This window comes from Amblyomma mixtum, chromosome 3 (genome assembly GCF_055824585.1).
Source record: "Amblyomma mixtum isolate Tamu chromosome 3, ASM5582458v1, whole genome shotgun sequence".
NCBI lineage: Eukaryota > Metazoa > Arthropoda > Arachnida > Ixodida > Ixodidae > Amblyomma > Amblyomma mixtum.
The window spans coordinates 301302816-301374904 of record NC_143014.1 but is presented as its reverse complement, the minus strand read 5'-3'; the positions used below and the strand labels follow the sequence as shown (position 1 = coordinate 301374904).

At 47.8% G+C, this 72089-nt stretch overlaps 1 protein-coding gene and 2 long non-coding RNA genes across 3 annotated transcripts; 1 reads left to right on the top strand and 2 right to left on the bottom strand.

The window, feature by feature from the left end:
- Positions 1–24366: 24366 nt before the first annotated feature.
- Positions 24367–26869, bottom strand: LOC149355397 (uncharacterized). The gene is made up of 2 exons (XR_016289715.1): positions 26700–26869; positions 24367–24537 (listed from the first exon to the last, which is right to left on the bottom strand). It is a non-coding gene; the product is annotated as an uncharacterized LOC149355397 (long non-coding RNA).
- Positions 26870–36286: 9417 nt separating this feature from the next.
- Positions 36287–42999, top strand: LOC149355396 (uncharacterized). The gene is made up of 2 exons (XM_089577633.1): positions 36287–36990; positions 41880–42999. Exons 1-2 carry the CDS (start codon positions 36359–36361, stop codon positions 42457–42459), a joined length of 1212 nt encoding a protein of 403 aa, XP_089433759.1. The 5' UTR covers positions 36287–36358; the 3' UTR covers positions 42460–42999.
- On the bottom strand, positions 42374–46783 carry LOC149355395 (uncharacterized). Its single transcript, XR_016289714.1, has 3 exons — positions 43277–46783; positions 43075–43191; positions 42374–42878 (listed from the first exon to the last, which is right to left on the bottom strand). It is a non-coding gene; the product is annotated as an uncharacterized LOC149355395 (long non-coding RNA).
- Between the last annotated feature and the right edge of the window lie 25306 nt (positions 46784–72089).

Below are 72089 nucleotides of genomic sequence, written 5' to 3'. Positions count from 1 at the left end.
TAGCACTTTTGTAAACTGCCTAGTCAGTTCACCTTTATTTTCTTGAATCATTTGTTGGAGAACCCAGAGGGCTACGACACTCTTAGTGGTTTTCTCCGCCCATGTAAACAGCTTATAGAGGATCAGTATTTGACCTTTCTATGGCCTCTGAATGCTTTCTGTTGCTGCAGGGGGCGTCACACTTCCACCAATGCCGTTAAAGTGCTTCCCGGCTGAGTACTGTTTGTGTCGAGGAACGAGAGCCGTCCTGCCATGTGGCCACTTCATTTTTACTTTTTGTAAATCTATACTTCAGCAGGTTTCTTTAATGCCGAAGCTGGTGGCATCGAAGACCAGCACATCATTGTATTCGAGCAGCGGAGTGCTGGTTTTGTGTAATTTACAGCTGGTGGCAAAGTGTGCTGGAGTGAAAAGGAAGCACTGAGCAGTGTCGATGTTGAACGCAGGGACTCAACTTTTAAGATTGTTTTCTCGCTTAAAACAAAAAAAGAGCTCCAAATAAACTAAAAATAAATGCCATTAAATAGTACTGTTTTACTTTCTATCTTTCATAATTTAATTAAGATCACCTCATTATGTAGTAGACTACTGAATATGTCACAAAAAGCAAATTTTCTCGACTTTAGAATGCTTTCGCTGGCTTGCCTTACGTGTCTTGCTCTCTCAAACATTTTTATCGCCTTTGTCTTCTCGACAGCTTACAAAATAGAATAACTACTGTGAGAACATAAAATTTGATAAAAGATTTCAAATTTTTATATGTTGTACTTATTACATGTTTTATTTAAAACAAAATAAGTTCAATTTACTGCATTTGATATGTAATATCTTTAATTTATATAACAGAAACTTCATAGTCCTGCGTAAGAATGTTTCTTTTTACAAATTGTTTTGCAAGGTTACGTTTGGCTATCACTTTCAGACATGAGATGGCGGCCACGACGGGAAAAAATTACTCTGCCTAAAACAAGCTGGGATAATGTTTGCCTAAGTAATGCAATAAGCCATGAATTTTTTTAAAGAAATCGAAGATTCAGTGCTAAGCCTGGAACATTGGCATGGAATGACCCAATGGCATATAAATGCCAACTGTGCGCTGATTTGAAGAAGCCTTTATATTATTTTTGTAGCTCGATTAATATTGCAGTGTAGGTTGAATGCAATTTTTTCTGCTTGCATAATTGGAATGGTTCGATATCATGCCATTTATTTCGCATCTTGTATGCAAACTTGTATTGTGTTGCCAATATTTTATGCTGCTAGCGTTCACCCCATATGAATATTGCTACTCCTGAGCAGCATACTCAACTGATCCACTGGAATGGTATCACTGTGTGTACCTTTGGTAAATTTCTGGGAAAAATGTATTCATTCACCTGGCTGCTTGGTAGTTTCATGTTTCATATGTAATGACAGATGAAATGCAGATCTGTCCTAAGGATGAATGTGGCCATTTGTTAACACCATTTTACAGTAGTGATATTTGCAAGATGATCAATTCTATTTATCTACTTTGTACTTTTGTTCACTACGTAGTGCATGTATGCCTCCAAGAAAGGGAACGCGAACCAGAAAGGAAACAGCTTGGAACCCCTTGTGGTCTTTTTCCAGATGTAGACTTCATCTCTTAATGTGTGATAGTATATTAGTCTAGGCAAAGCAGCATGCAGGGTAACAGGGCACTGACAGGAAGACACAGGTACTAAGCTGACTAACAATTGAGGAATTTATTGCTTTGCTCACTATAAATACAGGAAATATCATCCAAAATACAAAAGAAGGAAAGTCATGGAATCATTATTTGGTCACATCTGTTGGGATTATTTATCCAGATAGTCAATTTCTTTTTTCGTTGGTGTTAGTGATGATGTGCTTCCATAGGTTAAACAATTCTTATGTGTCATGCACGTCTCTTATATCTCGGCATGAGCTGTTAATTATATTTCCTAAGAATTTTACATCATCGAAAGTGTGGAGTGCACTCACAGTTTGGCACATGTCTTGCTAGTTTGCTACTATATCCTGTCTCAGTATTGCCGACTTGTTCTATTAGACAAATGTTGACACGCTGACCTTATTTCCCAACATACGACGCTCCGCATGAGAGAGGGATCTCGTAAACTAAGCCACAGTCGCATGCTGTGAATTTGTTTCGGTGCTTCATCTTGTGTTGGGCTGTTTTTGAAGCACCTTTGCTGGGCGCGTTGCATACTACGTTCAGCTACTTTCTGCAAAAAAGCAAATGAATCTATCGCAAAGAACTTCCGCAAGCTGCAAAAGAAGGTCAAGCGCCAAACAGTGAAGAACGAAACCTAAAAACTTGTGTCAAGCCAACCACTTGTCCAAATTAGTGCTGGCTATGAAGAAAAGTGATGGCCTATGCCTGAATGCCTTCGCTATTGCAAAAACACGCAACAATAACTGACCTTTCGGAGTAATTGTCCCTGAACAAGGATCAAGGCAGCAACCCTTAGGGCAGTAAGAATTGCTCTCCTTGTTCACCGTGGGAGACCTCTTCCTGGTAAAGAAGCCAGAAGTGTCCCCATTCCTCTCGAACAGCTGTACAGAAGAATTGTCATCTCATTCTGATCAATGACTTACATTGCACGCTGCTAAATGCCGCCTTGTTTGAGACGACGAGAGAAGGCATTAATTCAATGGGAGCAGTACGATTCCAGAACCTGTGCAGAATTAATGCGGATAGATTCCTCGAGTTGCTAACCATCTACTTCCGTTCTACCTATGTAAAGTTTAATGATGTGTGCATACAGTGGCAGGGAGTATGCACCAGTTCCAGCGTTGCACTAATTCTCATTGGGCTGCTAGCCTGTCAAAATAGCCAACTATTAAAAAGATGTGCATGGCACCAGTTTGATAACGACCTTCCGGTTTGTGGACGACTTCTTAGTAATCCACAAGCTTCATTACCAAGGGTAACACAAAGTCATTGTTGACATCTTCAAGACCTTCTCCGAAGTTCTTGCTAACTTTGAGCTGACCAAAGAAATGCCACTGGAGGTACAGCTTCCCGATCTATGGCTGTACTTTGTAGAGACCCATATGTGCTGGCGTTACTTCCCAGGGTCGAAAAAAAGGCTGTTGCTACTGGCGCACTGAAAAATATCCTAAGTAGCTCGTGTATTGACCGTCAGCAAGAATGCCTTGAGGCCCACCTGACATGGCTACCTGAAGCTGATTTCCCAGATGACCTCATCTGCAGCCTTGGCTTCAGTTTAAAGAAATTTGCCTATCTACCTCTAAAAGGCTTCAGAAAGAACGGAACGTAGCTGCCATAGCATATTATTATGGGGTTTAGCTCAGCAGCAGGCGCGACAGGTTGCACTCAGAAGGCACCCCAAACCAAGTCACCCCGAGCGCTAGCTGCAGCGTCTCTGTTGTCGTCAACTGCCCAGTGTCAAAACAACGTCCTCTTCGCCTTGCGACTTGCACTGTAGCACTACCCCCTCCGCCTCGCGGAAGGAAGCACAGCCCTTGGGCGCCCTAAGGTGGTGTGAATGGTAGGGCTTAAGACAGGTGACGTGCACGAGCTTTGTGGAGGGGGCCGGGAGAAGAGTGCGGGAGTGCAGGGACGTGATTTCATAGGTCACATTGCTCAGTTGCCTGAAGAGAAGACGCGGTAAGGAACCACGCAACGAGGCAGCAGCTTCTCACCCAGGCCCACATGGTGTGCAGGGAGCCAGAGGAGTACGTGGAAGCCAGTAGGGTAGTGGGCAACACGGTGATTAAGGTCATAGGTGCATGGTATCAGCCACGCACTAAAGAAAGTGGTCAGGCAGGCTGATGTGAACTTAGTATTCAACACGCCCAGCTAGGGTGCTTCAAAGACAGCCTGGTATAAAAGAAGGCTGTCAAATCCGCAGCATGCGACAGTGACTTAGGCACCTTGTTTAGTAAGTTCACACCAGCTCGCCTGACCACTTTCTCTTGCGCGTGGCTGATACCATGCACATATGCCGTCACAGCTAACTTCCATTCTTCTTTCTGAAGCCTCTTTGGAGTGGATCAGCAAATTTCTTTCATTATCTTCAAGCGAAGGCTGCAGACGAGGTCATCCGGGAAACTAGCTTCAGGTAACTATGTTAGTTGGGCCTCAACGCTTTCCTGCCGACAGTCAATACACAATCTGTTTGAGACATTTTTTAGTGTGCCAGTAGCAACAGTCTTTTTTTCGACTGTGGAACATAACACCAGCACATATGGGCCTCTCTGATGTGCAGCCATAGATCGAGAAGCTGTACCTCCAGCAAGGACTTCGGAGAAGGTCTTGAATATGTGAACAATGCCGTTGTGTTGCCCTTGTTTATGAAGCTTGTGGATTACTTGGAAGTCGTCCAAGAATTCGAAGGTCATTATCAAATTGGTGTCATGCAAAGCTTTTTAATAGTTGGCTATCTTGACAGGCTAGCAGGACAATGAGAATTAGTGCAACACAGGAACTGGTGTATACTCCTTGCCACTGTGTGTGCAGGTCATTAAACTAAAATAATAGATGGTTAGCAGCTCGAGGAATCTATCAGCATTAATTCTGCATTGGTTCTGGAATCGTGCTGCTCCCATTGAATCAATGCCTTCTCTTAGCGTCTCAAACAAGGTGGTATGTGGCAGCGTGTAATGTTAGTCCTTGATGACAATGAGAAGACACTCCTTCTAGACGGCTGTTCAAGAGGAATGCGGACACTTCTGGCTTTTTTACCAGGAAAAGGTCTTCCACGGTGAGCAAGGAGAGCAATTCTTGCAGATAATGCCCTAAGGGTTGCTGCCACGATCCTTGTTCAGAGACAATTACTCTGAAAGGCCAGTTATCATTGCGTTGTTGCCATAAAGAAGGCATTCAGGCATAGACCCTAACTCTTTTTCACAACCAGCCCTAGTTTGATCAAGTTGTTGGCTTGACGTTCGTTTGCAGCTTGTGGAAGTTCTTTGCAGTGGCTTCATTTGCTTTTTCACAGAAAGTAGCTGAACGTAGTATGCAATGCTCCTAGCAAAGGTGCTTCAAAAACAGCCCAGCATAAGACGGAGCACAGAGACAAATTCATGGCATGTGACAGTGGCTTAGTTTACAAGATCCCTCCGTCACGCGGAGCGTCCTGTGTTGGGAAATAAGGCCAGCATGTTAACATTTATCTAATGCAACATGTCGGAATACTGAGAAAGGATATGGTAGCAAGCTACCAAGACACGTATCGGACTGTGAGTGTATATCACACTTTCGACAATGTAAAATTCTGAGGAAATGTAAGAGACGTGCATAGTACATAAGAATTGTTCAACCTGTTTAAGCACATCATCACTAACTCTAACGAAAAAGAAATCAACTACCTGGATAAATAATCACGACAGATTTGACAAAATGACGATTCCATGATTTTCCTTCTTTGTATTTTGGATGATGCTTCCTGTATTCATTGCAAACTAAACAATGAATTCCGAAGTTATCGCTGCACCTGTCTTGTCTGTGTCCTGTTATCCTGCGTGGTTTTGCAAAGATTCATGCACCAACTGTCCGAGCTCCTTTTCTTGTAGTAGTTTAGTGGCCTTGTGCAAATTTTTCTTGATGTATTTTTTATTTTACTGGCTGCAGACATGGGAGATATGTTAACTTAGCACTGTTGCCTGCCTTTCAAGATGTCACTTGCTTGGTGTAATAATGAATGCATGCTTTGCTTTAGTTGCAGCCGACCACTCTCATAGAAGGGGTCGTATTGCTGACTTTGATCAGATACTGTGCTTTCTGTTACAGTGAATGTTGCACATTACTTGTCGTTCGGTTTATTCTAAAGCATTTTGAAGTGCTCTATTTTCGCCTTTGTTGTCATGGCGTTTTGTGCCTTTTATAATCAGTTTACCCGCCAGGCAGGCCAGTGGTTTGCACTAGCTTGTAGCAGTTCGTGCAGAATTAATTGCATGGCCTGACCGCCTTCATTCCATTTCATAACATCTAGCTTTTTAGCTAAAACATTGTTTATATAATGCCGTTTAGAGCTATTTTTTCTAAACCACAGTGGCCTCTTTGGAATGGTTCAAAAACTAACAGCTGGCGCCTGCTTGCCACTTGGACAGATTTTCTTCTTTCTGTTAGCGTTAGCATGCATTATAAAACACATTGTTAATGAGCAATATGTCGGCATTTATAAGGACCATTGAGCAGTGTAAACTGATATGAAATATTTTACTGTTTTTGTCTGAAATGCAGACTCGCACCATGTATGCTGTTCACCGAAGACAATCCTGAGGTGGCTGACAACCTGTTCGTCGAGGGAGGATGGCTACTCAGCAGGCTTACCACTGCGGCTCACTCCACAACTGCCATAATGTCAGGAATATGGGTGTTCAGCATAAGCTGCCTTAAGTTTGCTTTTTTGCTTTTTCCTGGGAGTTAGCGTCACAGTCCAAGCCTTCTTCAGGCTGGTATAGAAGGCTGCACAGGCATGAATTTTTCATTCTGTTTGCTCTGAAAAATTAGGAGGTAGAGTAAGTGCAATGGAACCTTATTCTTGCAGCACCATAAACCCAATAACAGCAGGTATGGTGCTGTTGTACCTTAAAATTTTAAGTTCTTTGGATGGCATTGAAGAATTCATTGGAGAAGCTTCTTGTGCATTGTTTTATGGATGTGTTTTGTTCTAATAAAAACATTCAACATTTCTGCAGTTTTGTGAGTTTTGTCAAACGTTTTTCTTAGGTGCATACAGCCTGTTTACTGCTATGAGGAGCTCCAGTAATACAGGTATATTGCAATACGTAGGCATTATGATGGTAAATTTAACGAACGCTTAAGAAAAGTAATAAAAGTGGGAACAAATTATGAACCCATTGCATGCTTTTTCCTGAAGGGTGTAGGGGTGTAAGAAGCATAAAACTCCTGTGGCTCGGTGGTAATAGCGTGTGATACACCTCAACACCTTTGGGTCAAGTTGTATCATTTTCGGGTTGGTTCTGTCATGAAACACCCCACGTTAAAGGTGTATTGAAATCACAAAACACCCTTCTGGGCCGGGTGCAAGGGTGCGAGTTATAGACACCTGGAAACTCCTTTAGAGGTGTTTTATTTTTTACAGTGTACTGAAGACCGCATGCTGGCAACACGTGCTAGTCTTAGCGTCCAGTCGAAAAACAGGTTTTGCTGCTTGCACTGGTTGACTTAAGCTAAGGTGCTCGGGTGCTGGCAGACCCGAGGCGCCACGCACGTGTGGAAATTTTTGTATCTTAACTCCGGTTGGTGGAAGTGGAGAGTGAATAGTTGTCATTTCGCCTTGTATTTGTAAAGTTTATTGGTTTATTGGGGTTTAACGTCCCAAAGCAACTCAGGCTATGAGGGACGCAGTAGTGAAGGTCTCCGGAAATTTCGACCACTTGGGGTTCTTTAACGTGCACTGACATCGCACAGCACACGGGCCTCTAGAATTTCGCCTACATCGAAATTCGGCCGCCGCGGCTGGGATCGAATCCGCGTCTTTCGGGTCAGCAGCCGAGCGCCGTAACCACTGAGCCACCGCGGCGGGTTTTGTAAAGTTTAATTTCTTCGGGAGAGAGCGAGCAGACCAGTGATTGGTTAGGTGTGAGAAACTAGCCTGGCGGATTGAATGCACGCGTCCGAGAGAGCTAGGGCAGTTGCGTGGCGTTCACTGAAAGAGACGGTCCGATCCGGTCGTGACTCAGGGGCTGATGGAGATCCGGCTTGTTGCGGCTCCCGACCTCTTTGAGAGCGCAAGGCCTATACCTCGCTTGGTGGCGGGTTCTTGCCTGGTTCCGCAATGTTTAACTTGTAGTTTGTGTGTTAGAATCTTGAATAGTCGGAGGCTGACGGGGATCTCGCTTGGTGCGGCCTCCGGCGTGCTTCAGAGTGTGTAGCTTTTACTGCGCGCCACTGCCGAACCACTTCGTAACATAAATGCAAATAAATGGGTACAGTTGAAGGAAATGTGGTCATCTCCGTCCGTTGCAACCTGTCGCTGGGCCGGCAAACAAACGGGAACATCATTAATAAGTAACAACAACATTGTTGCATCACCTAACCTCGCCACTTATTACGGCGAATTTATTAGAACGAGAGGTGCTTCCAATAACACTGCTACGACCTTCGCAGTCCCAGAACACACAGCTCCCATTCAATAGACCGATTGACGAGAAGTACTGCACAACCAGCTGCGGCGCCTCCATGGCTCAAACAAACACACAACGAGAGACACTCCATCCTCGCGACACAGTCATCCAATCATCCACTTCCTTCTTAAGCAGACATGACCAAATTTATATCGCAACGTTACAATTATTGCCGCGCGGCGGCATCGTTTTCGCATCAGCGCATACTTCTTCACACAATGTAGCGCTGCCCGCTCGCTGGGTTATCCCCGACTCCGTAGGCCTTCGTTCACTAAGTGTGCCGACTGTTTTATTATTTTTGTTCCCACTTCTTCGCCGTTTTTTGTGTTTTTTCTTTCCTTTCTAAGTCTATAGCTGTGGCTGTTTGTGCGCGCTTCTTTTGTTTATTTTATTTACCACGCGGGTGCGGCTACCCGTCTTTCCTGTTCGCCTCCTGTACCTTTTGAGTCCTGAGTGCAGAAACTACGTCTTACACGGGAACATTAGCCCTCGGAGCTAGCGCTCTAAAAGGGGAACCCATAACGGGCTCAACGTTAGCCCGGAGTAGGGTTCGGGCCTCCACCCTTGCCCTAAGGCCGTGCATCTTGCCCTCCCTCGCCCTCACCTCATCATTTCTTTCCTTCGTCATTCTTGTGCTCAACAATTTTCGTGCACCGATCTTCCGTCACCTCACCAAAAGAAAACCTTTTGAGGTGAGGGTGAGGACTCCATCATGAGGGCTGGCCCTCGTGAGGATGCCCACCTCTGGCCAACACACTGTCAACGTACTGCAGGATCTCATTATTCTGGCTGTCTAAATGAACAAGGTAATCATCCACGTCCTTTAAGATTTTAAGAACCGGTAATTTTTTCAGGTTTGTGCTGAGTGCTCCGTCATGCTTGGCTAGGCACAAGTCACTCAAGATGGGGTGATACGTGACCCGATACAGATACCTTGTTTCTAAATGAAAAGCGAGCCGTTCCACTCACTGTGAGTGGATGTGAGATGAGTAGATTATAATGGCAAACAACAGCTGCGTTGCTGCTAGCATTTTGGAAGGCAATGCTGCAATACTGATCAGTGCACTCACTAACATATCGTAGCAATTCATCATGAGGGATTTTTTAACAAAAGTCTTTACCGTCGACGAAAACAACCAGAAAGGCTGTACTGTTTTTTCTTGTTTTTTTGCAAGAAGAAAATGCTGTCATTTGAATTTTTAACAAGAAACGAATCGTCTACTAACAGCAGACTCAGTTTAGATTGCAGAAGGTTGAAATGAACTTTTGCCAAGTCTCTTTTTCCGAGACGATGACACGGAAACGATGTGGTTCCGCCGCAGTATCTTGCACATTCGGTGTCCGTGGCCAGCCGAAGGAAGAACCCCACCGAACAGGCCCCGAATTTCAGGTTGTACAATCCTGTGGCGGATGCAAGTGCCCAAAGACCTTGCTTTGTACGTTGCTGTTGCAATAAGGGAAACAATGCGGCAAGGGTCGACAGAAAAGACTTGGAAGGAGCCCTCTGTACAAGAAGCAAACTTATGCAGGGTTTGTTGCGGGGCTAGTTAGTTTTTGTCAGACATCACGGAATCACTGCGCTTGCAGACTGGAACACAGAGTGGACGCACACACAACTGCGCCGAACTGTCAGCTTTATTTTGGATGTGTTTTGATCCATGCCTTATATTGGATAGAAGGATATTGACATGCAAGCCCATCTACAACACAGATATGAAGAGGACAATCTGTAGCAGCCACTTGTGATCAGACATTCACGGAATGCTCAGCCCCGACAAAAAGAAATAAACCAGCACAAAAACAATGGCAAGGAAAATTGGCCAGGACAGGGTGAACAAATGCCAAAGACTAACACAGCAAACACGATAACAAGGCTAAAAACTCGGCATAAAAACAGGTAAAAGATGGCATAGGTGAAGCAACAAATAACATGGAAAAAATTCATGCAGCAGTAAAAATATATAAAAGGAACGTGGGCGAACAATCAACACAACTAAATATCCAATGAAGAGATAAAAAGCAGGTTATGTTGTGTTAGATTTACTGGCGCATAAGCATCGCAGGCTATCACGCGCCAAGCTCGAGAAGGGAAAGGTAAATCAGGTAAAGAGATAGCATATGAGGCAGCAATTAACAGGCCGAAATGTTTGGTTTATGGGGGTTAAACGTCCCAAAGTGACTCAGGCTATGAAGGACGCCGTAGTGAAGAGCTCCGGAAATTTCGACCACCTGGGGTTCTATAATGTGCACTGACATCGCACAGTACACACGCCTCTAGAATTTCGCCTCCATTGAAATTTGATAGCCGCAGCCGGGATCGAACCCGCGTTGTTGGGGTCAGCAGCCGAGCCCATAACCACTGAGCCACCGCGGCGGCTTTAGGCGATAAAGTGATGAGATGAGAGCTCAAAAGGAGTATGGAAGGGGTTGAAGGTGGCTTGGAATGCAACATAATCATATTGACCCAGACAGAAATGTGATCTCTTTGCAGGGTAGCCAACCGGAATGCTTTCTGGTTAACATCCCTGCCTTTCCCTCTCTCTCTCATGTGTGTGTGTGATCTCTTTTTCCAGGAGGGCTGTTGATGGCACGCTAACTCATCCTGCTGTTATGTTTTCAATGATGGCTGCTTCAATTATTTCCCGATTTAGCTGGCTCTTGTTTTTTGTCATGCTTCTGGTTTTCACGTAGTGTGGAAGGCCCCCCATAGGGTGAGAAGTCACGAGGGTGGGCGGCCAAGTTGCTAGATTTTTTTATCTCTCACGTTCAAATTATGCTCCGGAACCCTGGGGCTCATCCATCTGCACTGCAGCAGAGGGACGAGGGGAGAGGAAAAGGATAAGAAGAAGTAGAGAAACGCGGTCCATAGGAAGGACGACAGGCAATGACACACGCACTGAAAGTCAAAGGCTGCCACAGCTGTACCCTGCACACCTTGAGGGCAGCCGAGTGCTGCGACCTTAGCAGAACACATAGACAGTGCTCCATCACTAACACCATGCAGTCAGGCAGCGCCGACATTCCACTGTGAAGAAAGGCTGCTTGCCATTGCGGCTGATTATGGAGACGACAACGTAAGACACCTTGACTTCATCTTGGGCGTTGTGCCAGCTATTGGAGGGCTGCAAGGAGTGGATTGAACGAATCTAGCACCTGCAGTGCATTCTGTGCAGCTGGCATGTGAAAGCTGGAAAGCAGCACACACATGGTGTTCACGAACGTCTTAAACTTTGCAATAACTTGCAAGTCTGCGAGTTTGGTCGGTTCCTGACCTACTGCCCAACCACAAGTACGCTAAAAACATTTGGCGCACTGTGACTGTACAATCATTGAGCGTATGCAGTGGTTCGGGAGCGATGACGAAGCCACATGCCGGTCCGTGCTCTTGGACTGGAGTTAGGCCTTGTGCTTGATTAGCAGTAGTCTAAGGACTTTGGGTGCGCAAAACGTGCTTGGTCACTGCTGATGTGTGTAGATCAGGCAGGGATGGCCAAGACCCGTCTGCAACAACCGTCGCTGCCTCGTCATTCATATGGCTCCCGTTCCTTAGAGCGGTATGCGGAGGGGAGGACAAGTTACATAAATCTCTGGACGATCCTTTCCATTGGTCATTAAACCCTTAGGATGCCTGCAACGAGGGTGGGGACGTCGCGGCACCTAAGCGGCGGCTTCTTTGTGTGTGGAGTTGTCTCTTGTCATTTAAGTATCTCCGGTTCCCTTTTCAAGCCAGGACAACCTTTTGAGGAGCGTCATGAGGGCCGCGACAATTGGGACACTTTAGGATTCTAGCCACGGATGCGTTTTCGCTGTGTGGTTAGTACATTGAGCGCACACGATGGAGAAATTGCACACATTACTCACGTGTCCTATCCTCATGCATTTCCGGCACTGGAGAGGCTTCGGGACGAAATGCCTAACCACGTGCCAAAAGTGCCCAACGTTCACGAACGTTAGAATGCAGTCCTCTTGGAAGGTCAACGTGATGTACACGGTCGTCCACTTCTACCTTGAACACCGCTCTGCGTGGCCAGCGCTCCGCGGATCGCCTCTCGCGGGCGCCTGGGAAACTCGCGCAAACGCAGTAACAGCTGTAGGGGGGCCTCCGCTGCGTCGTCTGCTTAAGCAGGCACGCTTGCTCTGAGGTAAAGCTGACTTCGGTCTTGCAATGCGCACGAAAATCGAGAGTCCGGCATGATTCCCGAGAGGCGCAGCAACTGCGCTTGGTTCTGCGCAGCACGTGGTATATTGGTGGCAGTTGCTTCTCGACTGGAGCCCAGCTCGGCTCGTCACGTATTATCATGGCGGTGCGGCTACCAAATAACTTGAGTCGCCGTTGCCTAGCAACCTCTTCAGCTGCGCTGCAACCCGAGTTACTACCCGAGCTTACCCGGGTAAGCTCGGTTAAGTTCGGTCAAGTTCGGAGCAGCGTCGCGCCAGTTGCGCGAGATGTTGCTAAGGGAGATCAACATGAGTCGAACAATACCGGTGGCTGTGATAGAAACAGCCACCTGCCAATACAGTGCTGCATCTCTTAACCGCTGCGCTACTGCGCCACGAGGGGTATGAGGACTCCCAGGGATCTATGAATGTAAAGTAGAGAATGGCCTTCTGCATATACAGGAATTGACCCATTATGATATCGCGTCATACGCTTAAGGCGGAGCTTAAGTGCCCCCCCCCCCCCCCCAATTGAAGAATAACACTGCTTTTTTTTATGCGATCACAAAAGTAAACGCTGTGACGGGGTAATGCCTAAGCCAAGTATCCAAGCTATGGTGACACTTCCACAACTTAGTTGCTCAGCCGCTTCGTGCCGAGCAGCAACAATATGACCGCGACTCCCACTATTGTTTTCATCAGCTCAAATTTGGGCTACGCCAAGCCACTGATCAATGCATGACGTCGTAGAGATTGATGGAAAGCGACTAAGAACGCTATAGCTGTGCGCCGGCAAAGATTGGAAGAAATTGATAGAGAACAACCTAGACATGTTTTATTGGTCAAGTCGACAAAAAATGGAGACAAAATAGCTGAGGTTTAGCCCTGGTTAAACCGGGCAAGTTGCGTAAGCAAGCAGCTACAGTTTTACCCGAGGCGAACGCGCGTATTTATTTCCGTTTCCCTCCTACTTCCTCTCTCCACATTCCGACACATGCGTCGAGAGCACGCGACTAGGCGTGCGGCAGCGGCGGCGGCGCAGCGACGGTCCTGCCGCCTGGTGGAGCACAGCTGAAAAGGTGGATATGGCAACGGCGCTCCATCTGTTTGACCTCGGCCACCGCCGGGAGCTACGCGACGGCTCGAAACATGGCGCAGTATTGCTTACGCAATAAAAAGAGACGGTAAGAAATCGGCTTTTTGCATTAGGTTAGGCACTTAAAGAAGAATGGCCGTGACCGCGTTTAACAGCCGGGGTGAAACCAAAGCACATACACTCTTGCGATGACTTTGGCGCTGCTACCAATCGCCTAGAAGCGTGTGGAATCTCCGCCAACTTCAATCACCGCCCTACTCCTATATTGAAGAGATCCGTAAAGTGCGTTGCAGAGCTCAGCGTTCGCCCTGAGTTCCTCCCACCGCTCTTGCACGGCAGACCAAAGGTTGTCGACGACAAGCCGCGTAGGCTGCGGGAGCACAACACTACTAAGATGTTTCCCCAGAAGTTCTCGATAATATTCAAGTCCGGGGATTGCGGTGGCCATTCTAGCACGGCAACTCCACGCTCCTGCAGGAAAGAGGAAGTCAGTTTTGCCCGTGACAGCCTTTACTTTCTAGACTATATGAAAAAAAAAGAAGACACGAGAAGCAACTGCTACCGATATACCACGTGCTGCGCAGAACCAAGCGCAGTTGGTGCGCCTCTCAGGAATCATGCCGGACTCTCGATTGGTGTGCGCATTGCAAGAGCAAAGTTAGCTTTACCGCAAACAAGCACACCTTGGCGGAGGCGCCGCGCTTAAGCACACGACGCAGCGAAGGCCTCACCTACAGTTGTTACTGCGCTTGCGCACTAGTTCCCTGGACGCCCGTGAGAGGTGTTCCGCGGAGCGCTGGCCACGAGCGGTGTTCAAGGAGAAGTGGACGACCGGTTACTTTGTCTTCCCAAGGCCTTGAGCTCGCAGCATTTCTACACCGTCGGTAGCTGGTTGGATCAAAATGGGAAGGTCAGAGCCGTGGATGGCCACTTGGTGGCGGTGAAAACATTTATTTAATCATAGGGAGAGGTGTTGGGGGTCGTGACCTGAAGGGTAACGCCCTTACAACCACTAGGTGGGATGCCTAGTCAGGCACACTATTGGCGTTTGCCGCATCCCGGGCGCGCTGCGTTAAGGCCCTTTGGGCCTCGAGGGTGCAGCAACCGGACAGGGTCGCCTCCCAGTCCTCTCGGGTGGGGTTCGGGATAGGGGGTAGGGATGGGTTCTGCTGGCAGGCCCACACCATGTGGTAGGTGTCAGACACGTCCCCACAGTGTGAGCACCGCCCGTCGAATTTAGGATCGAAATGCTGTAGAATTGCCGGGCACAACATCGTGTTGGTGAGCAGGCGCAGGAGTACCCGCTCGTTAACCTTCCCCAGCCCTTTGCATGGGGTGGGAAGAGTTTGGTGCGTGAATTTGTAATAATCGCATATTTCCTTAAAAGTGTAAATCGGATTGAAATCCAAGTCCTGGTCGGCGTCGGGTCCCGTGGGAAATGCCCGGAGGGAGAGCGCGCGGGCGGCGGCGTCGGCTGCCTCATTTCCGTGGACGCCTTGGTGACTTGGAGCCCAAACGATAGATCGGTGCGCGGAATCCGAGTCTCGGCTACAATTTTGGTAAATGCAATAAGCTAGGGGAGTAACCCACCCTTGCGTGACGTTTCGACAAGCCCCTCGTGAGTCGGTGATTATGTATTTGGAGGAGGTGTCAGAGCATGCCAAAGCGATGACAACCTCTTCTGCGTGAATTGCTGACTGGGCCTTGGAAGTAAGGGCGTCTACTGTTTTACCCTCGTGGACGACCGCGGCCGTGTACCATCCCCTGGAGCCCGGGCCGGACGCGTCCACGTAGAAGACTCCTGGTTTGCTCCGAAAATGGCGGTCCAAGGCTTCCGCCCGCGCCAGGCGCCTGCCATTATGATCCTCTTTGGACATATTAGTGGGGAGAGGCCGCACGTGGAGGGCGCGTCTCCAGTGTATGGGACGGCGGCATCTCTCCTCTGTGAATTGAGTGTGATGGATGTGAAGTCGGGCTAAAAGGCGGCGACCCCACCCTGTCTTTGTGAGACGAGTGTATTGGTTGTTGAGGTGGGCCTCCAGAAGCTCCCTAAAAGTGTTCACCATCCCCAGTGCCATAAAGCGGCTGGTAGAGGTAGAAACTGGGAGGTCCAGCGCTCGTTTCATGATTTTGCGGAGGATGACCTCGAGGGCATCCTCCTCCTGTTTCCGCAGGTAGAGGTAGGGAGTCGAATGCAAGATTCGACTGGTCACGAATGCGTTCGCCAGCCGCAAGGCGTCTTTGCATCGTAACCCACCGCGCTTGTTGGAAACCCGGCGGACCATGCGGCCCACCTGGTCCCCCACCTGCCGGAGCTTGGCGAGTGTTTTGTCGTCGGCGTCGTAGATGAGGCCTGCCGTAGTGCCGCTGCCCAGAAGGACTTGGGAACGAGCGCACATGCCACTGAGCGTTTTGACGCTGCTCAAATTTTCAAGCGCGCTCCGGTGAACGACATTAATAGCGACGACATTCCTAAAATGATTCACCCTCGTATTTTTCATTGCTCCCGGAACGCGAACCTCAAGGAACACAGACGTGGCTTGCCTGTTGATATTGTTGGGGGGGGGGGGGGGGGGGGAATTCGACTGTGACGCATGCTCGTACCCCCCCCCCCCACCCCACCCCTGCCCTCGCGATCAGTTTCGGATCGATGTCATTTCGGCTGCTACTCTGTTGTGGTGCAACGCCTGCTTTGGGGATGGGTATGGCCGGGACCCATCCTCTGGGGATGCAAACCCCATAGGAGTGGCTGCGACTCCCACGCTGCCACTCATTTTTTCTAGGAAGCGGCAACTTCCTCACAATTGCGGTGATAAGCCTACCATATTCTTTCTCAGCTGTCCTTTTAGCACGCAACACATATCCACCATTGCTGAAATACCTTGATTCTTACGGCACTGCAAAGTTGCGAAATTGAGTTGTGCGCGAAAACGTTGCCTCTGCCACGACGCCGCTTATAATTTTTTTCTGCTGAATTATCAGTTGTTTACAAAATCAAATTCAGTGTTGCCATACTCAATAATGTGTGCACTTTATATAAAGTTACTGAGAAAATAAAAATGCGAAATATTTAAGCATTTTGATCTCTGGTGAAATAACGCAGTCTTAGTAACGTTAAGACAGAAAACGAGTGATGTTCATTCGCGGGGAAGTCCTATTTAATGCTCGCGTAACCTGAATAACGAGGACGATGTTTATTGTTGTGGGGTTTTAATACGGAGACGAGATAACCGAGGGCAGAAGAGAGGGAGACAAATGAGGTAAGGAAATGTGCTGGTGTAGCGTGCCGCCGCTCCCATAGGACAGGGCCAAGCGTAGGTGAGTGGGAGGTGACTTTGTCCAGCGGTAGACGCGATCAAGGCTGATGATGATGGTGAGAAATGAAAGCCTTTTAAGTGAATATCTTTTAAACGCCAAGAGAATGAAATGCGAACTGGCGCCGGCGGCAGCAGCCTTTCCAGATACCATGAAGTACATGATACTTGTCGTCAACGCCCTGCCCTTTTCGTGACCGCTGCTGTCCGACTTGTCATGTTATCCATTTTCTCTTTATCGCACTGTTTGGTGCAATGACCACTGCCATCCGCGTCTTGCTCCGAAGACGACAAAGAGGCCGTCAATCTCGAAGCCGCAATGTAAAAAAAATGTAGAGAGAAACCCGCAGGTATTGGGTTTCCAGAGGGTTTTTCGTAGGCACGAACTAAATGTCCGAAACATAGATTCCGTATGATGATTATCGTCTTCATGGTGGTGAAAAGTTACATCATGCTATGCACGGCAACGAATTTCTTTTATGGCAACGGATGCTTCTGTTGTGTTCTTAAGGTTCCGTAATGTGTACGCATACGTCCTCATACGTACGCATACGAAGCCAATCGTGCTAAAGTGGAAATAATCTATATAGTTATTATGTGCCATTCGGTACAAAAGCCTGCGGGACGCAAGTTCTCGGAAAAACGTTTATTGTTCCTCCACCTCGCTACCCACTTGTTGTATAATCGTCGCGGCTAGAGCGATAGCGGCGGCGCGACGATCGCGAGAGCTGGCTCTAAGATAAGCCGCGCTGCTCGCCCACCGGGGCATTCCACTACAAGCTGTGATGGAATAAACCACGCTCGGTTTTCCACCCACCTGGCCTTCGTCTGCTGTCCCCGACAAAACACGACATTTGGCGATGAGGATGGGATTCTGACCAGTTCTACAGCAAGCCGACATGGAAACGGATGGTTCGGCAGCGGCGGGAGCAGTGACGCAAATCGTGGGTCGACTGGGACACATCGAGCCCTTCGACGAGTCTACGAGCAACTGGCCGTCGTACGAGGAACGCTTAACTCTTTCGCTACCGCGGAAAAATGGACGATTTGGAGTGTACTGAAAGAAAAATTTTTTTCACAAGAACTAACACAGCCAGCACATATTGCAATATATGAAATTGTAGCTTATTAGTTACACTTCTGAATGAAACAAACAGATGAGTTGTGTGCACAAAAGTAAATGAACATTTATTTGTGAAATTTGCTAAAAACATAAAAAAAGTATATAGGAAAAACAAAAATTACCGGCTGCACTAAGCCAGAACTTCATTAGAGAAAAACTGGAATATACAAACTGTTGCACATGTTTATAGCTGTCATTATTCACAGTTACAGCTATGAGAAAAATTACTTCACTTTCCATGGCCTGTCAAGTCTGGGGTCATGACTGTGGTGCCACTGTGAAGAGCAATCAGGGGTGGAGATGTGCAGCAGAGGTAGACTGACAGGTGCTTCACATAAGGTTTTATTTTTGCTCCTCCCTTGTTCTCTGATAGCCGAGCTTGCAGTTTCTTCTTTTTTTTCTTTTTTTTTCGTTTGGTGTTGAATGGATTCTATGGGCGGATTGGGGGCGTGGACTTCATTTCCCTCATCATAGCCGAAGATTTCTTGAATGAGCTGCTCCCTGAAAGCCAGCTGATAAAATTTGGCGTTTTAGGCAAGCTCTAAAACATCAGTATCGATGAAATAAGTTTTATCGACGTGGTTCAAAAGCCAGGACACTTTCCAAGTCTTGCCAATAGATGCTGCCGCCACTGAATCATCCGGGTCCGTTACGTGAAAAAACAAAAAAATAAAAAGCGAAAAACCAATTTTGAGAAATGAATTTGCTCAGGATGAACTGGCGGGCTAGTTGGTTACACATCTCAAACATTTTTCCGAGTATTGTTGCAGTTGCAGTGCGGCGCTTTGTGGTGTGTGTCTTCTTTCAGTCCTCGTTTCATTCTCGTGCGCTCGGAAAAATGTTTGAGAAATGATTTTTGGTGGCAGAGGGCCAGAATAGATTATTCTGGTATTTCAGTAGAGATATAGTCATGGCAGGTCAACAATTCCAATGTATATGATGATTCCAATGAACATCAGCATCTCCAACTGATTCACTTCTTCCCATGAGCCGTCCCGCCGAGCATATGTTTGCTTGCTCAAAATCTTCATCCATGCATACTTATTAGTGTTTCCGCACACGGTTTTCATCATTTCCGCCGTGAAGAGCACCAAAAAAAAAGTCGAGAGGTCGAGCGAATCTCCGAGCGCCGCTCCGCAGCAATGTGCCGATATGGACACCTAGCTGTCGTCTTGGTTGAAAAACGCGAGGCGACCTTGAGCATTTGGCAAACTGTGTTCGCCATACGTTGTGAAGACACTGAAGCTCAAAAATAGACCACTGTCGTCAATTACAAACCGTATGCACCGCAGAAAACGCACAGCGAATGAAAACAGAACTTACATGCAAGTGTGCGTTGATGTTCCAGGCTCCCGAGGCGAAGTCTCGCTCTCGAAACCGAAATCCGACGTTTGTACATTGTTGCCCGACTAATAACCGCTGCTTTCGTCTCAAAAAACGAAACCGAAACCGGCCGAGGGGCTCGGTGCCAGCTTTCGCTTTCGAGGAGCGCGCGGCGATGCGGACGCCATTTTCTCCGGCTGACGCTGCTGCGGCCGTTCAAAGTTTTATTTTTCACGGCGCCCCCTCATGTCAAAACACTGAAACCAAGGTTGCAATCGAAAGAGCAGTTGTTGAGCTCGCTAACTAGATGGCGGAGCACGTCCGCGACGCTCCAAAATGAGCTTTTTTGCGCGGGCGATTTAAATCGATCATATGCGAACGATGGCCTATGGCGCGGTAGCAAAAGAGTTAACGTCGTTTCTTCTGGTCAACCGTATCCCCGAGGACGACAAGGTACACGCTTTTTTGAGTCTCGTAGGCCCAAAGACGTACAGTCTCCTCATGTCATTGACAGCGCCGAAACTGCCGTCAGCTAAAAGTTTCGACGTGCTAAAGAAGCTTCAAGGCGACCACTTGTCACCGAAGCCGTCGGCAATTAGTGAACGCGCGAAATTTCACAGGAGAGCGCAACTCGAGACTGAATCGATTTCGGAATATGTTGCACAGTTGCGGAAATTGGCACAGACATGTGAATTTGAATCCGCACTCGATCAGTCGCTGCGTGACCGTTTTGTTTGCGGTTTGCACAGAGAAGATATACAGCGAGTGTTATTCACGGAGGATAACAAGCTAACCTTTCAAAAAGCCGTGGAACGAGCGCTAGCCATGGCAGCGCCTCCTCTATTTTTACAATGCCTGCCGAGTACGGCCGATCCGACTGTCCAAAACCCTCTCCTGTCCTCCTTTCCTACTCTCCCCCGTCGGCTAGCCTTCGAGCCTGCTGTGCGTCTGTGGGGGAGAGGACCATCTGGGTGGCGCCAGACAACGGAAAGCGGACGAGGCCAATTTGTTATCATTTCTATCTATCTTCGTGAGGCGGCGCTCTGCATCCTTCATGACCATCAGGCTGCCTGCCAGGTATGGACGCGTCATTGAGCGCGCTGTTCGTGGCACTGCTCACAAGGTGCTGCTCACCGTGGAGCGCTGGCCATCGCGAAGCCGCTGCAGGCGCTGGTTTTAGAAGGAGTCACAGACAGTGCGGCGCAGCGGCGCTGGCATTGCAACGGAAGGCTGTGGCGGCTTTGCCGAATCATGTCGGTCTTTTAGCTAAGCTAGAACGCTGAAACATTCCGGGAGAGGAACTGAAACTGCTTGGCGAAAATATGTAATCAGATGGTAAACGTATTTAGTAATAAGTTATGCTATTTTGGCTTTGGATTACATCATGTTCAGTAAGGAAAATTGGAGAATGAAATGAAGAAGGCATGGCAAATCTTAACGACAAGGCATTTTTCAAGACTACCCTGCAGACAGCAATAGCTTTCAAGTCGTAGCTGTACTTTTGTCAGGATAAGCTGTCATTGTTACGACGACTGAATAAAGATTATTGTCTGTCCTTGGCAGCCTGCTGCTACGATTTTTTGAGAAGCGAAAGATGAACTTCATTCGCAAATATACGGCGCAGCAGCTGTTGCCAAAGCCTATCGGAAGTTCTGGTCCTGACTGCAACCAATCGCTAATAAAACGATGCAAAACAAAGCAAAGCGCCTGAAGAAAAGGAGGCACATAAAACGGAAATCAAAACCTCTTCAACATGTGTTCAGGGGCAGTCACCGTAAAGGCCGAACCGCAAGGCAGAGTTTCTTCGGCGCCGCGTCAGCGTCTCTTCTAGCGGCGTTGTCGTTCGGCGCCGCAAGAGAGGGCGACCAAACACATGAGGGCGCCCCAAATACGAACTGGCGTCTCCACCCAGGCGTTAGGTGTGTTTTGATTGTTGTTGAGCTCCGCTCGCGCACGAGATGCTTTGTCCTCCTCGTGCGTACAAAAGTGGTTGCGCTACAATGCAAGCATCTTAAGGCTGTAAATACCTGCTAATACAAGAAAATAGACACCAATTCTAAAAATGTAAATGGCTGTAAATAAAAAGAGTTGTATATACTATTACTGTAAATTGTTGTAAATATATGCGAATAAATGCACGTAAACGTCGACTTCTTTTGTACTGTCTGTGCAGTGAACTTCCTCAGCTCCACTTAAACGAACTTAAAATTGCCCACTCTTCACACAAAATTGAAAGCAGCAGCCCTGCTGCACATAATTATCCGGTGCCATTTTACTGCTGCTGCGAGGACACCTCGTCAGCTTCGCGGACCACACCATTTACCCGCGTAAAACAATTTTCGTTAACAATGGTGCCACGAAACGAACGAGCCTTAAAACTTATAACACTCTACTCGTCTGGCAAGGAAGAGCAATAAGTAGCGCAAGTACCTCAAACAGCGAATAAAGTATGCCAGCCGCCATCCTAAAGGGATAGGCGGAGCGATCGCCATAGGCCACCTCTGCAAACGGCGAGCAAAGCTGCCGCTCCAGCCGATTGCCGTTGGAAAAAGCGCCGCGCCACGGATGAAGCGAGAGCTACACATGAAGGGGTAGACAGCAACAACCTGACCGACGCCAGGAGTAGGAGTAGGACAGCGCTATCACCACCGCGCGCCCGCACGCAAACATGACGCAAGCAGAGCTACCATCTGGCTAGCGCTGCATCGCGGCAACTAACTGAAATGAGGTGTACCGACGGCTCCCATTGCGAAGCGGGCGATGCGGCTGGCATTGTAAAAATAGAGGAGGCGCTGGCCATGGAAGCAGCGAAAAAGAGCGTAGCAGAAGCGCACACCTCTGATACGGGCGTTCCGGACGTTCACAAGGTCAGAGCCGTTGGGGAAAGCGATATGAGTCAGCGAAACTGCTATCGCTGCGGGTCGGCGAAGCATGCAAGCCGACTGTGTCCGCACATAGCGGCCACCTGTTTCAAATGTGATAAGAAAGGACACATTCAAAGGGTGTGCCAAGCTAACAAGCAGCAAAAGACGAAAGGAGCGCAGCGAAACTCGATGAAGATGTTGGTTCCCGTTCAAGCTTCTGTAAGCATGAAGGAAATTATTTCGCCTGGTCTGGCTCCGATAAAAATTTCTGCGCACGTGGAAGGGCGGCCCTTGATCATGGAGCTGGATACAGGGGCTACTGTGTCCGTCATGTCTTTATATCAGTTTCGGCAGATGTTTCCCTCAATCAAGGTCACGCCAACGACGCTGAAGCTGCGGACGTTCCAGGGAGCCATAGTCCAGCCTGTTGGAGTCGCTCACGTGGCCGTGCAGTACGGAGAGCAGAGGGCCCAGCTGCCTCTATACATCACGAAAGAAAAGAGACTTCCGCTGCTAGGTCGACAATGGTTGCAAGCCATCCGACTCAATTGGAGCAATCTCTTCGAGCTCAACGTTATTTCCAGGTCCGATGGTTCTGCTTGTTCGAGTGAAACTGCCAGACTACGCGCACTTCTAGACAGATACCAGAGTTTGTTTAATGACGAACTGGGAACAATTTCGGAAGAAAGAGCAGAGTTGTCGCTAAAAGATGGTAGCATGCCGAAGTTTCTGACGGCAAGAAGTGTGCCCTTTGCATTACAACCTGCGGTCGAGGCCGAGCTTAACAAGCTGGAAGGCATAGGAGTCATTTCACCAGTTGCGACGAGCAGCTATGCCACACCGGTTGTACCAGTAGTAAAGAAGGACGGTGGCATAAGACTATGCAGTGATTACAAGGCCACCGTGAATTCTTGTCTTGAACCTGACCGGTACCCACTGCCGAGAGTCGATGATTTGTTTGCGGCGCTCGCAGGGGCCAAGAATTTTCGAAGATTGATCAAAACAGAGCCTATCATCAGGTGGTAGTGTCGGAGTCGTCAAGAGAGTACTTGACACTCAATACCCATAAAGGACTTTTTGCGGTAAACAGGCTACCGTTTGGAGTTTCATCGGCACCATCCATTTTCCAAAGAATTATGGACACAATGTTGAAAGACCTGAAAGGCGTCAGCTGCTATTTGGATGACGTTCTCATCGCTGGAAGGACGGCAGACGAGCATTTTGCAAACCTGAAAGCTGTCCTAAAGCGGTTGACGGAGCGCGGGGTTCGAGTAAAGAAAGAAAAGTGTTCGTTCTTTCAAAAAAGAACTGCGCTATCTTGGTCATGTTATCAGCGCAGCAGGTGTCAGCACAACGCCAGAGAAGATAGAAGCCTTGACGAAAGCTCCCGCGCCCCCAAGAAAGCAGCAGCTGCAGTCGTTTCTGGGCGTCGTAAATTACTACGGGAAGTTTGCTCCACGATTGTCTACTCTGGCCAGTCCTCTTCACAAACTGCTGCGTCGCGATCATCCATGGCGCTGGGATGCATCGTGCCAAGCGGCGTTGGAGGAAGTCAAAAATGCGTTGACGTCATCAGCGATACTGGCGCATTACGACTCCGATAAGCCTTTGCAAGTGGCTTCCCAGTCGAAAAAAACACCAGCCCATATCTGGTGTTTACACCAGACCGGAAATTCAGACACGGGTTCTGGTGTGACCCGGCCTGGTGTGACCCGGCCTGGTGTGACCGGGTCTGGTGTTACCGGGTCTGGTGTTACCGGGTCTGGTGTGACCCGGGCTGATGTTTTTGGTGTGGCCCGGTCTGGTGTTTTCTGATGTGATTTAATTTGGTGCCGTACTGACCGGGTTAGGAGCCTTCGGGAACAATTTCCCTGTTTCACGATATGTGCCGCCCGCTGTGGAGCATAACGAGCATACCTGGTACCGAGAAAACAGGTTGAAAAGAAGCGCACGTGGGTGAAGCAGGCAAGGTGTGGCTCCACAAGACGCCAACTTCACACGTGAGGAGGCAAGTGTGAGCTCGACAGCTGCCCTCTTCTGTCTTTGGTACTGTTGCTGATATAAACTGAACAAGTGCAGTTAAACCACCAGCTTCTGCAATGCTTGCGCAGTTGTTCACTATCACTGGAGAGCTCAAAGAGAAGAGTTGTGTGTACGCAGAGTGGCCGTGAGAAAAACGCAAATTCAATGTGCTTTGATTGCGATGAAGTGCATTAGGATACACATAACAGCATGCATACACCAGCACTCAATTTTTACACTTACCAATAGAAATTTTAGGGAAAGAAAATGAAACAAAATTTGCACGCATACGTCAATACTCAATTCGTATGATTGCCAAAATAAATTGCAAGGGCATGTAGAAAAGAAAAAAGAAACAAAATTTATTCTGATTCGCTTAGCTCTTTGAAGCAGCGGGACTCTTTCGGCGAAGTTCGCAAGTTTTCTGTGATAGCCACAGTCTTATGCTTTTTTCAGCTTTCGTGGCTGCTTCGTCCGTCACTCCCCGACTGCGGGCATAATGCCTGAAGAACACTGAAAGAAAATCATGCATAAGAGTTAAAAATTACGCAAGCTTTGTTATTATTCTGGCTTCGGCAGAATTGTTGTTGTAGAATCAATTTCCAGGACATACAGTAAGTCTTAGCCTGACAATTAGCTCAGCGCTACAAAAACTGCCGCATCTACTTGTAACGCCACTGCTTGTTGTAACAAAGTAATGTAATGTAGTATGCTACATGATAAGTAAATTCATTCGCCTGATCATATCAAAGGGACACAGAGGACAACCTCATCCAGCTTTAGTTCTTTGTAAAAATTAATTGTATGGCTTTGGGGCCATGTTGATGTTGCAGTCATTCATTGCTGTGAAAATTGGGTTAGAAAATGAACCCATAGTTCGATTCACACATGAAAAGGGCCAAATCCTGGTGTGAGACATCCATGTTTCAACACCTGTAACACAATTAGGGCACAAAGCTGTAGCTCTGACGATGCACAATGCCATTCCTTCTGCTCTTAGTAAGTGTAGAAGCATGTGCAATCTCAACAGAACAGTGCAGCAGTAATGGTGAGCAAATTTAAGCGAAACACCCTAAAACACAGCACATCAAGAGAAAGTTGTAAATGAGCCTAGAATTAAGCCTAGAACACTTCTGCCTAATATGAGTAATAGTGCAACAAGGTGTTCTGATTCTGGGTAAATCTCAGCAGATATGTAAACAAATCACTTTCTCCACTCTAGAAAGGTTGCAGAAAGCTATGTTGCCAAATCTTGTGCATGTGCAAAGGCCATGAGTGCCAATACTGCAAGCACGACAGCTGCTGTGACACTTTGCACTGCCTACATCATCAAAATGAGCATGTCGCCTTAATATTCACGCCAAGTGTAAAGCAGAAAAATGACTAAGGTCATCAGAAAAAAGCGTTTGTCAATTGTAAGAATGCAGGCAGTGCCCAGTGCCCTAGCACATACATACATGGTATGGTCCTGAACACAAAGCCAAAGAACACCAAGTAAGGGCTCAGTTGCATTACTATGTATGCGAAGTGTATAACAGGTCGAACTGCGTACATTTCCCGAGAATATGTTTGTGCTAAACCATCCCATAATTAGTGCCTTTGCTAAGGCAATAAGATGAAACAATAACAAAAAAGGACAGGAAGATACATAAGAATGATACCATCAGCGTTTGCGTTAAAGGTGCACTAAAGAGGAATCTGAACTCATACTTTTACCGATGGAACTCGTCCTACATGTTCCGAACGTTCTTAGAAACTGCGAATTATTTCCCTGTGTAGTCGGTTTCTCTAGTTTAAATCGAATTAAACACCCGGTTCCCGCCTTTTTTTCTAATTCCCCCGCAGACAGTGGGAGGTGTCGACTAATCTTTCGACCAGTCCTGTGGCGGCTTGCCGCTCTGCCATCGGCGGAGCGATACGGAGTGATTGGCGAAAGCAGAGTCCACGCGTATTTTTATTTCTGTGGGCCTAATTTGCAGCTATGTAGTCTCTGAATAGATCTATTTATCCACGGAAATGTAAAAAAAGCAAAATAAAAACGAAAGCAAAGCCGCCATGTGACTGCCTGCAAGGCACTCCATGCGTTGGCTGACTCCTCCCCGACTGCGGAAAATCAAAAAAAAAGGCGGGAGCCAGACATTAATCACATTTAAATGAGGAAAATCAGCCCCACAGGGCAATAATTCAAAGTTTCCAAGAATGCTTGGAACGTGTAGATCGGGTTCCCGTGGCAAAAAGACGAGTTCTGATTCCTCTTCAGTGCACATTTAAAGGTTTTAAAAATGCGCAGCTCTTAAGAACCTAACATTCCAGCTCAACATTGTCATGTGACAACAGCCTATTTTAGCATCACAAAACAAGTTATGTTCTTTGGTTGTTGCCACAGATGTGGAGTGCTCATGTCATACACTCATCTAGAAGTTCAGCTCTGTAGGAAGTTCTTATCTCTACCAAATGCTTCTCATTGTGCCTGTCAAGTAGCTAACTGCACATGAATTCTCGTGCACAACCAAAAGCCATGCAATGAATTGATCCATTCTAATATGAGTCAAATAGTGTTTGATAATTATTACCTTCTCATGAGCTATTGCCAAGGTCGAGATAGCCTCCTTTCATATGTTAATGCAATATGACAATATGCACTTGTGCTAACCCCAGTAGAATACAATAATTACCCCTTATCGTCTCCACCTTCAGCAGCGTCAGTGGCTTCTGCGGTGCCTTGTCCCCACCCTCTGCCAGGAATCTGTTGGACAGCGTTCCTGTGAAGCTGCGCTGAGCCAGCACTTCTGTTGACCACAATGTGGTTGCCGCTCTTTTGAAAAACAGTGAATCTTTTGGCAGCGCCATGAGAGCATCGTACGCCTCTTTCGATATTTCGTGGCCATTGGCCAGGTGTACCTGCAGGAAAAAGAAAAGTGGCATGCCGAACTGAAAGGGACGTACATAATGTACAAATTATCATTCTTTACCGAGTGCATTCTGACTTAAAACTCAGTGTTAGCACTTGCCACAGCACCAAGGTCAAAATCATTTAAAACTTGAAAATAACTGCAGAACTTAAACGTGACCAGCCAGCATCAGAAGAGCCGGTGCCCTTGCAGCCTCCCGAGGTCCCTGCGGCGCCCGCTCCTACATCCGAAACGTCGGCTCTTGGAAGGCGCTACCCGTCAAGAAATCGCCGTCCACCCGAGCGATACGAAGCTGGCTTTTAACTATTGTATAAGGATACAATTGCACCCCCTAAATAAAAAGGGAGTAGTGTTGCGTAATCGTCGCGGCTAGAGCGATAGCGGCGGCGCGACGATCGCGAGAGCTGGCTATAAGATAAGCCGCGCTGCTCTCCCAGCGGGGCATTCCACTGCAAGCTGTGATGGAATAAACCACGCTCGGTTTTCCACCCACCTGGCCTTCGTCTGCTGTCCCCGACCAAACACGACACCACTCGCCTGACATTGTTACCAGAGGAAGGAGCATTGAGGCCTTTAATACCTTTATACAGCATACAGTAGAGCTACATTAAAGGTTTCTCCAAGAACTCGCGTCCTGCAAACTTTTGTGCCCGATAGTACGTTCTGCAGCACATGCACACTTACTCGTAAGTTTTGCGTATAGCTGTTGCGTACAATGTTCACAGCAATCCAGGTGCCGAAGAAATAAGTATTATGTGCAAGACCTTCCTTTACGCATGTTACGTATTGCATACATAAAAAGCATTTAGCTTAGAATGAAAAAGTGGCGTTTGCGTGAGCACAGATACATACGTTTTATTTTCATGACAAACTGCAGACACTGTACCTCTGCACATTGGTGTCGGAATCATCTGAAAAGCATAAAAAAGAGTCCTCGTGTAGTAATCACCCAATACCAATTATAATCTTCACAAATACATTTGAACCATCCGCTATTGGACAACTGGCTTTCGTAAAAGCTTGCAAGAACGTTTTACGGAGAACCACTACGCCTCATCGCCCAAAATACATTTTTCATAACAGGAAAATTAAAAACTGCAGGACCAGGAAGAAGCAGACAAAATGCCCTTACCCAGATGAAACTGTACATGAAGAGCCTTAGAGTTGTCTGTCATTTCGGGCAAACACAAATTAGCTCAGAATGGGTGCCAAATACAATTCGATGCCAAATTCTACATAGTACTCAATGCACAACTTAGCGAGACTGGAACGATGGTAACATTTGAAGAAGGCGGAACACTTGCCCACAACCAATTTGCAAGGGTACTTCCCTCAAACCTTGTGCTTTCACTCACAGCTCCCATTATCTCAGAGTGTGCAATAAAATGTACTGATCTTTGATATCAAGTTGAAATGTAGTCACAGCTCACTAAGGTGTTTAGTACCTCTGCAGTATGCCTCTCAAGGAACAGATTCGCAAGTTTTCAGAATGGGCTCTTTGCAGAAATTTAACTGACGGCTGTTGCCATGTGGACCTTTTTGAAACGATGACCCGGAAAGAAAGTGTCATCATGTGCCTGGGGTGAAAAAAGGACGAAGACATGGTCCTCTCTCCTTCATCAGCTGTAAAACGTTTGTTACCGGTGCTGCATCACACAGCTTCAGTCTCTTTTTTATCATCCTGTGAAATCATTCCATATGTGCCAAAGATCTCCCTCACAAACATTTTGGCAGTAATGAAGAAGCAAAAAGACCCGTTTCCTGGGCCTGTTTTCACAGCAAAGACACTAAAGGAAAGGTCGCCTTTTTGAATCATCATTGCGAAGAGGTCCCTGCGGCAACAAACTTTGACTTAAGAATTATTTCCTCGTGAGGTGCCCTGTAGATGTATCAAATACCTCAGTGAGCTGTTACTGGTCCCTGTGAGTGCACTGTCACTTAACATGAAAGGTATGTACTTTTCCTTGACACTTGCAGGGATGACGTATATGTCGGCAAAAGCATAAAAGATTTCGAAGGAGTGAACATCCAGATTGCTTACGTAGGCAAGCACAAGAGTGTGGCCATGATCAGCTGTTACCTTCACTTCTTGCTCATTAAGCTCTGCGGGTCACTTCCCTTTTTATCTTGTGTTCTTCCACAACCCACTGCTTCCCTTCGATAGCGTACTTCCGTCAATCGCCTCCAAGAGTACTCAGGCTGAAGACTCCATCGCCCGCATAGCTGCCGCTGGGTTTGTAGCTCACCACAGGTTGTACGCTCCCCACAATTCTCAGAGAGGAAGTCATGACTGTCGTCATCACGTAAACAAAACCCTCCGGGCTCCCTTGTCCTGCTCTGGCTCCCGTCCAGCCATGTGTGCCTCTGTGAGCCAGAGCAGGACAAGGGAGCCCGGACGGTTTTGTTTACGTGATGACGACAGTCATGACTTCGTCTCTGAGAATTGTGGGGAGCGTACAACCTGTGGCGAGCTACAAACCCAGCGGCAGCTATGTGTGCCTCTGTGAACCCGCCGCGGTGGCTCAGTGGTAAGGCGCTCGTCTACCGAGCCGGAGAACCCGGGTTCGAACCCGACCGCGGCGGCCGCGTTTCGATGGAGGCGAAACGCAAGAGGCGCCCGTGTGCTGTGCGATGTCAGTGCACGTTAAAGGTCCCCAGGTGGTCGAAATTATTCCGGAGACCTCCACTACGGCACCTCTTTCTCTCTTTCTTCTTTCACTCCCACCTTCCTCCCTTCCCTTACGGCGCGGTTCAGGTGTCCGCCGAGATATGTGAGACAGTTACTGCGCCATTTCCTTTCCTCAAAAACCAATTTATTTTATTTGTGCCTCTGTGAAAAGCTTCTCCGGCGCTGTACTGGCCCTTACCGTGTTAGAGTTGGGGAAAGAAATCTCTGCACCACGTGCTTCTTAAACGAAGCCGGTAACTCCAATAATAGGCGGTGGATGGAGACCATAGTTGTGGTGGCTGAAGTCATCATCCTGTTTTTTCACCTCCCCAATTGCCGTGGTCAGCCCGCGGCTAATAAAAGAGCTATCGGCTTCGTTGAACACAAGGTCCAGAGACTCTTGTCCCCGACTGTACGCCTTGTGACTACCTTGAGGTACGGGATGGTACCGTTGCATATGCAGTCCTCGCCCACTAAACCACGCACCGAGATTGCCCATGCCGCACGTCTCAAGCCTTATTATTGGAACTCTGCCTCGACAGTGTAGTACACACTGGGACTGTGCTTTGGACGCAGTGGGGGGGAGGGAGGGCGGAAGTAATGCTATGCACAGTCGTGCACAGCACTGTCTAGAGCCGCTCGAGCGGCGCACTCTGTTGTTCAATTTTGACACTCGCCGCCCCCTAGTAGGTCCGATATATCTTTTAAAGTCGAATTAAACACAATCCACAGCAAGTGCGCGATCTAGTCCTGCTTCGAGCCTTAGACGCCTCGTAAACGACGTCAGTACACACCCCGGTGCTTCGTTCGAGCGCTATAGACACATCTGTGGACGACTGTATGACTAGAGGACGATGAAGTACTCATGAAGACGACGACGACGCTTGCGAGCAGATCTCGTGTCTCAGGATATCAGCCGTTGGTATAGTAATACTTCTCTCCTAAACAGTCACTTATTAACAGTATCATAACACAATATTATTCTGGAAAAGAGAACTCTCCAAGGGGCTCCTGAAATGACTTGCGATACACCTCCTCAGCAACTATAGCATCTGTTTGTAATGGAGCTGAAAAAGATAATCCCGAGGAGGCAGTTGTAAAGTGCACACCTTACCCCACTAGCACTGCCTTATTATTGTCATAGTATGTATTATCCACAGACCTCATATTATAGGCCTCTGAGCTCTCTCTGCGCTGCATCACTCTGCTCAGCATCAAGTAGCCTGCTTGTAATGGTGCTGACGAGAATGCTCAAGCAGGCAGCTCAGAGTGTACATCACACACCTACTGGCAGAGATCATATTGTGTTGCCATATAATATATTATCTGGCTTCCTCATATGAGTGTGTCATCATTCTGGTAGAGACTGATCTGTGGTACCTTAACTGCCTTCCCGATGCACTTTGCTTAGCATCCTTCTTGTAATGGAGGTGATGAAGAACATAACTGTCGAGAAGGCTACCAGTCACAACTGTAATGTCGCCAATGATAGCCTCTCAGTAATTACGAAGCGAATGAAATTATATGAACCGTAAGTCACATAGCATCTTGCGCGACCAAACCTGTCAGGGTGAATTGTATATTTAAGATCAAATGTTAAGGTAACACTTGAACGTAATAAAGAACACAGCAGGAGCTGCTCAAGTACGTATGAGAGAAAAAAGCTCCCTTCCGACCACCAGACTCTGACCCTATAGACGCCCGAGGTCGCAGAACTGCCAACGCGTGCATACATAACCTGCACCTGTGCTGCTAGGCTGGCGCACTACACTGACCAATTAGAGACAGTACAGGGAATGTGGAATTCATTTAAGACCTTCAATACTACAAGAAAGCCGCCGTGCATTTTCTGGGAGTGCCACTTTCCCACTCAGATTACGCATCTGCCCGTCTCCTGGATCTTATCCGGATGCACAAGCAATTCCTCTATATGAAGAAGGCTTGCTGCCGTAAAGAAGTACCCCTTTGCTACCTAGATGCTACACAGGGTTGCAAAACAGTACTACAGACTTCTACAACAACAAAAGAAAACACTCACAGCGTGATGGCGTTTTGCGGATCTCTCACATTGCAACTCATTTTTCTATTCAAGGATGTCTCGAGAGGTCATTATATAATTTGTTCTCCATACTGGCACACTTAGGTCACTGCGTAATGAACCTGACGCCGGAACTACTTAACTGTGCGTGCTTAAGAGCAGCCACAGCGCACCGCTGCACGTGTTGTACCCATCCGCGTTGACACAGCCAGCGGCGGTTAGCTACGCAGCACGCAGTGAATATATCTCGTTCCATCATTGGTCGTTCTGCAATCGCCTAAATATCCTCGCTGCTACACCGGACTTCACGGAGAACGTTGTAAACAAGTCGCTTCATGACGTCGTTGTGCGCCCTCAGACGGAATCATCACGTGTGAGGTTACTAACCTATTCGCGTCTCACTCACGCCTAACCGCGCTAACCAATACTATGACTCGCACTACGTACCGCATGTTTCTCTGATAAAGAGGTAGTTGTGCACCAAATGTACTGAAGTATTTAGCGACCATTATTCGGTTAGCACCTTCTCAGCTTACCAACGCTATATACCTGTAACGCGTTTACCTGCTGTTTTCATAAAAAAAAAGCCTATTAACTTCTTTATCCTTCCACGACACGATGCGTGTTCTCTCCGAGGTTTCACTTTGACAGGTTCTAGAGCGCAGCTCTTATGCGCCTGTTACCGCGTTCCGCGTCGTAGAAGTCGGCATCGGCGTCACAGATCTCCCTGGTCACAGGTCACCTGACAGGTAGCGGGTTTTAGTACAGCAAAACGCCACCTGCCAATGTGAGAGCGGAAGAATGCATAACCCGAAGGTGGCTGCCACGGCAAGATTCCGGAGGTTGGCTACGACCGTGGCAAGCCACCTCGGATTCAATAAACGCAATATACATTAGGCAAATTCATGTAGAAGGCATACAAAAATACTTATAAAATCTCTGTTCACCGCCATCCGGCACTAAGCAGTTTTCTAATGCGTACATGATATCCTTCGGTCTGGTTCTCGCCTGTTGTAAGATGAAAGGCTCTGAAAAAGGCCATCCTCACCCTTCCTGGTCGTTTACTGCGTGTTGTGCTGTGCTACTTTGCTTTATGCTTACATAGCGCAGAAACAATTAATTGTAAATTCTGGCACACTATGCTGTGCAAACTACCACAGTAAAGAGAGGAGATAGCAACCTCTTTTTTGTTGTTGTTTACTGGGCACGTATATGCAGTTTCTGTCATAATCGAAACCGTCATAATCAGCCGCACCGGTCCCATTTGATTGGTCGAAACGCTGGAAGAGGATGTGGCGGCTCGAATCCAGCGAAAACTGTCGAACAAATTGGACGGTGATGTCACACACATAGCGCATGCTCCTTAGCAGATGCTCAAGGACCCCAGCGGAGCCTCCCGCTGCGGAGTGAACTGCTTGGTGTCACTGCGTTTTTCGGCACGTCAGCTAGCTATAAATCGGGTACGGGCTTTTGCTTACTTTTATTTCGTTGGGCGATTCGCAGCTCTTAGCCCTCACGAGCACCGATTTGTTGCAGATATTGGCACGGAATAGAAGACGACAAAATGTGCAGTGGCGCGGCAGGCACCAAGCGGTCGCGCTAGGCCCGCCGCCATGAAATCATTCCATCGCCATGTGATGTAGTACTGTCTTCACCGGGCTTGCCGCCACGAAAATATTTTGTTCATTTCATCGAAACCAGATGGCGCCACTATCACTGACGTTGTCGCCTCTGCGTACCTTTCATGATGTAACATAAAGCACAATGTGCCGCACAATGCCTGTGTTTACTAAGCGAAAACGTGCATTCGCTATTCTTGAACCCTCTATTAGCTGCTTAAGCATCCTGCATTTTATGATCGTGTGCAGCGTCTGGCAGCGTGACTCCGCATGTGCACGAATGGTCGGTCTCCAACGACGCGTGACTGCACCGGCACCATTGCCACGGCAGAGGTGCTTTTAAGGCGTCCGTTGCGGTTCTGGACAGCTGCGGTGGCTCTGCACTGAGCTCGCGAGTTCGCTCGCAATGTAGGTTTCGAATGCGCTTCATGCCATGGCGAAACTCTGAAAACTTCGTCTGCCTGGTTTCAACACGCATTAATGAAGAGAAACACAGCAAGCAGTTTTCTTAGCTGATCCATTTTACTTATTTACTGCACAGAAATGAAAAGCCTTACAGCGGCATCTCGCAGTTCTTGCAGTGCCTGTATAAAAGGAATGAAAAACGCAAATTACCGCCTGCACAACGGTCCCATCACAGCAACATATTACGTATAGCGATGTTGCGGACGGGAATTAAGTCGCCACGCCGTCTTGATGGTTCAGCACAGTAACGCGCATTGTGCAGCGAATGAGTGAGGGCCATAAATTTGCCTCTCCCCTCCTTATTCTCCTCAACATATATGTGAAACGCCGTGCTATGCGAACAAGCTAGCTGCCTTTCATTTACCATCGTCGATCGACGGCTGCAGCAGCCGGCATCCCCCACTGCGCATAGCCATGCGTAGTTGCGTACATTATTTTCATTTTTAAGTACACCTTTGAAGAAAAGAGCACGTGAAATATTGTTTTTCTTTATGTAATCCACAGGGTGGATGAAACAGGTTGTGTTTACGTCTTTACTGCGGCATCTGATGCGCAACTAAAAATTTGAAGGATTTTTTTCTCTGCCGCGTTCCATTTCGCGGCAAACAGCAATAGCGCCGACGGACGCTTAGCTGAGCCAACTGCCACGCAGCGACGTCCTGCCGCTGCCCAGTAGCAACCGAACTGACTTCCACTTCCGGCACATCCACCAATCGGGTCGGCTAATTTTGAAGGATTCAAATATGATCCACACTCGGAATATGGGCCCTGCGTTCGCGCATGGCAGGAGCTTTCCTGCGGCGACAACGACCCTGTTCAGCGCGGCGGCGGGCGACAGCGTCTTCGTCGCCCGTAGTAGCACTGGCAGAACTGCAGCTCGCGACCACCTGCTCCTCTCAGCTCTGTATGAGGCCACGCGAAGACATTGAACGTCGTGCCAACTGAGGCTCCCAGCATCTGCCTCTCCTTTTCGTTAGGCCTCGCGATGGATCTGGCATTAGGCCGAGCAAAAGTTTTGGCGTTGCGCGAATTCTGCCTCCCACTATTTTCTTCAAGTCATTTTTATCTGATGTTCGCCATCTGCATCCATCAAGCGGCTCTCGCCATAAGAAGCCGCCTAGGAAATCGAAGCTTGTTATTTTCTGTTGACATGTTTCCACACATACGATGGTTGTTTTATAATATAGTCAAAAACAAAAATGGCGCTACAATTCTCTTCCTTTTTAAAGTGACGTGCACTAAGCAGCCTTCATACGAGGGCAGAACTTGTTTCCGCCAGTACCGACTGTTAGTAGGTTCCTTCTAACAACGATTTGACCTGAGCTGTGTGGTGATTCACCCCAAATTGAAAGAAAAAAAAGATGAATTTCGAGCAGTGAACAAAAATTCTGGACAGCTGCCGAAATTAAAGCCGAGTTAAACAAATTTTATGGAGACTCTGCACCATCCCTGAAAACGACGTAATGCTGGATAAATGAATTTTAACATGGCCGAACATCGGCGCAAGATGAAACATCCTTGACGTCCATTGGAGGTCACCACGCCAGAAATTGTATCAAAAATTCATGGAATTCTCATGGAAGACCGGCGAGTGAAGGAACGGGAGAAAGCTTCAATTGCAGGCATCTCGGCAGAGAGAGTACACAACAGAAATTAGAGATGAAGAAGGTCTGTGTACTTTGGCTGTCCACACTGCTGGAGATCGGCCAAACTTCCATGAGCACATACCTCCCGAAGCAGTGTTTATCGATGCTTGCTCGTAATCCATAGGACTTCTGGTGTCGATTTGTGACATATGTCGAGATTTGGATACGTCATTTCGCTCCAGAGTTTAAAGACCAGTTAAGGCAATGGATTAGGTTGGTGATGGTGAAGGTGCTCATAAAAATCAGACTTTTTCAGCCGGACAGGTGGTGACTGCCTTTTGGGATTCCCAAGGTATATTATTCCTAGACTACTTACAAAATGGAAAAACTATAACAGGACCATATTATGCAACACTCCTAGATCAACTGAAGAAAGAATCGTGCAATAAACAGACTGTGTTACCACGGAAAAAAAACCCTCTTTCACCAAGACAACGCTCCGCCCACAGATCGATTGTTGCAATGGCCAAATTGCTTGAGTTATACCCCTGTCACACGGTACATGTAATGTCATTCGAAGCGAATGACGTTTACACCGAATGTCATTGCGATCTGGCGTTTCCTGTCTACACGGGCATACAGAATGGCATTCGCAATTGATGACGATATCCATCAGTAAACTGCTATGATAAAAGAAAAGTTAAAAATGATGACTTTTATTAACGTATTTGCTGATTATTATTAGTAATGCAATAATAAACATACCAAGGGTATTCAAAAATATATTGCTCCGCCATACGACGGCATGAATTGAAAAACAATTCGTTTAAAAATCCAAAGCAAGGCAAGCTCAAGGTCGCACGCGATTCCTTCCTCGCCCGCCATTCTGTACTGCTGCCAGCCACCGTACTCTATTGCCAGTATATTCAAGGCACTATAACCGTACTGCAAGGAATACTGCCATGCTTGGTTCTGAAGACAGTGGTGAAGTTCTCACTGTGGCGAATGATGAGCAATGCAAACAAGCGTTAGTTCTTCTCCAGCTCATGAAAATGAAGCGACGAAACCGGCTCAAGCGGCTGAAGGTTGCTATCGAAAGATGCGCGAAGACCACAAAAGATTTGGAGCTGTGTTTGCTGACGAATACCTTCACGGCGGCCGCTGTTTGGGCCAGCACTTCGACTGGAATTATCCGCGAGCGATGGTCCTTCCCAAGGAACGAGAATTGGTTTGAAGAAACCCTGCCAAACCTAGGTGCAAACCACTTCAAACAAGCGTTCCGCGTCAGTCCTGCCACCTTTCGTTATCTTGTGGAATCGCTGCAGTGCGTGTTGCAGCGGGAAATCACAAACATGCGAAAGCCGCTTTCCGCAGAGAAACGTGTAGCGGTGGGGTTGTACCGACTTTGTTCAAGCGCGGAGGACCGGACCATCGCGCACCTGTTCGGCATCGGCCGGTCCACTGTGAACATTGTGTTTAGGGAGTTTTGCAAAGCAGTTGTGGACATTTTAGAAAGCGCTTGGCTGCACATGCCGCGGCGGGAGGGGATGGCGCAGCACATGCGCGAATGCTACGCAGCCACTGGCTTTCCACAGGCTATCGGCGCACTAGACGGCTGCCACTTTGCTGTCTCTCCACCCAAGAGAGATGCAGCCGATTACTACAATTATAAGGGCTGGTACGTATTTGTTTTGTTGCCTTTAAATTAATGAATAGCTGAACAGGGCAAGGACAAAATGACCAAAAACTGCGCAACCAGTAAATGGTTGTTCTTTATTGTACAAATTAGTATGCAGGCCTGAAAGCAGGAGCCATAGAATTGAGTTAGTTATTTATATTGATTTTAATGGCGCAAAAGCAACTGAGGCTATGATGCGCCAATCACTAGGTTAGAGTTTTTGTTAAAGCTGAAGCTTTTTATACTTAGAGTTTGTTTAAAACGCTGGCTTCCTTGAGAAACCTAAAAATACAAGAGATGTCAACCAGTGCTCGATCACCTAAAAGTAACATGGGGTGTAAAGGGATGCTTTCCCTGTAAAATGTTGTAAAATATTTCTTTCTTAGTTCTTCTAGTCTGATACATGAAATTAAAATGTGGTTCACCGTGAGTTCAGCACCACACGTCACAGAGAGGTTTGTTCTGTTTGGTTAGTAGAAAGCTGAGCGTGAGGTGGGTTTGTCCAATGCGGAGCTGACATAAAATAACTTCGGTAAAACGTTCTTGATGCCTACATGATTGCCATTCCCCTAAAATTGGCTTCACAGAATGTAGTTTGTTGTTTACGTGCTCTTGCCATGCAGCCTGCCATTTATTTCTGAGTTTACTGTAGATAAACTTTAAGCAATCCCTGTGCGGTATGCTCACTTGTTTTATTTGACCATTCCGGGCTTGTGCAGCGCATACATCTGCTTTCTCATTGCCCACAATTCCTACATGGCTAGGAACCCAGCAGAATTTAATGTTATACTTTTGTTTTGTGATTTTAACTATGTTATGTATGATGTTTCCCATTATGGGTTCAGCAGCATTTCTGCAGTGCAGTGCTTTAAGCATACTCAGAGAGTCGGTGTAAATGATGCTATTTTTGATGTTCTCTCTTACTATTTTTTCTACAGCTACAAGGATGGCATAACACTCAGCAGTAAAAACTGATGCACATTCTGGTAGTCGCATTATCTGTTTAGTATTTTCTTGGATTACTGCGCTTCCAACGTGACTTTGTTTTTGAGCCATCGGTATAAAATTCAATGTAGGTGTCATACTTTTCTTGTAGTGCAAAGAATTCCTGTAATATGTACTCATTTGGCGTTTGCTTTTTATCTAAATGTGTCATTGTGAGGTCGCATACTAAAGGCAGGCTGTACCATGGTGGTAAATATTCATTCCTTTGTGCAATATTCGGTAAGGCATCTAGTACTGTTAGCTCTTCGCATTTATCTTCAAAGCGCAGTAGTAATGGCCTGATAGAATGTGGTTTGTTGATGAATAATCTTTTAGATGGGCACTTGGTCACAATTGGATGATCCCGGCCGCGGCGGCTGGAATTTCTTTGGAGGAGAAATTCTAGAGGCCCGTGTACTGTGCGATGTCAGTGCACGTTAAAGAACCCCAGGTGGTCGAAATTTCCGGAGCCCTCCACTACGGCGTCTCTCATAGCCTTAGTTGCTTTGGGACGTTAAACCCCACAAACCAAACCAAACAATTGGATGACAGAGATGTTTCGTAAGGGAACGGATTTTTAAGACATATGAGCATGTAAGGGCGATTCTTCGATCCTCAAGAGCGGCTTCATTAGTTTCAACGTAAAGGCTAACTACTGGTGATGTTCTGTATGCTCCAGATGATAGCCGCAAACCAAGATTATGAATGGGGTCTAATCTTTTCAAGTAGGATGCTCTTGCCGAACCATATACTATGCACCCGTAGTCCAGCTTGGAGCGCACCAGAGAGCGATATATTTGAAAAAGGCTTGCTCTACCGGACCCCCACCACTTCCGTGAGAGCACTTTTAAGATATTGAGGGTTTGAGAAGCTTTCTTTTTAAGGTTGTTAATGTGTGGTAGAAATGTGTTTCTTGTCGAAAGTTACGCCTAAAAATTTGTGTTCTTGTTTAATTGGTAGTGGAGTATGATTCAGGTACAGATTGGGATCGACCTGCAGGCCTCGTCGCAATGAAAAAAGAACAGCTACTGTTTTTTGAGGGGAAAATTTAAATCCATTTCTGTCTGCCCAAGAACCTAGTTTATTTAGTGTGATTTGTATCTGTCTCTCACAGGTTGATATGCTGGCGGACGTGCATGCTATTTGTAGGTCATCTACATAAACTGAATACATTATGGACTTGGGTATTACTTTAGCTAAGGAGTTCATTTTTACTATGAAGAGTGTCGTGCTTAGAATACACCCCTGGGGTACGCCGTTCTCTTGGGTGAAAGTCATGGAGAGAGTTGCTCCTAGGCGGACTCGGAATGTGCGGTTAGCCAGGAAGTCGTTCAAGCAGTTCAACATCCTGCCGCGGATACCTAGCTCCGCTAGGTCACGGAGGATGCCGAACTTCCACGTGGTATCGTAGGCCTTCTCCAGGTCGAAGAAGACCCCAATACAGTGCTGCTTGTGGATGAACGCCTCCCGGATGGTGTTTTCCAGGCGGACAAGGTGATCTGTGGTGGAGCATGTTTTCTTAAACCCACATTGGTGTTTATCTAGTAGTTGCCGAGATTCAAGTACGAAGGTCAGTCTAATGTTTATTACACTTTCGAAAGATTTAGCAATGCAGCTGGTGAGGGCTATTGGTCTGTAACTGCTAGGACTTGGTGGTTTTCCGGGTTTGAGAAAAGGTATTATGACTGCTTTTTTCCACTCGTCAGGTATATTTCCAGTTATCCAGATTTTATTAAAGAATTTTAACAGTGCCTCTACAGCAGCCTCGGAGAGATGGGCAAGCATAGCGTAATGCACATTGTCTGGTCCTGGTGCTGTCTTTTTTCCAGAAGATAATACCTTATTTAATTCTTGCAGTGTGAGAGGCTGGTTGTAATCCTCATGTATACCTGCTCTGGATGGGAATTTTTGTTTTTCAGCCATTGCTTTGTGTTTCTGAAATGTGTTCGTGTAGTTGGATGAGCTTGAGATCTCAGCAAAATGCTCGCCCAATATGTTGGCCTGTTCTTCTAAAGATGTTTGTGTCCCGGGTGCTGTCAAGAGAGGAAGTGTGAAAGGGGTATGGTCACCAGTAAATTTACGAACTTTTTCCCACATTTTCTTTGATGTTGTTGAGCTTTTTATTGAGGAGACATATTTCTGCCAAGAGGTTTTCTCTGCATTTCTTCGCACATACCGCGCTCTGGCTTTTGCCTTCTTAAAGGTAAGTAAGTTCTCTGCAGTGGGATATCGACGCAGAGTGCTCCACGCTTTGTTTTGTTGTTTTTTTGCTAATGTGCATCTTGTGTCCACCACACTATGTTTCTTTTGTGCAAGTCCAGTTTGTGGTATAGCGAGTATTGCGGCCGATATTATGCATTCAGTAAACTTCTCATTAATTTCATCTGTGCTGAGGTGGTCACAAATTTCCTTTTCCAGAGTGGCACTTTTTGTAAAAAGCGACCAGTCGGCGAGCTGAATTTTCCAGCGCCGTGGCCTTGTGGGGATGATTGGAGTGGACGATGAGAGCCTGATGACGGTAGGTAAGTGATCGCTGCCCATGGGGTCATTTAAAACATCCCATTTAAAATCGTTAAAAAGTAATGGTGATGCGAAAGCTAAATCGAGAGAGCTCATTTTTGCTGAGCCTGGACAGCAATATGTGGCTTTTCCCGTATTTAAAAGACAGACATTATTTGAAAGTATAAAATCTTCGATTGTTTGGCCTCTACAGTCAGAGCGTTCGCTTCCCCAAAACGGAGAGTGAGCGTTAAAATCGCCAACTACCAGAAATGGCTCCGGCAGTTCATCGATCAGGCCTTCTAGATCTTGGCATGTTAATGTGATGTGTGGGGGAAGATATACGGAACATATTGTTATGGTTTTGTAGCTGATGACGCTAACCGCAACCGCCTCAAGTTTTGTTTTCAGTTTGATTTCTTGAGCCGGGACGCCGCTTTGGATGATGATTGCGACGCCTCCCGAGAGTCTATTTGCGTGCTCGCGATCACGCCTAAAAGTTGTATAATGTTTTAAGATATTTGAATGTTGTGGACCAAGATTGGTCTCCTGGAGACATAGAGCTAGAGGCATCACTGACCCTAGAATATGTGTTATATCACTGTAGTTCCTCAACATTCCTCTACAGTTCCATTGAACCACAAATGTCATGTTTGTTTTTTTGGGTGGGAATGGAACGGAAGAAATTTACTGTTCTGGGCCCGTTACCGGGGTTCTATCTTTTCTTCGCTCGAGAGAGCCGGTCCGCCGCTGCAAAGCGGGCGGAGTGGGAGTTGTATCCATCACCTCACCAGAGGTGCTGGAGGACCGCGAAGCCGCGGATGTGTTGGTGTCGGGCCTCCCCCGGCGGGGGGAAGTCCTGCGGGGTGCCGACTCGTGGGCCGGTACTCCCTGCTTTGGAGATGGCAGGGCAGCCTTCGCTGTCCCGGCCTGGGGCGTGGATGGCCCTGCCACAGGCTCCGTGACGGTGGCCTGGGCAGATGCCGGAGTGCTGCGTGGTGCACCGCCCCTGCGCACCACGTCAGCAAAGTTTGTTTTTGTGGTGTGGTAGGTGTAGATAGGTGTGGTAATCTTTTTCCCTGCATGTGATGACTGGTACACAGGCCCTTATATTTACTTTTTTTTAAAGAGAATGGTGTGCAAGAGCTAGCGTCTGTCTCGTATTTCTTCTTTCACACAAGTGCAGTAAACATTTTTAGCAAACCTACCACCTCAGGTTGAAATTGTAGTTGCTTCTGTTTGAAATTGTTGCTAAGAAATGTAGCGTCAACGTGAAAAGCATTGCAAATATTTCTGTGTATGCACCTGTAGTCAGTATTTAAACCTGATGCTGATGGAGTGTTTAAATTTTTTAATTCACTTCAGATAGTTTCTATGCCATCGTAATAAATACTTCTTACATGCAGGTACAGCATAATACTACTGGCAGTTGTGCACCATAACTACCGCTTCCTGTACCTGAATGTCGGGAGCCCGGGAAGGTGCCACGAAGCTCACGTTTATGGCCGGTCAAAGTTGAAGGAACTTGTCGAAAGCAACAGCTTCAACTCTCCCGTGTCTGTCATCGAAGGGATTCCCATTGCGCCAATCATATTGTGCGACCAAGCATTCCCTCTCACGGCACATTTACTCAAGCCGTATCCAAATGCCCCAAGCGGTTCAAAGAAGGCGCTTTTCAACTACAACTTATCTAAATCAAGAAGAATCGTTGAAAATGCGTTTGGACGTATGAAGGCACGCTTCAGGTTCATTATGAAGAGGATAGAATGCAAACTTGCGAATGCAAAGCAAGCCATTAAGGCATCCTGTGTTTTACACAATATCTGTGAAGCCTTCAGAGATAATGTGGAGGAGCAGTGGGTGCAAGACGTGTACACTTTTAATGCACTTTATCAGCAGCCGTCCCACAACAGTGATGCATGCACTGGTGAGGGCCAGGATGTGAGGGCTGCACTTGCAGAGTATTTCTGGAAGCGGGCCCAGTAAGCATGGCGAACCACGAACAGAGAGCTCAAATGCACACTTTATTTCTGCATGTATTTGAGCAGTGCCTCAGTCAGGCGTTTCTCATTGGCTGCAGATTCCCGAAGAATCTCCAGCTCCACTTTCCTAAGCTCCATTTCCTGCCTTCTGTTCTCCCTTATATCTGAGCACAACTGCTGGTTGGTGCGGACAAGCTGCGCTAGAAGCGCCTTTTGTGTCGCGTTCCGACTTGACCTGGCTGCCTGGGGACTTGCTGCTGTTGGGGCTTGTGCCCTACTGTCCTCTGAGCCGGATGTTGGTGGTGGTGGAAGTGCAGCAGCTTCATGAGAATCATGCGTTCCCGTGGCTGGAGGCAGCTCGCAGGCAGTGGCATCACACACATCGTCTTCATCACCTGGTCCATATTGCATGCCATCGATCAGCTGGAAAAATGAACAATATACCACACGTTAATGTCTCTTCTGGTTAGTTCTGAAGCAGAAAATGCATGCACCCTTCACATGCATTCACAATGCATGCAGCCTTCACAACCTGCGCAGGCATATCCATTCCTACACTGAATATTCTATGTTACTCGAGCATTTTGCGCTAACTGTGACATTTCTCTGATTCTCTTACCACGTGCAAGTTGAATTCTTGTGTATATTTTTACACAGCCACAAGAAGCAGAGTAGGAAATGAATAAATACGATGCTCCCCATGTGTCATGCAACACAGAATCAATGCGTCTTCTTCCTGAAAAGTGATAGAAAACAGAAAAAGTATTTCTCGCTCTGGGTTCACAGGAACCGTGTGTCGTTTTATATATAAATGCACTTACCATTGCAACAGTGGCACCATCGTCGCAAGTCGTCTCGTCAACGAGGCTGCTATTATTGATGGGCAGGTTGCCAAGAAACCTCGCTATATCTCTGTAAAAGCGCCATGTAATGGCACCTTGCCCAGTAGTTTTCCGGCTGAGCATCCTGCAAGAAACATATGTCAATGTTGCAGTGGCATTAAATCTTTCGAGATCTCCACTACGTCAATGCTACTAGGAAAGTAGCAACCCGTTGTCAAAATTCAGTCTGGCAGTGATATCTGCCCAGCAATGCATTGCATTTATGCTACTTTCACTGCATGTAGCACGAGTCAATAAGGGGAGCGAAGCTATAACGAACACTTTGGAAACTGTGCTTTCGCACAGAAGGAATAAATTTTCCGTTTTTCATGCACCAGGCAATGGCCATGGGGTATGGTTTGAGATGGGAAACGCAAGGCAGAAACAAGATTCCTTGCGAAAAGAGCTATGTAGTACCGACAGCACAAAGTCAAAATAAACACTGAAGTCTTGCGATAAAAATTACGCGCAAATGCACCAAGCAGCGTTTACAAACCAAGCTATAGTACATGCACATATCATTGCGATGCAGCTGCGCATGTTTGACTGCGACTAAGGGCATTTATAGACTGATTCCACATTATTTCTAAATAGCGCCGGGCACACGGCGAAACGGAGGACCTTTGTTTGCGGTACTGTTGTCAAGCGTGGTACACTCATGAGCTGCTCAGTACGCGAGGAGGATCGGAATGCGCAAAAAAATTCAATCGACGTATGCGTCTACCGGTATATACTCCGCTAAACCGCGTGCGACGCTGCGGGTCGGCACCTTCGCGTCTGAATGCAGCACGCGTGGCTGAATGCGGTGACCAGCGGCACGCGGTGAATGAGCGGCGCCTTGCACAGCAAAATGAAAGTTTTCACTTACCGGTACCTGTTCCCGAGGTTCTCGATCTTCGATTTCACTTCTTTTACTGTTCTTTCAATACCCTGAGCACGCAAGCGCTCTGTGATAGCTACGTATACGCGCATGTTGCGCTTAGCCCGCCCCAAATCACTCAGGTGGTCCTCCCAAACCTTGATAAGAGCGCGTGTCTCTTCATCGCTCCAGTGCGTCTTCTGTCTTTCGCACTGTGCTGTCGAAGGTGAACCTGCACAGCCTCCTTCCATTGCGAAAAACACTGCTGGAGGAAGGTAGGATAGGATAGGATGCAAGAGCACGCCGCCACCCACGCTTCGCCGACGACGGCAACGACGGTATACAAACATGGCCACATGGCTGACAGCAGCCGTCGGCGACTGGGAAAAAGAGTATACTTGCGTAAATTGCTTCATATGTCGTGCTTTATGCCAAAATATAATCAAATATTTATTTTATCAATCATTTACAACATTTACATCGATTATACATTATTCTTACTTATTGATTTTTGCCAAATATCGGCAAGCCGCTGGCGTCGGGAGTACGCAAGTCGCCAGTGTATGAGTTCGGGCAGCACATTCACTGGGCGAATGGGATTACCTGTAAATGTCATTTGCTATGCACGTGTAGCAGCAAAAAAAACGCATTAACACCTAATGTCATTCGCTGCGAATGACATTACATGTACCGTGTGACAGGGGTATTACGCTGGCGGGTTGTGCCTCATACAACCTATTCTCCGGATTTGGCCCCACGTGACTTCTTCGTATCTCCAAAGTTGAAGAAATGGCTGGATGGGAAGAAATTTTCATGAGATGAAGAGGTCACCTTCATTGTAAATGACAACACAAGGGCGTTGAGCCACACTTTTTTTTTCTGAGGAGATCAAAAGATTGGAGCATCGATGGAAGAAGTGTGTGGAGCTGGAGGGGAACCATCTTGAAAAATAAAATGTCTCTCCAAACATGGTATATTTAATTGCTTTTTACCATACTTATCAAACGGCCCTGATTTTATCACGCACCACCGTCGTTCTATGCCGCCCATATTAAGAAATATCATCGCTTTTTTTTGCGCCTCGACCCCAACTCAAAAGTACAGCCTACATTCGCTCGCAGTACAGCAGGATATAACATTAAAGAAAGACAGTCGGTAACAGTGGGCCATAGTCCACAGCATCCTGCCTTAGTCCGCCAGCCTAACACAAAAGTGAATAAAACCAGCTTTTAAATCTTTGACTGCTTCAAACAAGCCAGAAGCATCAACTTCTTGAGCCTACAATTTCGCCTTGTGATTATCTTCTTCATTAGGTAACAAGACAGCCTTTGTCCACTCTTTTTTCACATATGAATGCTGTTCCGCGGTCCAAAATGTGGGCGGAGTTTAACTGCAAACTTGAGCTGTACCTGACTATAATTACGTGATCCAGTGCACTTTCTTGGTGTTAATCATTGGAACCAACATCCCGATAGCATTGCATCCGTTCACAACAGCGATTATTTTATTTGCAAACAGCGGCTCCATTTGAAAATATGTTACATACGGCCTATTGATTCTCTCCGTTGTTAATTGTCGTCTATCATTATTTTTCATGTATAACATTCCTACCCTTCCGCCTTCCTAATGCAATGCCTGAAAAGAGCTTTAAGGCATGTCGTATAATAAATAGTGGCTTTTGTTCCGAGCCAACCACACTGACTTTATGGTCAAGCTATGACCGCGTATAAGAATGGCGAAATCGAATCACAATAGCGAGGAATCTCAACAAAAAAAAATCCCCGGTGTTTGCACTTGTGGTAATGTGAATTTTAGCGACAGCTAGAATGAGCAGGGCTGATGGTACCCATTACCTCGGTTACAAGGTGCGGGATGTTTTTAGCGTTTATGCCACTTTCCATATCAGGCAGACATCCAAATTGACAGCTGCACCGAGGAAAACGGGTGTGAAGTAAAAGGCGAGGGGATGGAGGAGCGGTGGGATGGAACCCGGCGAGAACCCACAACGTGCTCGTGTCGTCACTGTGCCTGGACCTATCAGCGTGGAGCGTTGCACCCGCCCTCTCCTCCCCTACTTTCCTCCTGTTGACCTTTCTATTATGTCGAAATTGACGCCGCGTAAGCGGGAAACGGGGGGCGTTCCAGCTCAAGCTCTTAGAGACTGGGCTCTGCAGGTTCCCAGGAACATGCTATAAAAAAAGTTAAGCCCCTGAAATGCTAACTGAGACCCCTGCTTTATCCCCCAAGTGGTCGGTGCAATTCTCAGTTCCGGCTCTGGCCGTCATAAACCCGCCACGGCCTGCAATCCCCAGACGAACAGCCGCGCACAACGCCCGAACCCTGCGCTGACCGACCAGCTTTACATTATGATTTCGACCCCAACCCTAACTGGGACATTAGCCTCCCATATTTTCATATTCCCATACAACTACTGAAGTCATGATATAGCGGGTCACTTCCCTATTTATCTTGTGTTCTTCCACAACCCACTGCTTCCCTTCGACAGCGTACTTCCGTCAATCGCCTCCACGAGTACTCAGGCTGAAGACTCCATCGCCCGCATAGCTGCCGCTGGGTTTGTAGCTCGCCACAGGTTGTACGCTCCCCCAATTCTCCGAGACGAAGTCATGACTGTCGTCATCACGTAAACAAAACCCTCCGGGCTCCCTTGTCCTGCTCTGGCTCCCGTCCAGCCATGTGTGCCTCTGTGAAAAGCTTCTCCGGCGCTGTACTGGCCCTTACCGTGTTAGACTTGGGGAAAGAAATCTCTGGACCACGTGCTTCTTAAACGAAGCCGGTAACTCCAATAATAGGCGGTGGATGGAGACCATAGTTGTGGTGGCTGAAGTCATCATCCTGTTTTTTCACCTCCCCAATTGCCGTGGTCAGCCCGCGGCTAATAACAGAGCTATCGGCTTCGTTGAACACAAGGTCCAGAGACTCTTGTCCCCGACTGTACGCCTTGTGACTACCTTGAGGTACGGGATGGTACCGTTGCATCTGCAGTCCTCGCCCACTAAACCACGCACCGAGATTGCCCATGTCGCACATCTCAAGCCTTATTATTGGAACTCTGCCTCGACAGTGTAGTACACACTGGGACTGTGCTTTCGACGCAGTGGGGGGGAGGGAGGGCGGAAGTAAAGCTACGCACAGTCGTGCACAGCACTGTCTAGAGCCACTCGAGCGGCGCACTCTGTTGTTCAATTTTGACACTCGCGGCCCCCTAGTAGGTCCGATATATCTTTTAAATTCGAGTTAAACACAATCCACAGCAAGTGCGCGATCTAGTCCTGCTTCGAGCCTTAGACCCCTCGTAAACGACGTCAGTGCACACCCCGGTGCTTCGTTCGAGCGCTATAGGCAACGGGCGAACGTAACTCCGGCGCCGACGGAGGCGCCTCTCGTGGCGAGCAGCGCAGCGGAGACAGGATACGCTCGCCGTCGCACGCATTGGCAGTCAGCTCCGTATGCCATCTGATCGCCGCGGCTGGTTTGCGTACTCTTTTTGCGAAGAATGCCGGGGTCAAATACGAATGATTCTCCTGCTGTTTTCAATCTGAAATAACAATGAGAGATGCGAGCCAGAAAAATACAAGCGATGAACAGACGTAGCTTACCTCGAGATCTCCACGCTCTTCGGCGGCGCGTTGATTATACCTGTTCTACACGGGTACTTTCGAATGACATCGGAGTCGAATGGCAGTCGAGACTTGGAATGGAATTCGAACTCGACGGACTCCCGCGGTGCTACACGGCACTTTCCAAACGCATTCGAAATTCTCAGCTCGTTTTCAGTGTACAACGACGACTACGGTCACGCTAGTCCGACAACGGCACTATCACGGTGAACAGCAGCATGTGATTATAGCGAACTATCTAGTTTATTATAATATTATTGTAGTGGCACAAGTTTTTTGGCTAAACGACACCGACTAGTCCGATCAGCGGACGGTCAGCTTTCATGCCCTCGGGAGTTCGGCGGCTGAGCGAAAACGCGCTGAGGTGACGGTGCGAATACATGCGCGCTTATACATTATGCGGATTGGAAATAAGCGAAACGAGCGCCTATATTTCACATGTGCACACATGGACACTCACTAGCGACAACCACTTGCCAAATTAATTTCAGTCGACGACGACTCCGTTCCCTTCAGCGACGACTGGCGAGCCCGCAGGGTTGGATCGGTGATTGTGAAGAACGAATTCACAAGTTTTAGCGAATGCAAATGGTCAACGAGTGTAGTTTTGACAAGAGTGACATGAAAGCAACTATTGCTTACATCGCAGGACGAGCATACGATGAACGGGAAGCGGCGGTGTGACTCGGGCTGCCGAGCAGTGCTTTACGGCCAGCAGCAGTCGTCGCCGTCGCTAGCTTGTGGGTATCAAGTTAAGCCATTTCAGTTAACGCGAACGGTCACCAAACATGCTTCTGGATAAAGTAGTTTAAAATAAAGTACGGGGCATGTCGGAGGAAGCCGGGAAAATTAGCGAGAAGCGCCGATTGTCCGATGTCAACAACCCGGCTGTCAAGTGTTTCTCAGGCGAGCGATCGTGTCGGCGCTTCCCACAGATTGTCGCACTGCGTAAACAGGCACGGGTACAACCGGTACAGAAGAGAGGAGATTATTTAATAGAACTAAAGCGCATATTTCGTTTTATGTCTTGCAAACCAGTACAAGCTGTTCATACGCAGCGATGTAAACAGCAGCATGAGAACAGTCGTCCTCATCAGCGCACTCCTGGGGAAATTTCATGCACACGCGGTAAATGTTCGTTGGTGTACTATTATCTGCAAGCACTCAATTAGACGGAACATGAACTATTTGCTAAACAAACAGCAGAAAAAAGCGAGTAGCGGGTATCGAAATGAACAGCCACAGAGCCGAAAGCAGTCGCGCGGCTGTGGGCGGGGCGAAGCGACGGCGGCAGCGACGGCTTCGGTCGCTTCGGGCTGTGCTCGCGTTTCGAAGGCAAAAATCTGGAATGTCTCCGCGGAGCTCCGTCGACTCGAATGTCATCTGAACCGAATGCCGTTGAAAAACTTCGTGTAGCAGCGTTAGCTCGGCAGTCGAGTCGAATGACATTCGGTTGGAAGGCATTCGAAACGCCCGTGTAGCAGGGGTCTGCGCCATGCATTTCCCCCTTATTTCGGAGCCGCTTGAAAGCACGAGCTCTTTCACGTTGTGCACGTGACCGGCTTCAAGCAAAAGCTTGCCCTTTTTCAAGTTCGCTCCTCGGAAGAAGGAATTCAAATCGTCCAAATCGCGAAAGGCCGCCGATATAACCATCGGCACGCTTTCCACCGCCATTCTACCAGCCTCGCGCAAGGCTGCCATGCCGTCTGCTACGGCGGAGCAATCCTGCGATATGTTCCCCGCCTGCCCGCTAGATGGCGCTGGTTGTTCAGCGATCGTGGCGGCTCCTGACGACTGCCCGTTGCCTATAGACACATCTGTGGACGACTGTACGACTAGAGGACGATGAAGTACTCATGAAGACGACGACGACGCTTGCGAGCAGATCTCGTGTCTCAGGATATCAGCCCTTGGTATCGTAATACATCTCTCCTAAACAGTCACTTCTTAACAGTATCATAACACAATATTATTCTGGAAAAGAGAACTCTCCAAGGGGCTCCTAAAATGACTTGCGATACACCTCCTCAGCAACTAGCATCTGTTTGTAATGGAGCTGAAAAAGATAATCCCGAGGAGGCAGTTGTAAAGTGCACACCTTACCCTACTGGCACTGCCTTATTATTGTCATAGTATGTATTATCCACAGACCTCATATTATAGGCCTCTGAGCTCCCTCTGCGCTGCATCACTCTGCTCAGCATCAAGTAGCCTGCTTGTAATGGTGCTGACGAAAATGCTCAAGCAGGCAGCTCAGAGTGTACATCACACACCTACTGGCAGAGATCATATTGTGTTGCCATATAATATATTATCTGTCTTCCTCATATGAGTGTGTCATCATTCTAGCAAAGACTGATCTGAGGCACCTTAACTGCCTTGCCGATGCACTCTGCTTAGCATCCTTCTTGTAATGGAGGTGACGAAGAACATTACTGTAAAGTCGCCAATAATAGCCTTTCATTAATTACGAAGCGAATGAAATTATATAAACAGTAAGTCACATAGCATCTTGCGCGACCAAATCTGTCAGGACGAATTGTATCTTTAAGCCCAAATGCTAAGGTAACACTTGCACGTAATAAAGAACACAGCAGCAGCTGCTTAAGTACGTATGAGAGAAAACAGCTCCTTTCCGACCACCAGACTCTGACCCTATAGACGCCCTATGTCGCAGAACTGCCAACGCGTGCATACATAACCTGCACCTGTGCTGCTAGGCTGGCGCACTACACTGGCCAATTACAGACAGTATACGGAATGTGGAAGTCATTTAAGACCTTCAATACTACAACAAAGCCGCAGTGCATTTTCTGGCAGCGCCACTTCCTCACTCAGGTTACGCATCTGCCTGCCACCTGGACCACATCCGGATGCACAAGCAATTCCTCTATACTGCCACAGAGGTGAGACAAAGAGGTGAGAGTTGGCTCACGCGCCCTCAGAGCTGGTTCTGTTAAAGCTGCTGGCGAACGGTGTCCTCCTTCCTTGATATTGCAGAGCTCAATTCTTACAATTTGAAAAATGACATTTTCATTTCTGCCTTTATCTGATGTCACCTTTCGGTCAGTGTTCAGTACCTTTAATGCCTTTCTTTTATGTTTTTTTTCTTTCCCCCATGCAGAAGTCATCGGACTCTTGGTACCTTGTCGGCAGCCGAAATGGAACTCCACAGCTGCCCCGTTCGAGGCATGCTCGACGTGCCCCTGTTGTCCCCGTCTCCAGAGTTGGATTTATGCAGTCAATGCTCTGCCAATGGGCCACAAGCCTGCCAGGAGCAGCCGCTGGACTTTTCGTCCAGCAGTCAATCGACGTCAACACAGTCCTCGCCCAAGGCTTCGTCGCAAGCCTCCGAGGCCATGAAATCCTTCGGCTCGAGCGCCCTGACGAACATCGGTACATCTGCGATAAGCAGCAACTCGTCTTCCCCTACGATCTCTCAAAGCGTCACCGGCGGCTCTGCCTGTGTGGACCTGGGTGCTGTCTTAGTTCAGCACCAAGATGGCGTGGAACGCGTGATTGCATATGCGAGTCGCGTTCTGTCTCGCGCCGAAATTAACTACTCTACCTCGGAGAAGGAGTGCCTCGCGGTTTGTCGGCCACGATGAAGTTTCGACCCTACCTCTACGGTCGCCATTTCAAAGTCGTCACAGACCACCATTCCTTGTGCTGGCTGGCCAATCTACTGGACCCATCGGGCCGCTCAGCAAGGTGGAGCCTCCGCCTCCAGGAATTCGACTACGCCATAGTTTATCAATCTGGACGCAAGCACGAAGATGCCGACATGTTCTCCCGCGCACAGTCGACCTAACTGATGACAGCATAGAGGACGACACTCGTTTCCTTGGAGTGGTCAGCGATTCCGACGTAATGGCGAGGCAGCGAGATGACATCAGCTTACGACCCGTCATTGAGCATTTGGAGGGCCGCACTGCTACCATACCCCGGGAGTTTTCCCAGAACCTCTCCTCTTTTTGCATGCAGGCTGTTGCAGAATAAGATATCTGGTCATGAAATCGACAGAAATGAATTACATCCGACTGTAGATAAAGTGGCAGCCATAAAGAATGCCCCAAACCAGACAACGTGATCCAGCTGAAGGCTTTCTTCGGCTTGTTCAATTTTTACTCCAAATTTTTGCCTAACCTAGCTACAGTTCTCAAACCCCTGCTCGACTTGTTACGCAAAGAAACTGTATGCCATTGGTCGCGTGAATGTGCGCACGCCTTTAGGGTTTGTGAAGAGATGCTGACTAATGAATATGTTCTAGAGCTGTATGACGTCAAAAAAGAAATACGGCTAATATGTGACGCTTCAGAATGTGGTCTTGGTGAAGTGTTGTCACATTACGTGGACGGAAAACACAAGTCAACTGCATTTGCATCGCGCTCACGATCACCTGCTGAACGTAAATATGGCCAAATTGAAAAAGAAGCTTTGAGCATCGTTTTTGCTGTGAAAAGATTCCACAACTACCTGTACGGTACAACCTCTACTGTGGTCAAAGACCATCAACCGCTGACCATACTCTTCGACCCGAAAAGAAAAAGCAGTGCTGTGGCCACTGCTAGGGTGCACCGATGGTTTGTTTTTCTAGCAAACTACAGCTACTTGATAGCACATACGCACGGTACGGCAATCGGCCATGCAGGTGCATTATCTAGACTGTCTTTGCCAGAGATGGCACAGCAGACTGAAGAGATCTTACATTTTTGTTCACTTCAACTTCCTTTGACGTCAAAAGATATGGGGCGCGAAACAACACATGACAAGCTACTAACTGTGGCTCGCGACATAATGAGGCATGGATGGCAAAAATCTTCTCAAGAATTGCAACCTTTCTGGGTTCGATGTTGTGAACTTTCCGTTGAAGCTGGTTGTATTGTTTGGACGAACAGAGTGATCATTCCGAAATGTTTGCAGAGTGTTGTACTAATTTGCTGCACGAACAGCAGCTTGGAATCGTAAAAATGAAAATGGTCGCAAATTCAATGGTCTGGTGGCCGGGTATTGATGAAGCGCGAGAGCAAACGGTGCGAAAGTGCAGCATTTGTCAGTGTCCAGTCCTCCTCGCAAATGGTGCCTCTGGCTCCATGGAAAGTGTGCAAACAGCTGTGGGAGAGGGTTCATCTTGATTTTGCCGAGAAAGAAGGGAAAATGCTTCTGGTAGCTGTTGATGAATATAGCAAGTAGTTGGAAGTAAAAGTGTGTAGCACACCGACTGCCACTAGGACAGTTGAAATGGTTAGATCTATGTTTTCTGCGCATGGTCTACGTTTGGAAGTTGTAACCGATAACGGCCCGCAATTCTGTTCCGCTGGATTTGAAAGCTTCCTGAAAGCGCATGGGGTAAAGCACTGATGCACCCCTCCGTACCACCCGCTGTCGAACGGGTAGGCGTAGCGTGCAGTACAGACTAAAAAGAGCTCACTCTTCAAGCAGTTGCTGGATAACAGAGAAAAAGGCACTGCAAGAACCTTGCAGCACAGAATACACAAGTTTTTCTTCCGCTATCGAACAACATCGCCCACCTTCACCGGAAGGACACCAGCCGAATTGCTCCTGAGAAGAAAGTTGCGGACCAGGTTGTCCTTGTTGAGACCGAAGCTGACAAGTGCCATCACAGACGAAACCGAAAGAGTGAAACAATCTGCAGATAAGCGCAGACCGCAGCAGCAATATTTTGTGACTGGTGATAATGTACTAGTGCGTTCTGTGCGCGGCGATCAAGTGAAGTGGCATCCTGGAAAATTTGTGCGAGTGAAGTCTCCGACTATGTATTTGGTTGTTATTGGGAACAAAGTCCGTTTTGCACATGCAGATAATTTCAAACGTTATATTCTTGACGATGAAACAAAAGCTAACAGGGAAATGTGCCTGTCACATGCCTTCGAGGTCGCCTCTCCTCCGCTGCCTGAGGTGCACCCAGAGCCTCAAATTGTACCAAACCCCTCAGACCACGTGTCATCTGATGATGAACAGACTTCATTAAGGCGGAGCACTCGGGAAAGGCTGCCTCCTGAGCGTTGGGGATATGACCGTTTTTGATCTAGTAGGGGAGGGAGTGTTGTGTCGGTATCTGGAATCAGGCATGGCGTTTAATTGCTACTGTGCGATAAAGATTGTGATCTCATTATGATTCTGCGCATGCGCTAGTGCAGCTGCATGCATATAAATGGTTGCTCATGCTCTGTACTGGGGGGAGCTGCTCACGTGCTGTCATGTAGGCAGCACTGATAATAAAGCAGTGTTCATCAAACCAACGCCTTCTATGTGGATGCAACAGTTATCAAGCTAAAATATCCTTGCCACCTCAAGGAAATGGTCGCAAATGCAACTGAAAACGGCGCAAATGTCACCGAACGCAGAATTTCCAGTTCCTCCACTCTAATGGGACAGACTATGGGACTTACAGACAGTTCCCAAAAGGAAGCATACGAGTGCTCGAAGGGTTACCAGCAACCTGTGGATCAATGATGCACGTCGAGGGTAAGAACAGAACTATCGTTACAGTAACCTAGAAGAGGGCAGTGCTACGAGCCGAGAGGGCAGCGCCTTGCAATGCGTGTCACCGGAAGTGTCGTCCTAAGCGGTGGCGCTCTCGTCGATCACTCTTGAAGACGGCCGGTGTGGACATGCGCGGCCAGTGCATTTCAGTGCTTTGTTTCGGTTGTAGCTTTTGGTCCTGCGTGGTTCTGTTTTGCGTACTGTTCTGATGTGAGTGCCCCCATTCCATGCATCAATGAGTGGAAAGCAACGTCTCAACCATTGCTATGCCTCAGGGTCTAGCATAGGAAACGCCCTAACAGAAAGTGCGAAGAAGCTGTCGCTGGTAAAAGCGCCTACAAATCCTGACCGGAAATGCACGTCGGAAAGACGCCTACATAGAGATGACAAGCCGCTATCCGAAGACTGCACGGTATGTGAACTGCATTTCGGGCAACAGTTCATTATCGGAGACTAGGTGAACCGCATAAATGGGGAGGAAGTACGCATTCCAGACGGGACGGTAGCTACGCTTAACCGGGCGCAGTGCCCACAATTCTGCCGAACCTGCCAGCTTACCTAAGCAAAAAAGCCCATTCTGAAGAGAAGTAGAAGAAAAAGGAAGGTAAGTAATGAAGTCACACATCAAAAAAAGGAACGAAGGCAGGTTGCAGAGGAGACAGAGGTTGACGAACCTGCGGGTGGCAACAAAGTCGGTGCGGCTGCGACTTGCGCCGCGGTGATGGCTATCAAAGTGCGTTGGACGCTTTATGAACTTCACGACGCATGGAGTATGTTTCACTTCATCTTCCCTCTAACTGTCAGGTGAGGTGACTGTTGAAAAAGCCGTGTTCGTCACTGCAGACAGAGCTGGCAACTTTCAATCGAACACGTGCGTGCTGGGTAGGTAGGTGGCTGGGCACCAGTGGAAACTATTCAAGATGCCATTAATACTCTGCAGGAAGGACATGAAATGTACATCTGCTAAGGTGCAGCTTCACGGCATGAAAGCTCCCTGCTGACCATCCTTACAGTATGCTTGAAAGGCCGAGATGAGCACAAATCGGAAGCAGCCTACAGCACTAATTTCCAAGAAAGGGCAACGAAAGAGGGAATGGCTTGCTTGTATCGTTTGCAAATATTTGCGAAAAGCCTTAGTTGCGCTGCAGTCGCGCCTCAAAAAGCGTGAAGGAATCAGGAAAGGCAGCGCTACGAAGAAGGTGGAAGCAAGTACACGAAAAACCTGCCGCTTGTATAAAAGGTAGACACGCTTGCGCTGAACCTAAAAACAAAATGAAAAGTGAGTGTGCGGTAAACACTGAAGAAGTACTCGCTGAAAAGAAAGGCTGTCTACGAAGCAGCAGCTTTAGGCTTATTTATTACGGCTCTAGCCATGTGGCAAAGAAATCTGTGCTGCCAAGCAAGTGCTTTGTTTGTATCGATAGCCTGCTATTTCCAGCAGATCAAGGGCGCCGCTTGGAAGCTGCAGCATTTGTCCAGCATAACGATCAAGGAGGCTTGCTCTACCCCTCAGCTGAACTTCTCCATTTATTAACAACGCTAGAAGACATTTTCACAAGCTGTTTGAGTGTGCGAAACGTACTCCATGAAAGTGTCATGGACATCTTGCAAATGATTAATTGCGCTGCTCCCTTAAAGATGGGATGCAGAGTGCATGCAGAAAGTTTGACTCCTCGCATAGTCAGCTTTTATGTAACCACACTACTCAATTTTTTTTGTAAAGGGGTTAAACAAGTCTAATAAGCTGTCAAAGGGAATGTCACCGCAACACCTCTAAAGCTGAGCAGGCTTATTAGCTACATTTTGTACAGTCTATGCAACCAAATATTGCAAGGCTCTGCACTCCTTATGTACATCTGAAGACGACAAGCATGTGCAATAAAATATTGTCAAGCAGTGGACGCAGTTTCGTTCTTTTATTTTTATTTTCGGCGTCACGCTTTAAACCTTCCTTAAAGCGAGCGTTAAAGAAAGGCATGCCTTCGCGTGTAAATATAAAATAACCTGCAAGTTAAAGCGACCGCGGTGGCTCAGTGGTTAGAGCACTAGGCTGCTGACCCGAAAGACGCGGGTTGCAACCCGGCCGCGGCGGTCCAATTTCGATGGAGATAAAATTCTAGAGGCCCGTGTAGTGTGCGACCTTAGCGCTCGTTAAAGAATCCCCACCGCAAGGTAGTTTTTTTTTAGGAAAGGAAATGGCACAGTAACTGTCTTATATATCTCGGCGGACGCCTGAAGCGCGGCGTAAAGGAAGTAAGGAAGGTGGGAGTGAAAGAGAGAAAGGGGTGCCGTAGTGGCCGTCTTCGGAATAATTTCGACCACCTGTGGATTCTTAACGTGCGCTGTCATCGCACTGCACACGGGCACCTTTTGCGCTTCACCTCCTATGAAAAGCGGCTGCCGCGGTCAGGTTCGAACCCGTGAACTCCGGCTCAGTAGACGAGCACCTTTACCACAGAGCCATCACGGCGGGTGTAGGCACCTCGGGCTCTTTTCGTGGCGCTTGTGGTTTTCACCTTAATTTGACTTGCAGATAAAGCAAAGGAAAGGAATGTGCATTGTGCACTTGTGCTATGAAGAGACTCTGGCGGCACCTATAGTATATGGCGCAGCTTTAAATGGCATTTTAGGCAAATGCGCCAGTATGTGTGCGCGTGGACTAGTGCATCGTCTTGGAAAATTCATACCACTCCCTCTATAATGAAATCATCACCTCTCATCTACTCGCTGCCTCTGTCATCCCTGCTACCTTGGTGCGGAGCCGCAGACTAAAAGAATACTACCCCACATTTTCTGACATCAATATTTCAACTTTCATTCCTTTAGCACTACTTCTGTTTCCAGTGCTTTTGTCGTGCACTTCACGATAATTAGCCGGCCCTCACTGCACCTGGCTGGCGCAATAAATATCTATATTAAAGTTATGGTTTGGTTTGGTTTATGTGTTTAAACGTCCCAAAGTGACTGAGGCTATGAGACACGCCGCAGTGAATGGCTCCGGAAATTTCGACCACCTCGGGTTCTTTAACGCGCACTGACGTCGCACAGTGCACAGGCCTCTAGAATTTCGTCTCCACAGAAATCCAACCGCCGCGGCCTGGATCGAATCCGCGTCTTTCGGGACAGGTATCAGGGTGAGGTAAGCGCAAGTGCAGTGCTGGAGAACGCTGGGCGGATTGTGCTGGAACATCTTGCCACCACACGTTCTCAGTGCCTCATAACCTAACGCGTGCCGGGACAATGGATGAACCCTAACGATACTTTGATCGATAAGAAAGCGTATATCCTGGACTTGAAAATTTATAGCCCGATCAGCTGACCTCTAGCTGCCTACAAGGTATTTACTCGATAATAGGATCCGAGCAACCTCAGACTTCAAGCAACCAATGGACCAGGCCGGCTTTCGTACAGCCTACTCCACAATAGATCATAACTGCACCATCATTCGGGTGACTGAAAAATTCGCAGAATATGACCAACCCTCATATACAGCTTTACTAGATTACGGACAAGCATTTTACTCATACAATATCTGAGAAGTCATGCAGGCATTGTATAACCAGTGTGCAGAAGAGGCATTTGTAAAATTACAGCAAGATATTTATAGCGCTTGCACAGGCAACATATTTCTCCATAGAGAACCTAATAAAATCTTCATCATGAAAGATGCAGGCAGGGATAACAGGGTGTAGTAGAGACATATTAAAGCTAACGCAAGATATATATAGTGGTTGCAGAGCCAAGGTATTCCTCCATAGAGAAACTAATAAAGTCCCATTCATGAAGGATGCAGGCAGGGAGAGGCGATCTTTTCAGCTCTCTTAACCGCGTATTTACAAGAGGTATATAGAGATCTGGATTAGGAAGTGTAGGGGGTAGAAGTTAATGCAGAATACCTTAGCAATCTGCGATTTGCTGACGACATTCCTTTGATAAGTATCTCAGGGGAGGGAGGGGGGGGGGGCGAGTTGCAAAGGCTGGTCGAGGACCTACACAGGAAAAGCTGAATGGCCGGTTTCAAAATTACTACGTAAAGTCCTAATATTTAGCTGTATCTGAAAGCAACAGCCGTTTACGATAGGCGGCGAAGTACTGAAAGTGCTAAGGGATTACATCTCCTTGGGGCAGGTAGTGACCACAGATCCGAAGCACGAAGTGGAACGCATTTGCCAGTTATTCTCAGATCATGGTTGGCAGTTTACCTATACCCTTCAAGAGAAAAGTATATATCCGCTGTATCTGCCAGCCCTAATGCGGCAGAAACAAGCAGGCCAAAAAAAAGGCTGCAGATTAAACAAACACAACAGAGCCACCTGTGGAAAGAAAAATGATAGGTGTAACGTTGAGACAGGAAGAGAGCAAATGGGATAAGGAAATAAACGCGACACCCTGATACTGTAGTGTAAATCAAGAAGAAATGGTTATAGGCAGCCTATGTAATGCGAATGTAAGATAAGAGAGGGTCTTTAACGGTGATAGACTGGATTCCAAGAGAAGGCAAGCGTAGGAGGGCTGGCAGAAATTCAGGTGGGCGGATGAGATTGGAAAGTTTGCAGGGTGAAGGTAGCCGCAGCAGGCACTGGATGGAAATAATTTGACATATATACGAGAGGCACATTTATCGAAGCAATTGGTAGATTGGCTGATGATGACATTAAAATATGAGGGTATTGTGCAACTCATGATCTAACATGAGCCTGTGGCCTAACTCAATCTTATCCTCATTTGAGGATAATGCTGTGTGACAAGTTTACTGAGGTCGGTGATGACGTCTCTACAGAAGTGGTGGTTTGGGGCAGCAAGGAACGAGCAATGCGAGGTGCTGACTACCATCGTTCATTTGCTGTCTATTCGTCAAGAAAAGATACCAGCATGACTTACACTCCAACCCACCTGCATATTTCTTCTGCAACACTTGCTAAACTGGCTTCTACTGAAGTCACAACGGCTGCTATGTAGGCCGAACCGGAGTGCGAAGAAAATGTGCACGAGTGTCTGATCAGTTTATCGCCACCTGCGCCGTGAAATCATGGTGGCTACTATACGTGGTGCACTGTGACGGCACTTGTGACACAAAATGCAAACCATATCTAAGGATTAAAATTGAACTTGCACAAGCCCATTGCCATTCCAGGCTTTCTTGTGGCTATCAGTGCTGTTTATCCTTGCAGTTTGCTTGAGTATTGATCCTATTCAGTGGAGTCACAGCACCTTTAACCGGACAGGAATTAGATATGTTGTTGGTGGTGTTGGTGCCTAAGAAAGATGGCAGCCACCGTTTGTGTGTGGATTATCGCCGTCTGAATGCGCTGACTCGCAAGGATGCCTATCCGCTCCCGACGATCAGCTCAATCGTAGGAAACCTGGGCAGCGCGCGGTACTTTTCCACGCTAGATGCCTCCAAAGGTTACCTACAGGTCCAGATGGCTGACACTGACCGGTCTAAGACCGCGTTCACGTGTCACAGAGGGCTGTTTGAGTTCACTCGTATGCCCTTTGGTCTCTGCAATGGTCCTGCGACTTTTCAGAGGCTCATGGACCGCGTCCTGGGGGAAGCGAAATGGTCCCACGCCATGTGCTACCTGGACGATATCGTGATTTATTCACCAACCTTCGATGACCACTTAGGCCACATTGCCGACGTGCTCGAGAGGGTACGGGCTGCTGGGATGACTTTGGATCCTGCGAAAGCCCAAATAGCGCGGACCCGGGTTCAGCCACTAGGGTTCACGCTGGGCGAGGGCTCCATTGAGCCTGATGCGGAGAAACTTCGAGCCATACTCGAATTTCCCGCGCCCAAGGACGTACGCGGCCTCCGCCGCTTTCTGGGAATGGCCAATTTTTATCGGTCGTTCATCCCGTCCTGTGCCCGCGTGCAGGCACCCTTGACCAAGCTCTTGGGAAAGACTGCAGCGTGGCGATGGGGGCCCGAGCAAGAGCGATCCTTTCGCCTCCTGTCTAGTGCGATTGCCGAGACAGCGCAGCTCAGGCTACCCGACCTGACCAGACAGTTCGTAGTCCAGACTGACGCGAGCGATCTGGGTTTAGGAGCAGTTCTCCTACAGGAATTCGATGGCGTGCTGGAACCGCTGGCCTTTGCCAGCCGCTCTTGCTGCCCTCGGAGAGGAATTATTCCGTGACCGAGAAGGAGTGCCTCGCCATCGTGTTTGCACTGCGCAAATTTGACGTCTACCTTGATGGAACGCAATTTGTGGTGCAGACAGACCACAGTGCGCTCAGTTGGCTGATGCGGCTCCGCGAGCCTGCGGGTCGGCTGGCGCGCTGGGCTCTCCTGGTACAGCATTACGACTTTTCGGTGCAGTATCGAAAGGGGAGCACAAACGTGGTAGCTGACGCGCTATCCCATGCCCCACTCGCCAGCGGCGCCTTGACGCTTGTAGGCGGAGGGGGCGAAACAGCGGACGAGCCGCCGGGCGGCAAGGAGGGGGAGCCCGCAAACGGGTTAACCCATTCCGCTAACCAGGCAAGCAGCGCTTCGCAAAGCGGACGAGAGGCAAAGCTCTTCGTGAGCGCCTCGGAGTTGCCGACGCGAACGGAAATTTTGGCTGCAAACCAGAGTGGGGACGAGACCAAGCTCCCGTCTGGGATGACTGGAATCGTTTTCAGCCGTAAAGAGCTACTGAAAGCCCAGCAAAATGACCTCTTTTGTCGCGAGGTGAGCGACGGTCTCAGGGAGACGGAGCGCCGTGACGCTACTGGTATTGTAGCGGGCGCAGGGGGGCAGAAGCCAGTGTGTGTCGCGGCGAACCCCGGGGATTCATATTTGCTGGACAATGACGGGCTCGTGCTGAAGTACATAGCCACCGATGACGAGTCCATCGACCCGTTTAAGGCGGTTATCCCCAAAAGTCTAAGAGGCGCACTTTTGCGATTCTCGCATGACGAACCACTGGCCGGTCATCTGAGTGGCTCCAAAGTTTTTGCAAAACTGAGTCATTCGGTGACGTGGCCCGGCATGAAGCGTGACATTTTCCGCTATTGCCGTTCCTGCCATGTCTGTCAAGCGGTGAAGTCACGGGGCGGCAAGCCGCCTGGAATGATGAAACCAATTGACAGTGTGCGTCCGTGGCAGATGGCCACCTGCGATTTGATGGGGCCTTTCCCCAGGAGCAAGCAGGGGTTCATTTACCTGATGGCAGTCGCTGACCACTTTTCCAAATGGGTTGAGTTGTACCCCCTTCGGAAAGTGTCAGCACGAGCGGTGCTGGATAAACTCCAGGAAGTGTTCTGTCGGTTCGGCTTTCCGGAAAGACTGATCACGGACAATGCGTCCTATTTCACCGCTCGGGTGTTCGGTAACACGTGCCGTTCCCTCGGAATCGAGCACTACACCACTTCACCCTACCACCCCCAGTCCAATTTGACCGAGCGAATCAACCGAACGCTCAAGCCAATGCTTGAGGCCTTTGCCGAGTGTCAAAAGGATTGGGCAGACCATTTGAGCGAGTTCGCGTTCGCCATTCGAACAGCTGAGAATCGCTCAACTGGTTTCTCTCCCGCCTTCCTCAATTTCGGGAGGGAGCTGGCGAATCCGATGTCAAACGTCGTGCAGAGCCAGCTCGGGGATGAGCAGACGCGGGCAGACTGCTCTGCTTATGCGTCGACGCTTCGGGACCGGCTTGGTCGGGCTCTCAACAGAGCAAGGCAGAGTTTGGCGGCAGCCAGAGCCCAACAGAAGGCTCAATATGACCGCAAGCACCGCCGCCTGACTTTTCAGGTGGGTGATCTTGTCCTGAAGCGCAACCACGTTCTTAGCGATGCGAGCAAGGGGTTCTCAGCCTCGCTCGCTCCTAAGTGGCTTGGTCCGTACCGAGTGGTCAGAGTCTGGTCGCCACTCGCGTACCTGCTGGAGGATCCCCTTACGGGGAAAACCAGCCGTGCCCACATCGCAGACCTGAAGGCCTACGCGTCACGGTCTGACGAGCTTGCGCCGGTACCCATTGGTATCAAAGGCAAGCGCAAAGGCACAACTGGTGCTGCGGAACGCAAGCGTACGGAGCACCGGTACAATCTGAGGCGACGGTCACCGGTGTGATTGATGCCGGACGGCGGACTTTTCCGCAACCGAAGGCACGCAGCCTCAGCTAGCTGGCGAGCTTTCTCGTCAGGCCCTACCTAGGCGAAGCACGGTGTGTTACTTTTTTTTGTTGTTTTTGCAGCATGCTCAGTTCCAGCCTTGTGTGTTTATCTATTTATTTATTTGTTTTGTTTTAGTCAGTTTTTTTAGCCACTTTCGTTTCCTGCTTGCTCGTCTGTTTTTGTTCTAACGTACCGAGATGTACATAGGCAAACTTCAGCCCGCTCGTGCTTGCTCTTATCTTCTAGAAGGAATAGATTGGATTAGGTGTCGTTTGTACAGCGCGCCTTTTCTCATTTTCGGCCCGACTGTGGGTGGTTGGCTCGTTAAGGAGCCGTTTGTCGCGGTGCGTGAGTTTTGTGCGGCCCGTATGGAGGGGAAGTTGGCGGGGCGTTTAGGGCGATGGGGGGTGGAAAGTGCACCCTTTGACCCTCGCCGCGGCATCTCTGGACGCTTCTGATGAGGGGATCGTTGTCGCCGACCGGCGTCCGCGCACGGGCCGGTGTATGTGTGTTGGTGGCTGTGGCTGTGTGCGCGCGTAACCATGAGCCAAGGCGACGCCCGTGAGATGTGCCATTGTGTGCTTCTGCGTGAGCGCGAGGATGAGAAGCACCCCTCGCTGTGGCCAAGGTTACACATCAGGACGCCGCCGAACGTCCTCGCCCGTTTCAGCCGGCGTGAAGGGGGGGCACTAACTGTCTTGTGCCCGAACGTGATGTCGTGTCCAAGGGCGCGAGGTCAGTGCCCTGCCGCGGCCCCGTCGTCATCAACGCACCCTACATCAACGGAAAGAAGACCGCATCAGTCGTCGGCCCTCCCAACCCGTTCAACTTGAAGTCTGCGAGCGGTGAGTCGCCGACCGGCCCACTGGGCCGCGCCATCGAACTTTGAGGCTGACATCCACCTGTAACATAGCTGTACAGTTCTATTCATATCTCCTTGTGAACCGTGTATATAATCTGCAAGCTGTTTTGATTTACTGAAGCGTATGCAAGTGTTGTTTGCCTTTGTTTTTCCTTTGTTTGTGTGTTTTTGTTTTGTTCTGGCTGGAACTGAAGTGTAGCTAGTTTTTTTTTGTGTGTGTATTCATTTCTTTATTTTGGAACTGAAGCGTAGCTTATTTTTTTTGTGTATTGATTTCTTTATTTTGGCCGCGTGCTTTGCCGATGGGTAGGAGGGCATTTAAGGAGAGGGGGATGTGGGAATCCTGGCTTTCCGCCGTCGCCTTTGCGCGGCTGTTCCGGCCTCCCGCGTTGTTTCTCCTCTTTCCCTTGCTCCCGCCTCAGGCGGTGGAGAGGCGGCTGGGTGACTAATCACTGTCATTTAGCCACAGCTCCGCCCCGGTTCCCCAAGGGCCTTTGCCATTGGCGCCTTTTGGCGGGAAGTCGGGATCAGCTGGGCGGCCGCGCACCGCGCGACCGTCCGAGCGGGGCCCAGAGAGAGAGATCCCTCCGAGACAGCGTAAGGTGCGTACGCTACTGTTTTGTCCGTGCCGGCCGTTGCCGTTCGGACCAGTGCTTACTCGAGCTCGCCCGCACGTGTCCTCTGACCTGCAGCGGCTCGAGCCTGTCACTCGGGGTCCAGCGACCTCAGACAGGCGTACCTTGCGTTGATTGCCCACTCTCTCTCGCAACCGGCCCAACGGTCGACACGAGAGAGAGATCACAGCACTGCCGCGGGGACATTCTCCTGCAGCGGCGTGCTAGCGGCGCACATTGCTCGAGTCGCTTCGTGCGCGCAGCGGAGCCTTGCTCCTCGCGCGCCCCCGGGACGGGGTGACGATTGAGTGCGTGTGTACTGCTGAAGGACGACGTGAATAAACGTCTCCTTGGTGAACTTGGAGGCTTATTTCTTTGCGGCGAATCGCTCTCCTCCCAGCGGAGGTTGAGTGCGCCGCATCGGTGTCCCAGTGTGTGTGTGGTGACGGCTGATCGGGGCCCTTGGCTCGCGCGAAGCTCGAACCCGCGGTGGGTGGTGGCCTGTGTCCACTTAGAAACCCACAAGCTTAACGAAGTCATCGTCATCAAGCACACTGCTGAGGAGTAATTACGCCGCATGTTGCCTGCAACATGCGCTGGTGGAGAGCGACATATATACAGACACATCTTCTTTTGGTTTCAGAGCCACCAAAGGATGATAATGTAAATGCGACAGTGAGTGTAGATTCCCGCTCTTCGCTTGCCTCCCAGTTCTGTGCTTTGTTTACGACGCGGGTTTCACAAGGCTCGCTGTTTTGTATTTGCAGGACACAGAAGAGGCTTCTGTCCTTGAAGTCGTTGGCCGCTGACCGGGAGCTGCGGAGTGCGGTGGTCCAAATTCTGTCGAGTGGCCTGTCTTCACGCGTGCACTAGAGCGATTAAATGTAGCATAAGGGCACAAAGCTACGTTTGCTTTGTGTGCCACCTAGGCTTGACACGCGAAGGAAAATTGTAAATTGCTTTTTTTTTGAGAAAAGGAAATGACGCAGTAGCTGTCTCACATATCTCGGCGGACACCTGAACCGCGCCGTAAGGGAAGGGAGGAAGGTGGGAGTGAAAGAAGAAAGAGAGAAAGGGGGGCCGTAGTGGACGTCTCCGGAATAATTTCAACCACCTGGGGATCTTTAACGTCCACAGACATCCCAGTGCACACGGGCGCCTTTTGCGGTTCGCCTCCATCGAAACGCGGCCGCCGCGGTCGGGTTCGCACCCGGGTATTCCGTCTCGGTAGAGGAGCACATTAACCACACAGCCATCACGGCGGGTGTAGGCACCTCGGGCTCTTTTCGTGGCGCTTGTGGTTTTCACCTTAATTTGACTCGCAGATAAAGCAAAGGAAAGGAAAGTGCATTCTGCACTTCTGCTATGAAGAGACTCTGGCGGCAACTATAGTATATGGCGCAGTTTTATTTGACACTTTAGGCAAATGTGCCAGTATGTGTGCGCGTTGACTAGTGGATCGTCTGGGAAAATTCATACCACTCCCTATATAATGAAATCATCATCTCTCATCTAGTCGTTGCGTCTGTCATCCCTGCTACCTTGTTGCGGAGCCGCAGACTAAATGAATACTACCCCACATTTCCTGACATCAATATTTTATCTTTCATCTCTTTAGCACTACTTCTGTTTCCAGTGCTTTTGTCGTGCACTTCAGGATAATCAGAAAGCAGAAGCGGTATAGAAAAAACAGGAAAGAGGCAAGCGAACCAAGATTAAAGTGAAAAAGGTAGGTACAAAAGTTAAGATAAAGGACGAGTGAAATTAAATAGTAAAGAAACGGGGAAAAACTTAAAAATATTATCACTGGAAGAAATGAAAAAGAAAAAATTATACAAATGTAAACAAACAAAAACTTAAAAAGTGTAGAAGAGATAATGAAATAAAAATATAAAATGCGGGAGCACGCAGAGCGAGCAAATAGCAAAGCCCCCATGCCCGTGAGGCAGGGGCAGGGCCACGGCCCACCAAGATTGGCCATATGGTGCCCCCGACCACATGAGACATGTGGGAAGCTCAGGACTGGCAGGTAGGCCTACGAGCGATCCGGGCTGGAATAAACACGATAGATGGGTGAAAGGAAAGAAGAAACGTTAACGGCAATGCGAATAAGCAACAGACGAGACCGAGGGGAATGTAACAAAGACGGGAAGTCATGAGGGGAAAGAAAGTGCGGATATCGAACCCAAACTGAAGTTTGGAAGCGCGACGCCAGCGCCGCAGCGGCAAACCATGGAACGCCGGGGCGCTGTGGAGAAGCCGCTGTGCTCTAGTGCGCTACTACACTGTGAAAAATGTGTGCTAAATTACAGACATTTTACAGAAAATTTCGGTTTGCACAGAGAAAATATCAGTTAGCGACCCCAAGATCGAAATCTCTTTACGAAAAAAGCAGACATTTCTTTTCTTACAGCAGCTGCACTCAAAGTTCCAGTCACGTGGCCCTCCGATTTAAACAAAATTGCTTTAAAAATGCATGAAACTCGTTGTAGTCAAGTTTGCATATCTGTACGGTGAAGCGGCGAGCATAGGCAATTGCCCGCACAGACTAACGTGCATTGTGTATTGTGCGGACTTTTGCTGCGGTCCATGTCTCTTCAAGATGGTTGCCGTCGCATAGACGCAAGGCTTGTGCGTTTTCTGTGTGGTTTTACAAATCGGATTGTTTGCTAAAGAATATAAGCGATGCTACTTCTTCGTACTTGTTATGGATAATGTGCTATACTTCTTTTAAGAGTGACTTGCAGCCAGGTGGTACTATTATTGCGTAGACAACGCGCGATGCCGCCCTAGTGAATTAGTCGTCGTCGGAGAGTGAACTGGTCTCTGTGCACGCGTGCATGCTGAGCCATTCTTGTCGTTACCTTTACTACACATTTCTTGCAGTGTGCATGCACGCACTCAGTGACGACGCTATTTAGAAAGGCCCCACCCTGCGAGAACGCGAACTAAGGCCTATCCAAGTGCGTACGTGGTCCTGCAATGGAAGTAGAGATGCGGGAAGTACGAAAGGTAACATTTACGCCTAGAGAAAGCAGATGTCAACGAGCGCATCCAAGCATTGGAATGGGCGTCACTCGTAAAGGGAAAGGGCGTCACTCGCAAAAACCTATGGCACCATACGCCTATGTATCGACCTTCCAGAGCTGAACAAGGCCGTCGTTCCTGAAAACTCTCCACTTCAGCATACAGACGAGGTGCTGCACGCTTTAGTATGTGCAAAACATTTTTCTAAACATATCTGACATCAGCTCATCATCAAATATTCTTCCATCAAGAGAGACGAGATCTCACTGCTTTATCACGCATGAAGGATTATTCAGTTTCAAATGAGTGTGTTATGGTTTGGCTACGGCTTCATCCCCATTCCAACAAATAATGTCTCAGATTCCTAAAACATGCACCGAAGCACTTTTCTGCATCGATGATATCATAGTATACGGAAGATCGGTACAAGAGCATCAAAACGGTCTCAGAGAAATGCGCAGAAAAATAAAAGAGGCTGGGCTCAAACTTAACAAGTGTGTATTCTCGGCAAAAAAAAAAAAACTCGTGTTTTTAGGTTACCAGTGGAACCGACAAGGAGTATCACCTGTCCAAGACATGATAGAGAATCTTATCCCAACGCCTCCTCCCACAACCGTGAATTAAAATTGTTCTTAGGTATGATGGAGTATTACGCGAAATTTGTACCTCACCTCGCTACTGTGGCAGAACCAAATCGGCCTCTACTAAGAAACAATTGCCCTTTTGAATGGACCATTAAGGTTCAAGTCAGTTTTGCAGAGGTAAGAAGTTTGAAAACATCAGCCCCAATATAACATTTGTTTGTTTCTAACCTACCTACCGTTGTCACCACGGATGCCTCATATGTGGGACAGCAGGGCCATGATGTTAGAGGGCGCCATTTTCATGTTTTTCCTTTGTTTCTTTGAGGACCATCCATCCTTTTTTTATGAGCGAGGTTTTGCGTCTCCTCCCCTGTGCGAGAATCGGTGGGCGAGAGCTGCGGCGGTGCGCGCTGTGCCCCGAAGCAGTGTTCCCGTTTTCGGAGGGACAGCGGAGGCTCGGACGCGGGACCGCTCCCATCCCCGGCGTTTCTTGGAAGGGAGGCTCTTGCACGTGTTCGTCCACTCTGTGTGTGTTTGTCTGCTTTCTGAGCGTATGTATGTCTTTGTATCTGTGAGAGTGTCAACTCTGACATAGAGCAGATCACCCTTTGTGCGGCCCAGAGCAGGAGCGGGAAACCAGCGAGACGGTTTTGTGCGGCAGTGTGTGTCCCAGCGTGTGCGCGAGCGGTACGTTGAGTGAAACGAGGTTCCTTAGAGTTTGTATAATTAGGGCATTTATATATTTTGTATACATATAAATATAATCTATATTCTTCAGTGTAACTTAAAGTCGGTCTTTCTACCTATATATATAGGGACACAGAGGATTTTTAATTATTTACTTATTTTTTGGGGTTGATCAATTTAGAATATTAGTGAATATGTTATCGCTTAAAGCTAATTGATTACAAAAGCAGAAGAAAAAACAACCACGGCATGTGGTTGTTTTTTGGGATTCCCGAGGTTTATTATTCCTAGACTACATATAAAATGACAAAAGCATAACAGGACTATATTGTGCAACACTCCTAGATCTACTGAAGGAGGAATCACGCAACAAACAGCCTGTGTTAGCACGGAAAAAAAATTCTCTTTCACCAAGACAACGCTACACCCACAGATAGATTGTTGCAATGGCCAAATTGCTTGAGTTACGCTTCCGGGTTGTGCCTCATACACCCTATTCTCCGGATTTGGCCCCACGTGACTTCTTCCTATCTCCAAAGTTGCAGAAATGGCTGGATGGGAAGAAATTTTCATGAGATGAAGAGATCATCTTCATTGTAAATGACTACACAAGGGCGTTGAGCCACACTTTTTTTTTCTGAGAAGATCAAAAGATTGGAGCATCGATGGAGGAAGTGTGTGGACCTGGACGGGAACCACCTTGAAAAATAAAATATGGCTCTCCAAACATGGCATATTTAATTGCTGTTTACCATACTTATCAAATGGCTCTGATTTTATCATGCACCACCGTCGTTCTCTGCCGCCCATGTCAAAAATTATCATCGCATTTTTTTGCGCCTCGACCCCAACTCAAAAGTACAGGCTACATTCGCTCGCAGTACAGCAGGATATAACATTAAAAAAAGACCGTCGGTAACAGTGGGCCATAGTCCACAGCATCCTCCCTTACTCCGCTAGCCTTCCACAACACTGAATAAAACCAGCTTTTAAATCTTTGACTGCTTTAAACAAGCCAGAAGCATCACATTCTTAAGCCTACAATTTCGCCTTGTGATTATCTTCTTGATTAGGTAACAAGAAAGCCTTTGTCTACTCTTTTGTGACAGGTTAATGCTGTTCCGCGGTCCAAAAGGTGGGCGGAGCTTAACTGCAAACATGAGCTGTACCTGACTATAACTGCGTCATCCAGTGCACTTTCTTGCTGTTAATTAATCATTCATAATAATAACTTGTGCATTTCCATCAATGAAGGGGAAGATTGCGGATAAAAGCCGCTTGACAACAAGCGACTAGACTGAAGCCCGCAGCCTCCCTAGAATGCAGGCAGCGATAGAACAAAAAAAAAACTCACGGAAAGTCCAACATTCAAAATTAATGCACGCACACGTGATAGTCACAAGAGGTAAACATAACAAAAGACAAGATAACACTTTTAGTTCTTATTGTAAGCAAGGATTGTTAATGAAATGTTTGCGTAGGGATCGTACAGAAATCGTATGTAAATTTATAACTGATTTGTGGAATGAATTTAAAAGGGTTGGCAGTGTGTATGGCACCTTTTGCCTAGAACAATTTGTTCGCGCAGTGACCACCTTCCACGGTTCTGTGTAACGGGTGGTGTAGGAATGTGTGTTTTTATGGAGATCTGCTAATTCATGAAAAAACTTGAGATTTTCTTTCACCTCCCGTTTGAACGCCAGACTAAACTTATAGTTGTAAAGATTAAACGCGCGTATTATGTTTGCTTTCAAAAACAGCTCTTAAGTATGGGAATTATACGGTACATTAAAAAGTGTTCGAACAATTTTTTTACAGTATATGTATTCTTTCAAGATTTGTACGTGTCGTGGTACCCCATACCAATACACAATAATACAAAAAAAGAAAAAAAGAGTATTGCAAATAAGAAACTTTATATTGAAAGGTAATATAGCTCTGTGTCGCGCCGTCCTACCAGCACGAGATAACCTCCCTGAAATAGATTCAATGTGCGCATCCCAAAGCATTTCTGTGTTAGGATAACTCCAGGTATTTTCACACTACTCTCTATTTCGATTTTTTCGTTCTCGTAAAGAAGGGTGATGAGACTGCTGTTTATTTGCTCTGATTTCGGCCTGAAAATTACGGCTTTTCTCTTCTTTGTATTAATTTGTAGACTGTTTGCGCCTGACCATTTATGAAGAGATCTTAGAGCAGAGTTGGCTTTATTCTGAAGGCTACTAGGTTCAGGTGATGAAAAAAATATACTAGCGTCATCAGCGTATAAAATGTACTTTGCATCTCTGTAGATATGAACTAAGTCATTTATATAGACTATAAAATGGAACGGATTAAGAATACTGCCTTGAGCAACACCTCTACTGATTTGTTTAAAATCTGAACGGCAGTTATGTATTTGTACATATTGATGGCGATGATCTAGGTACGATTTTATGAGATTTTGACTTTTTCCTCGAACGCCGTAAGTCTCAAGCTTTTCAACTAATAAGAATTATGGATGCAATCAAATGCTTTAGTGAAATCTATGTAAAGGCCGAGCACAAAATTCTTGACAAACTGCGACAGAATGAATTCTTTTTGCTCAAGTAGTGCTAATTTCGTCGATCGGCGTTTTCTAAATCCAAACTGGGCAGGGGAAATAACATTATGCTTATCAAAAAAATTATACGATTGCATATGTATCAGCTTCTCTAACCCCTCAGATAGCACACGTAAAATAGAAATGGGCCTGTAATTTTTTATATTGTTTACGTCACATTTCTTAAACAGGACCGACACTCTTGCAATCTGCATCCTAATCGGAAAGATAGCGCTCGCCAAAGACATTAAAAATGTAAGTGAGATATGGAGAAAGAATATCGAGCACATATTTGGAACCAACGTCCCGATAGCATTGCATTCATTCACAACAGCGATTATTTTATTTGCAAACAGACACCTCCATTTGGAAATATGTTAAATCTGGCGTATTGATTCTGTCCGTTGTTAATTGTCGTCTATCAATATTTTTCATGTCTAGCATTCCTACAATTCCGCCTTCCTAATGCAATGCCTGAAAAGACCTTTACGGCATGTCGTATAATAAATAGTGGCTTTTGTGCCGTGCCAACCACATTGACTTTATGGTCCAGCTATTACCGCGTATCACAATGACGAAATCGAATGACAATAGCGAGGAATCTCAACAAAAAAAATCCCCGGTGTTTGCACTTGTGGTAATGTGAATTTTAGCGACAGCTAGACTGAGCAGTGCTGATGACAACCATTGCCCCGGGGACAAGGTGCGGGATGTTTTTAGCGTTTATGCCACTTTCCATATCAGGCAGGCATCCAAAGTGACAGCTGCACCGAGGAAAACGGGTGTGAAGTAAAATGCGAGGGGATGGAGGAGCGGTGGGATGGCACCCGGCGAGACCCCACAACGTGCTCGTGGCGTCACTGTTCCTGGACCTATCAGCGTGGAGCGTTGCACCCGCCCTCTCCCCCTCTACTTTCCTCCAGTATACCTTTCTATTATGTCGCGATTGACGTCGCGTAACCGGGAAACGGGGCGTTCCAGCTCGAGCTCTTAGAGACTGGGCTCTGCAGGTTACCAGGAACATGCTAAAAAAAAAGTTAAGACCCTGAACTGCTAATTGAGACCCCTGCTTTATCTCCCAAGTTGTCGGTGAAATTCTCAGTTCCGGCTCTGCCCGTCGTAAACCCGCCACGGACTGCAATCCCCAGACGAACAGCCTCACACAACGTCCGAACTGTGCGCTGACCGACCAGCTTTCCATTAAGCTTTCGACCCCCACCGTAACTGGGATAATAGCCTCCCATATTTTTATATTCCCATACAACTACACAAGCCATGATATAGCGGGTCA

Bases quoted from the DNA above. Each gene is read 5' to 3' on its own strand.
- LOC149355396 (XM_089577633.1), top strand. From the start codon at position 36,359: ATGAAAATGAAGCGACGAAACCGGCTCAAGCGGCTGAAGGTTGCTATC. The intron at 36,991-41,879 runs GTACGTATTTGT...TCTTACATGCAG, and splicing joins TACTACAATTATAAGGGCTG to GTACAGCATAATACTACTGG.